Below are 72,089 nucleotides of genomic sequence, written 5' to 3'. Positions count from 1 at the left end.
TTATAAGAGATATTTTTCTATCCAAAAATATTCAAAATCTGAATATTCTCTCTCTAGAATAATTTTCCTCTCTCTAGGCTAAAATAGTTAGCAACAGGGTCTTTATATTTCTGAAGAGGGTTGATTACAGGGGAAGATACTAGACATCAAAAAGGGGTTGGGGGAGGAATCTTACAATCTGCTTTACGCTTAAAAGCTTGTAAACCCACTTTGTACAAATGGCTTTCTTGCCATAAGGCAAATCAGCCAAACACCAAGTTTCATTTTCAAGATTGAGTCATACTCATCCTACATGGCATGCAACCATTGATCATCTTCATGTCAAAGAAAACAGGCTCCTCGTCATTGCATGTGCTGGCAATGAGAGCATGATCCACATAATAATCGGATGTATAAATGAGAACTTACACATGTCTAGCTAGGCAAAGAAGCTACCAATCTACTATCACATATGTATCCGGCTAGGAAAAGGAGCTGACAATCTGCTGTCAACACTACCATCTACTTTACGCTTAAGCTTGTAAACCCACTTCGTACAAATGGCTTTCTTGCCAAGTATCATTTTTCAAAATTGAGTATACTCATGCTGCATGGCACAAAACCATTGATCACCTTCCTGTGCTTCCTCGAAGGAAACAAAATCCTCATCACTGCATGTGCTTCACTGGCAATGAGAACATGATCCACACAATAATCAGAGATTCATATGCATAATGAGAACATGCACGTGTCCGGCTAGGCAAAGAAGCTGCCAATCTACTGTCACATAGGGTATCCTAATCCAACAGCCATCCAGGCACCTGTTTGGACTCCTGAATGGTTGTCCATTTCTCATCCACACTACATCTTCCACAATAGCCTCATTATGTATGGACTGATCTGTGAGCTGTACATCGGGCTGAATCTCAGCCAAAGAGGGATGATTTGCAATTGTTAGGGGCTGAATTTCAGCACCCCGTTGAGCACCAAAATGCTCCACATGTAGCTATCCCAAATTGTACAAGTGAAGTAGTGTATCAAAAAGATCCTATGAGCATCCAGCTTGTTTGTTGCATGAAAGCATGTGCTGAACTAACTTCTCCACGAAAACCATCTCTACTCACCAAAATATGCTTTGTAGCTGGATGGCAGAGTCTATAATATAGTCACAAGAAACGTTTCGAAGGTTTTTTTCGAAAGGTTTCATCCGTCGCTGCAAAACTGCAAGTTTCGAAAAATCACACACACACACACACATATATGTATGTATATATGTATGTATGTATGTATGTATGTATAGGTAGATAGATAGATATAGATATATATCTATATATAAAATCTTTCAAAACCCACTAGAATTTGTTGTTATCCCACACATTCCAAGTATTGTCATTTTTGTTGCGGCTATAAATTGCAGAATGTAGGATTGTAGTTATGGGATTAAGGAGACGAAGAAGATAGGAAATGGAATTAGGAAGGAAAAGAGATGGGAGAAGAAGAGGTGAAAAGAAAAGAAGAAGAGGAGGAAGAGAAGACCAAGAAAAAGAAAGGGAGAAAGTGGAAGAAGGAAGGAAGGAGAAGGCGAGGAAGAGGAGGAGATGGAGAGAGCCCATGGGCACTCAAGTTGCTACTACAAAAGGATCTACTCAAGGTATTAAAAAAAAAACTAAAAACAAAAGAAATGTAATTTTTTTTGTAACTTCCCTGGCAAGAGGTTTCGAGTTTTTATTTTTTTTAACCCAGAAAAGAGATCCTTCTATTAGTCACCAAAAAGAACAGCCATGCACGCTAAGTACAAACTCAGCTCCATAGAGGGAGCAATAATCAAAATGACAAAAAGGAAGGGGGAGAGGGGGGAACAACCATACTGGTGGTCTAGAATGCCAGGTGGGCTCACCACCACTGTCAGTGAGAAACGGTCCATGATGCCAAGTCCGCATGAAGGCCTCACGGCGCTTCCCCATGCGATCAGAGCCCACCCTAAAGCGTCTCCCAATGTCCACAAGGGTGTGAATGATATATACACCTAGATGAATCCAGGAACATGCCCAAATTCATGGTTAACCTTATGAGAAAGTGCAGTTTATAAGCTCATGGTAGTCATCCACAAGACAATAAACCATCAACTCTGACTCACCATAATGAAGCCTAGCACTAAGGATCATAACAAATAGAAAGAATTATTACAACAAAAAGGTAGAAGGTAGTTGATAGGGCATATGCATCACTAAAGATAGAAAGAATTAACACAATATCAACTCGCTACAACTTGGATGAAAACTTCACAATGTGAAATTTGCATGTCCGCTAATACAGCTTAAAGATATACCTAGATGAATCCAAGAGCATTCCCAAATTCACCTCATAAGAAAGTGCAATTTATAACCTCATGGTAGTCATCCACAAGACAATAAACCATGAACTCTGACTAAGCCATAATGAAGCCTAGCACTAAGGATCATAACAAATAGAAAGAATTATTACAACAAAAAGGTAGTTGATAGGGCACATGCACCACTAAAGATAGAAAGAATTAGCACAATATCAATTGGCTGCAACTTGGACGAAAACCTCACAATGTGAAATTTGCATGTCCGCTAATACAGCATAAAAATATACCTAGATGAATCCAAGAACATGCCCAAATTCACCTTATAAGAAAGTGCAATTTATAACCTCATGGTAGTCATCCATAAGACAATAAATCATCAACTCTGACTCAGCCATAATGAAGCCTAGCACTAAGGATCATAACAAATAGAAAGAATTATTACAGCAAAAAGGTAGTTGATAGGGCATATGCAGCACTAAAGATAGAAAGAATTAACACAATATCAATTGGCTGCAACTTGGACGAAAACTTCACAATGTGAAATTTGCATGTCCGCTAATACAGCATCAAGATATACCTAGATTAATCCAGGAACATGCCCAAATTCACCTTATAAGAAAGTGCAATTTATAACCTCATGGTAGTCATCCACAAGACAATAAACCATCAACTCCAACTCAGCCATAATGAAGCCTAGCACTAAGGATCATAACAAATAGAAAGAATTATTACAATGTGAATGATATTGAGCCATTTGCTCCGGATGGACTCTGCTAGTGGGGTGGAGGTGCCCTCAATGGCCTCACTACAGCGAGCTCGTCAAATATGCCGTGCAGCACACCTGCTGCAAATCTTCCATCTGTGTGGCAAGAGCCTAGAGTCTAGGGAGCTCAAGAGGGAACTGGAACTAGAGCTGTGCAGATCCGATGATAAGAAGCCTGCAATGCCAGTTCCCCACCATCCTCCTCATATGCCATGGCTACCTCAATCTCAGTGGCCCAAGCAACTATTTCCCAAGTAACTGTGTGCGGGGGAGCACGGTCCATAGTGAAGATACGTAGAATCCTCTACCCTTCGGGCAATCCCAAAGGCAATGACACTAGGACTCCTCTAGATGGCCACACCTCGAACAGGACAGCTGATCTCCCTCCGATGGCCAACCAAGTGCCAACCGCCAGCTCCGGTAGGCTAACTGCCACGAAAGGAGTATAAACTTCTGCGGCCGAAAACTGTCCTACTACCCCTTCCAGAAATCTGAAAGAAACTGTGAGGGGGAACCCTAGGACTACCAGTATCCCACTGCTGCTGGAGTTTCCTCAATCTCAAGCATCTGAATCCTACGGCCCAGCCGCATGTTGTGTAAGCAAAGAAGGGGGTGCCAGGAGCCTCCTCTCTAGCAAAGGGATCCTGCCATGTCCACTCTCTTGGGTTCCACTGAAAGCGCGCAAGCGGTAACCATCAAAAGCCCTCTCTAGCCACCTTGGCTCGTTTTGATTCCCACCTTAACGATATGGAAACACTATCTTATCAGAGTTTTAGGTATTTTCTAGCATAGACGAAGCTGTCTAAGAAGCATATTAGGAGATGTATGAATTTCATTGCTATGTTTCCTTTCCAGATTTCAAATACACCTGGTGGAAGAATTGTGGATGTCGTATCCACAAGGCCCAAGGTTTATTCAATCTTCGTTACCTATCAGAATCGACTTTTCGAATATGCAAGATTCTTATCATGCTGATTTTGCACATATATGGGCCCCCATACATCAGGAGACTATAGAGTGCAAAGCTACCGTACGGAGTGAGAGAGGGGTATCTTATCATGAAGAATTGTCTTTATGTAGTTGGAAATATTAGGAACATAGTGATGGAGATGGAGTATTGTTATAGAGCTAGGGCTACAACATTTGATTGCCTACAACCAGCCTTTGTGGTTGGAAATATTAGGAACATAGTGACGGAGGTGGATTGTTGTTACAGAGCTAGCCTGCTAGGGCTACAGCATTTGATCACCTACAACCAGCCTTTTTCACAATAAACTGATTGGCTTGCAACACTGTCAACCAAACCTGCTGCTCCTACATGGACTTTATTGGTGTCAACAAAGGTTGGAGCTTGTATCCAGTTTGGCAGCCCACCCATGTACATAATCACATGAAAATGTGTGTTGTCCCTTTGAAAAGGGATGAAACGTTTCTATGACAAAAAGTTTCAAACCAGCATGAAACCTCATGGCCTAAACAGTGTTTTGCCCCCAAAAAACATATTTTAGATTTTTAGGTTTTCCCCCTCAAACCTTAGGTTTAAAGCTTGCATATACATACATATATGTACATATGTACATTGATGTAGACGCACATATATATGTTTGAAATTGAAGTCAAATTATAATCGATTTTACTTCCAATTATCTCCAATTTCTCATCTAGCTTTTCAATTGAACACCCAGTTGTTGAAAATTCTTCATTAGGAAACCCAATTTCCTACTTTTCGCCAATTTCTCACCTCCATTGCAAATCCCAACCCCCTCTCCACCATGCCTCTCTGCAAATCCCCTAATCGACATGACATTTAGGGGAATTTGATTCTCACTTGCAAGTATGGGGCTTCCCGCACAAAATGTATCATTTGTGGTGACACCACCACAGCAATTAGGTGAGACAGAATTGCTATATTGCCCTCCCATAACTTCAGTTAGTAACTGCTGAGGCAATCTTTGTAGATGTGCACATTATCAATTAATGGACTAAACATGGGATTGTATGCCTTAACAAATATGAAGCATTGTATGCAAACTCAAGCTTTTAGACCTAGCAAAGAGGACTTGAAAGGTAATAGAAGAAGGAAAGCTCATGTTACCTTGTAGCCAAATTTTTGTCTAGCTAGATCAAAGCAATCCTGTAACTCATGAAGACGATGCTGAAGAATATCTGAAAATCTTATCACCATAGGTAGTTTGACATTTCTCCTCCTGAGGGCCTCCACGAGGTCAACTAGATCCAGTTCATCTGACCCTACATGTCAAAGCCATGTGTAAACACTTAGATGCAAAGAAATTCAGTCCCAATCAGTTCACATCATACTTAACACAAGCTACGGCCAGCATGAGCAGACACATAAGGGGCAGCCAATGGGCAGAGAAGAACATTAAAAAGCACAAGACACGTTGTCAGCAGCAGCCATGCAACAGAAAGGAATTCTCCTAGAAGAAGTGGAGACTTTGAGTTGGATGTGAAATCCATTTCTGTCAATGTAAATTAAAGAAGGAAATAATTGCAATGGCCTATGGGTGTCCAATGTCCATCCATCCCCACTCTCCCCACTTTTTACGTCCAAAATAGGCCAAAAAAATCCATATGTGGCCAAAGCAGCCATAATTGCATCACATTTTTGTGCTGCCCCTCTGTTTGTTGGCCTTCAAGCTCAAGATGCTCCAAACAGTAACCCATGATGTCTTTTTTAGTGTTATGGTCTTCCACACAAGCTATGGGGGGCTGCATAAAGATTCTTTCACATTTGACAGCCAGCCAATGGGGAAGTTGAAAGAGTATACAAACTTGTGATATTCTCAGGCCCAAATTTCCATATAATCATCTTTGGCATGCCTAGAGAGCTGATGCTTCCATGCACATTCCCAGCAGGTACAAACACAGTCTCCTCTCTTTGACTCATCGTTTAGACCAGTAGCCATGGGTAGAGAAACATTTTAGGCAGTCGATCTCGCATCTGTTGACTAGAGCTCAATAGAGAGGCTGCATGTCATGATGCTCTTTGTCTCATTCATCTCCATCCCATATCACATCATTCCAGCACAGTTCGTAGCCCGACGGCTACACATAGGTGCCTCATTTCAGCTTGTCACGTACGTACAGAGGGTATGACGTGTCATGGACAAGGCAGAAAGCAGACACTGGCTGCCATGGAAGGCCATGTCTTCATCCATGCACCTAACATCACTGGGGTAAACAGTTCCTGGTATGCCAAGACCACAAGATGGATGACAATGTATGGCCTCTCCATAGATACATTGCCACCTTTTCAATACCTTGGTCATCCCCATGCAATACAAAGGCAGGACCAAATAGAGTCATTGGAGACAACATTTGGCAAATCTATATTCGCTAAAGAGTTGGATCAAGAGGAGACACAAGGACATCCGACTAGAGCATGCCTCGAGAGACCTCCACCCAAAGGAGTTGGATCAAGAGGAGACACAAGGACACCCAACTACAGCATACTCTACTTGGATTGTGAGGAGACACAAGGACACCCACCTAGAGCATGCCTTGAGGGACCTCCACCCTAAGGAGTCCTCATCACGATGTGGCATGCACGGCAGCTCTATGTGTCCCTAAGAAACTGAATAGGAACCCTGATGCAAATCACCAACAAACAGAGAGAGAGAGAGAGCTGTATTTTCAGTATATTCATATGATACAAAAAGACGTATGTTCTATACAAATCTGTCGCCTTTGGCCTTCCCAAAAGGGTAACCTAGTGCCTATCTATGACCTGCCCTCAAAAGGGGGTAGATGATCTAAACTGAGCACAAGCTCTGCCTTTTATAGGCTCTTGGAGCAGTAAATCAACTGGCCGACTGCTGGTCGGCCAGTTCCATGGCCAAGACATAATACATATGCTACTGATTGGAAGTATATCACCTCCTAAGCCCAGCCGATAGAGTCCTCATCCTCCACAGATAAGCCTTCTCATGCCTGTGACAGCTACTAATGCTCAAAGCCTACTGTTTATGTGCTGCCTAATCAGCAATTAGGCTGGAACACAGCCATGTCCATGTGTGCACATAACATCCCCTCCTACTTGATGACGAGATTCCAATCTTTGAACTTGGATGATTGTCATCATCCCTTTGTCTCTTCATGGACTCCTAAACTTGTCATCCTCCCTTCCTGGTACGCTTTTCATTGAAACCCTTGCCATGTCTCTGATTCCGCTCCCTCTGGTGTTGACATATGTGCATCTGTTCCACTTTGTTCCCTTGCCTTCATGCCATGTCGCTGAACACTCCAATGGTCTCCTTCTCGAGGTTGACCATGGCATCCTCGCTCCACCCCCTTGGAACCGTTCTCTTGGGGGCCTTCCTTGGTATGTCCCAAATCGCATCCGACCCTCGGGGCTGCCATTCCCTAGGGTTTTGCTAACACCAACCAGCCCCATGGGATTTCTACCCTATCTGTGTTACTCTCCTTGGACCTGTGCCCCTTCCTAGGACACTCTCAGCACTTAGCCTTGCTGAGCCTGGTGCTCTGATACCAATGTCACATGCATGAAAGCTCTGTGTCTTTTTTCAGCCCTAGCAACTGAATAGGAACCCTGATGCAAATCACCAACAAAGATAGAGAGAAGAGAGAGAGAGAGAGAGAGAGAGAGAGAGCTATATTTTCATTATATTCATATGATACAAAAAGATTGTTGGAATCATTGCCAGGTCCAAGGTCCAAAGATAGTTGTATTTTTAGTATATTCATATAATACAAAAAGATTATTGGAAACATGACCAGGTCTAGGAGGGAGTGAGTAAGAGTGGAAGGAGAGGTAGAGAGATCAAGCCATGGTGTGAAGAAGCATAGACATGGATATGGAAGACACACACACACAAAAGAGAGAGAGAGAGAGAGAGAGAGAGAGAGAGAGAAAGTTGTATTAACGTCTACTAGAGGCCGAACTCGACCGGAAAGGCCGGCCCCCCCTCAATACTTTTTGTATTTCTTGGAGTATTTATATTTGTAGAAGTGTCACGGGCCTGACAGGCAGGATTTCTCCACAAGGGAGTGAAAACAACCAAATAAAACTGGTTCAAGTCAATAAAGAGGTATTGGTCGGAGTAGCCCCAAATCACACGCTCATTCCCACCTTCACTGGGTGGACACCTGCCTTTCACTAGTCTTCCGGGACCGTGCACCAACAGGCACGCCCGTACTAACACGAGCCAAGGGTACACCGCGGAGGGAACGTGGCCTGGCTCTCCCCAATGAGCTTTGCTTCCAAGTTTCCTGGTGAGTCTAACCTTCATTGGCTCTCAGAAGCTCTGAGAGCGCGGTTAACAACACCACACAGGGAAATATACTAGCCACACCAGGAAGAATTTCCTGAACATGGTCAACATATACATGCCATGCTCCTGCACTACACAACTTGAAGCATTCTCTGAATTTAAATTTACAAAATTTTAGATTTATACAAATGAGAAAAATATGGGAACACCTGGTACAATGAGTACAATTCCGGTACGACAGGTACAATCAGGATATTAGGTGCTTCACACATGTGCAGGTACAACCAGTCAAGTACTATGCAAGTACTGTACTTGCAACAGGTACAACAAGTACATCAGGTGCTTCACACGTGTGCAGGTACAGCCAATCAAGTGGTATTCAGGTTCCGTACTTGCAGTAGGGTACAATGAGCCAGGTACAGGGCAGGTACAGTACTTGCAGCAAGGTACAATCAGCCAGGTACAAGGCAGGTACATGCGGGTACAGCAAGCATGGACAGCTTCAGGCGGGTACAGCAGGTGTGGACAACAGTCGGATACAGCAGCCAGGTACAGGCGTGGGCAGTAGTCGGGTACAACAGCCAGGTACAAGCGTGGGCAGCAGTCGGGTACAACAGGCGTTGGAGAGAAGAAACTGCAGGCGATGGAGAGAGAAAACCCACCAACTGCACACATGGGCAATTTCCAAAAAGAGTGATGGGGAGAAAACCAGAATTAGGGTTAGAGTTCATTCATGGGAGACATACACAGAGAAGCAAGGGAGAGAGAGAGAGAGTTGTGGGGATAAGTCAACTCATGAGGCATGAGTGTGTGACTCCCCTATCACACATGTATATTGCACTAGTACACATAGTGCACTTAGGACATTAATGTACTAAGTGTACTATGTACTATAACTTATGGGCTTGTACACACTATAAGGGTGGGCATAACGCCTTTACCCCAACAACCTCCCACTTAAAGGCAAAGTGCCCTTAAGTAAAGGAAAAGAAAAAATCAGCATGTACATGATAATATACAAGGCCATATCAAGGCTGAAACTGGCCTCATCCAATGCCCATCAAGTGTCTGCAATGAGCAAACCGCTCCGGAGGCAAACTCTTCGTCAACAGATCAGCCGGGTTGTCATCCGTGTGAATCTTAACAAGCTGAATTTGCTTGTTCTCTATCACCTCTCTGATGAAGTGATACTTCACATCCACATGCTTCGTCTTTGCATGAAAGACAGGGTTCTTTGCCAACTGAATGGCACTCTGACTGTCACAATGCAACAATGGAATATCCCCTGTATAGCCCAAATCAACCACTAACCGAGATAGCCATAATGCCTCCTTGCAAGCCTCTGTGGCTGCAATATACTCGGCCTCTGTAGTAGATAAGGCAGTGCACTTCTGCATCCTGGATATCCATGACACAGCACCTCCTGTGAATGTAAATACATAACCGGTAGTAGACTTCCGGTTATCTGGATGACCGGCATAATCCGAATCCGTGTAACCATGCACTAATGCATCCTGTTTGCCAAAGCAAATGCACAAATCCTGTGTGCCCTTCAGGTATCTCATGACACCTTTCACTGCTTCCCAATGCTTCTTGCCAGGGTTGGCCATGTATCTAGAAACCACTCCCACTGCAAATGCAATGTCCGGCCTAGTAGCAACCATGGCATACATGAGACTGCCACAAGCTGAAGCATACGGAATCTTGGCCATATCAACCCTGTCTCTATCTGACTGTGGGCTGTCCATAGCACTGAGTTTCACATATGGAGGCAAAGGAGTACTAGTCTTCTTCCCCACGTCCATATTGAACCTCTGCAAGACTTTGCCAATGTATTCCTTCTGAGACAAATACAACACATGCTGATTTCTGTCCCGAAGTATCCGCATACCCAAGATGTGATTTGCATCACCCAAATCCTTCATATCAAAGGTTTGATGCAGCCTCTGCTTCAAGGCATCCATCTCTTTACGAGATTTCCCGGCAATCAACATATCATCAACATACAAAATGAGAATCAAGAGACTGCCATCCAAAGCTTTCTTGGTGTACAAGCAGTGATCTATGTCACTTCTCCTGAATTTCTGTGATTTCATGAATGTATCAAATTTGTGATACCATTCCCTTGGTGCCTGTTTGAGCCCATAAAGACTCTTTTTCAGCTTGCATACAAGCTTCTCCTTTCCACTCACTGCATAACCCTCTGGCTGCTGCATATATATCTCCTCATGGAGATCACCGTGAAGAAAAGCAGTCTTCACATCCATCTGAATCAAGTCCAGATCATCATGCGCAACCAAAGCCAACACAGCTCTAAGTGTGGTCATTTTGACCACTGGAGAGAAGATCTCCTCAAAGTCCACACCATATTCCTGCTTGAAGCCCTTAGCCACTAACCTGGCTTTGTATCTTGGCTTTGCATCTGGTGCAACTTTGAGCCTGTATACCCACTTGCATGGCAAAACCTTCTTGCCTGCAGGCAAAGGCACCAACTTCCATGTTTCATTTTTATGCAGAGAATCCATCTCTGACTTCATGGCACGCTCCCATAGAGCCTTGTCTGCCCTCTGTAAAGCCTCTTTGTAACATGAGGGCTCCCCACAGTCAGTGAGCATCAAATAGTCAACCCCTGGAACAAACCTGTCAGGGGCTCTGGAGGGTCTAGTGGACCTCCGTACCCAATGACCATCATTTGCAGGTTGCTGTCCAGCCTGCATATCACCCATTGGTGGCTCCTGTTCCATGCCATAAGGCTGAAAAATCATGCCCGGTATATCCTCTAACTGTGGTATATCCATAGGGATATCTTCTGCCATCTCTGGCTGTCCATTTGGACCATTTTCAGCACCATTTAAGGGCTGGTTTTCCTGCTGTAATGGCTGATTTACAGCCCTTTGTTGTTGTCCATGATGTCCATCATCATCAAAGATGACTCTGCCAGGCTCCTGTTGCCTTGCAGGCTCCTTATACATGCATGTTTCATCAAAAATGACATCATTGCTGCGTATGATCTTTCTATTCATGGGATCCCAAAGTCTATACCCCATTTCACCTCTGTCACCATATCCTAGGAATATGCATTTGTGAGACTTAGGATCAAGTTTGGTGCGCATTTCCTTGCGTATGTGCACGTACGCAACGCAACCAAACACTCTCAAGTGCTTGTATGACGGAGGCTTCCCTGTCCATACTTCTTCTGGCACTTTCCCACCAAGCCTCGTGTTAGGTGACCTGTTTATAAGGTGAACGGCTGTCATAACAGCTTCAGCCCAAAAACCATGAGGTAATGCAGCATGTGACAACATAGAACGGACCTTCTCCTGTATGGTCCTGTTCATCCTCTCTGCTGTCCCGTTTTGTGGAGGATCATAAGGAGTAGAGAGCTCCCTCTTGATGACTTAGCATCACAAAAGTCCTGAAACTGTTTGGACATGTACTCTCCACCGTTGTCGGAACGCAAAGCCTTCAGTGTTTTGCCAGTTTGATTCTCAACAAGAGCAACAAACTTCTCAAACACTGAGAATGTATCACTCTTCAAACGAAGAGGATAGACCCACACCTTACGTGTGGCATCATCAATAAAAGACACAAAGTATTTTGCCCCTCCCAAAGAAAGCTGAGGCATCTCACATACATCTGTATGCACAAGCTCTAACTGAGCATCTTTCTGTCCAAGAGCTTTCTTGTGGGGGCACTGTAGTTGCCTACCATATATACAATGCTCACAAAACTGAAAACTTGAAAACTTTAGAGAAGGCAAGTAACCCAAACGAGACAATTGCTCCATTCCCTTGACACTCATGTGTCCCAACCGGCTATGCCACATAGAGATTTCCGGCAGCTCGGTTGCATTTACATTAGCATGGTGACAAACACCTGCATGCATGAAATAAAGAGTGTCCACCTTAGAGCCTCTGGCAACAACCAGTGAGCCCTTACTAATCTTCCACTTTCCACTACCAAATGTGGTAACATAATCAGCATCATCAAGCTGTCCAGTAGAAAGCAGGTTCTTCTTGATCTCAGGCACATGCCTGACATCATGGAGCATAAGCTGTGAGCCATCTGAAAATACAAGCCTCACATCACCTCTGCCAAGAATTTTGCATGCATGGTTATCACCCAAATAAACCACTCCTTCATTGCCAGCAGTGTACCTGACAAACAAGTCTCTGCAACCTGTGACATGAAAGGAGGCACCTGAATCAATGATCCATGAGTGCATACCATGACCACCTGTAAGAAGTGAATGGGCATCAAGTGAAGACGTAAAGAGGACCTCATCCTCACTGCCACCTGCATGTGACACATTGATTTCTTCGATCTTGACTCCACTTTTGCCCTTTGGCTTTACATCTTTGGCTTCATCCTTCTCTTTGTCTTTGCCTTTTCCCTTTTCCTTTTGATCATTTTTCCATTTGTAGCATTGCTTTTTGATGTGTCCCTTCTTGCCACAATAATGGCATTCCAAATCCTTTTTGGAGCGAGACTTGCTCCTTCCCCTTTCTTGGCTTTTCCCCCTTTGCTGGGATCTCCCACGTGCATTCATTGCATTGGACTTTCCAACAGAGTTGTTTTTCCTGTTCATCTCTTCTTGAAGAAGAGCACCCTCAACATCTGCATATGACAGCATAGCATTCGAATTGCTAGTGGCTGTCCTGAATGTGTCCCAACTCTCTGGCAAAGTGCATAACAGAAAAGTGGCTTTGAACTCATCGTCCATTGCCAACTTTTGATTGATGACCTGGCTGACAATACCATTAACCTCATTTAGATGGGCTGTCATAGACGCCCCTTCCTTCATCTGAAGACCTATGAGTTTCTTCAACCAATACACTTTGCTTGAGGCACTTTGTTGGGCATACAAGTCCTGCAATCTCTGCCACATTCCCCAAGCTGTCTTCTCTTCACGAATGCTGAAAAGTAATGAGTCTGACACAGACAACATGATAGTAGATCTTGCCAGCTCATCCATATCTTCCCACTCTTCAGCTGTAAGAGAAGCGGGCATCACACCCCTTTCTTTGATAGGCTTGTGCTGCTTTTTCTGGAGCAACACATTGTAGCACTGGGTTTGCCAAATATCATAATTGTGCGAGCCTTCAAGCTTCTTGATGTGAAGCAATGAAGAGCTCTCACCTGTGGTTGCCATAGCAATATGCAACCTGTCAATGCCTGACTCCCTGCAAAATGTGCAAACACTGCACCAAAAGCACACAAAGTGCTCACAGTTTTTCTCCCAAGCTTTATCTCCCACTGCGGAAGCAAGAATGCAACTTTTCTCCCACTTTTTGTGATGAAAACACCAAAATCTGGTTGCTGCAGATTTTGGACAGCACCTTAAATGTGCTCTTTTGCCCTTCCAAAGTACTGTACAGCAGTACCAAGTGCTCACCAATGATGTACCAAACCTGTACCGGCAAGTCCAGCAGCTGAAATTGAACCTTTTGGTCACTCAAAACAATGTACAGCCATGCCAAAACATGCACAAAGCTGTGCCAAATCTGTACCAGCAAGTACAATAGCAATAAATGCTCTCCTGGCTGTCCAAATGAGTGAAAATCAGACTTTTACAGTCCTGTACACTGCATAAAACAGTCCCGAACAGAAATTGGGCAAAAGCCCCTTGACTGCAAGCTGATTTTTGAGGATTCAAGGCATAAATGTCTTGCCTGCTGCTTTGCCAAGCTCAACAAGCATACAAACTTGAAAAGCCCCTTGATTTAAGATCAATTTCTGATCGTACATGGTACATTGGCGCACATGAAGGCATCCAGAGTGTTCACGATGCTTCCCCTTGGCCACATATACATCAAATACATGAAAGCCCCTTGATTTACAGGCACATTGAGTGCTTGTAAGGCATCAACACATTATCCACAGCATCAAATGGGATTGCCTGCATGCAAATCAACCAAATCGGCACAAAAGCCCCTTGATTTGCACTGCAATTTGCTGCAATTTTGTCCAAATGTGCGATTTTTCACATCATACAGCATGTATGAGTGCTTAATTGCACAATTACATCAAAAGCCCCAAATTTCGACATTCAATTTCCTGCAAATTGATCCTGATTTGACCAATTTCCTGCAAATTGATCCTGATTGTGACCAATGTCACCCAATTTTGCCAATTTTGCTCAAAAATTGAGCAATTGGGCACCTGTACCTGCTCAATTGATTAATTGATAAGAAATTCGCAAAAATTAAAGGCAAGTACCTATGAAATTCTGAATTTCTCTGATTTGCAGGTTGATTTCTGTTGCAGGAGGGGGGGGGGGGCGTGATGAATATGCTGGTGCTGTATTGATGCAGATGCTGATGCTCCTGCAGCTGTGCAGGTAGGGATGAGGACGACTGGGTGACAAACTCCTGGTTTCACCTCTGCTGAAGAGCTTCAAGAGATTCCAAAAAAACCCCAGCTTCGCTATCGTGCTGTTGACGTCCGCCAGCTACGTTCCTGGTTTCGCCTAGCGCCAGCCGACGCCCAGCGCTACACGCCTGATTGCTGCCTTGCGTTCGCTTCAGGTCGCCTGACGTATTCGCCTAGCGCTAGAACTCCACGTCGTTCGCCAACGCCTGGTAGCGCTTGCAGCTCGATTGTGTAGAGCTACGTCGCCTCGCGCCAGTTCGCCAACGCTCAGCGCCACGTTTGCACGGTTAATAACGTGGCCAGTTGAGGGCGCCGCTGCTGCCTTCGCCACTCGCTCGACTCCACGCTCACACTCGACCTTGTATTCGCTTCGCTTAGCGCTGGCGCCTTCTACACGCCTGAAGTCGACGCTTTGTGCTGCTGCCTTCGCATGCGTATTTTCATGCCATCGCTCCACGTTGATGGTTATGCGCCAGTCAACCTGCTTCGGCTCCTGCTGCTGCACTACTGCCGGGATGCCTCCTTTGAACTGCGCTAGTGAGTAGCTGCAGCTTGCTTGTCCTCAGCAACACCTGAAGAGAATCCTACTTCTTTCTCCTCGAAGGAACTGAAGGCTCTGATACCAGTTGATGGGGAGAAAACCAGAATTAGGGTTAGAGTTCATTCATGGGAGACATACACAGAGAAGCAAGGGAGAGAGAGAGAGAGTTGTGGGAATAAGTCAACTCATGAGGCATGAGTGTGTGACTCCCCTATCACACATGTATATTGCACTAGTACACATAGTGCACTTAGTACATTAATGTACTAAGTGTACTATGTACTATAACTTATGGGCTTGTACACACTATAAGGGTGGGCATAACGCCTTTACCCCAACAAAGAGTCCATGCAAAAGCCTTTATTTTTAAAGGTTATAAAACCTTAGATCCAATTTAATACTATGGGCACCATCAAAAGGAAATGTCCAGCTCCTTTTTTTAAATGTGTGTGAACACATTAGCTTATAAACATTAAAGTTAACCATAGTTTATGGATTTTACCTTTTAAAAAGGGCAAAATGAAAATACTTACCACCTGTTCACACGCCACACCACCAAGTCAGCAAACAGCATTCCACGGTACACTGGGGGCGTCCTCGACCAGTGTACTAGCACGACATAACAGGCAGACACACGCACATAAGTCATGCAAAAACAAATTTATGCATGTAGGCATAAATGCATGTGCACAAATAATGGATAAAATCTCCCTTTCATGAAACTTGTACAAGTGGTTCTTGTCGGGCACAAAACTGGTGCGACAAATATAAATAAATGTCCTGGTCTTCCTATATGGAGTGACAGTCCCATAGGTAAGACACCATCCTGGCCATACACGGGTAGCACCAACAGGCTCCCATCCATACAGCACGAAGCAAATCATACACGGGTAGCACCAACAGGCTCCCATCCATACAGCACGAAGCAAATCACACACGGGTGACACGAAACTGATTCTCGTCCATGTGACGAAGCATTGGTCGCACACGGATGACACTAATCTGGCTCCCATCCATGTGACACCATAAAACTGGCCCTTTCACATGGGACATTGACCTGGTCCCATGTGAACATGGCACAGATCTGGCCGCTCTATGGAGTGATAGTCCCATAGAAGTGGCTCCAGAAATGGAGATGGACCAAATGGTGACAACACATCATACACCTACAGTTATCAAGGATTGGGCACGATCTTTCAAAGAGCCAGACACCCTCACCCTCCAAGATCGAGGCTGGATATACTGCAGTGCCATAGAGCAGCACCGCCTCACAGAGTAAACATTGCCTCCATGTATACTGTAGTAGAGGAGAACTTGGAAAAGAACAAGGTGTTTTATGAACGAATTGCAAATCTTGCAAACAAACATGGATGCACACCTGGGCAGTTAGCCTTGGCCTGGGTTCTGCACCAGGGAGAGGATGTTTTGCCCATTCTAGGTGGGTATTTATCATCAAAACAACTCAAACGAATGAGATGACCATTTCCTCACCTCTCATTGCCATTGTTTTTTATTTCACACTTTGTTTGCCTTTGTGTGCAGGCACAACGAAGAAGAAGAACTTTGATGAGAACTTGGCAGCTCTTAAGGTCAAGCTCTCCAAGAAAGATATGGAAGAAATAACGGCTGCAGTACCAGCAAGTGATGTTGTTGGGGAGAGGAGAGGTATGGCATGGGAAAGAGAACTTTCCAATATGCAGACACCCCTCCCTTGAAAGCATAGTTGTAGATTTGTGTCATGTTGAGGGGGGCATGTCACATACCTAGGGTCCCAGATTTTATGCAACTACCAATACAAATTCAACACACAAGGAAATGTTTTACTTGGAGGATGACACATGATAAGTTCCACTAGTTTCATTGGCGTCACTATTCATTATACATGTAGGGCCTGTGACTTACATGGGTCTATTTTCTTTTGGCATTTTCTTGTTTCCATGTTTATGATCTTCAGTCTACATATAAAACATATGAACACTTTTTGGTCACAAAGTCCCATCGGGTCTTTAGTAGACAATAATGAAAATCTCTCTCTCTCTCTCTCTCTCTCTCTCTCTCACACACACACACACACAGGCAAGCCACATTGTAGACAAAAAGTTATTCAATAGATGAATTTTCAAGTGTGTTTGAAAAGGAAGCCATACCATCAGAGGAGCCTAGGGGACGAACGCAGGCGTGACCTTGATCATTGATGGCAAAGTAAGGGTGGCCCCAGCCATTGATGCGAAAGAGGTCAGCAGTGTGGGAGGCATCCCAAGCCTTTCCATTAGTAATATTACTTTGCTGCTGCTCCTGCCGGCGAGAAGAAGTCAAGCTGTCCTCCACTTGGTAAAGAACTTCCTTGACAGCGGCCAAGCCGCCCTCCACAGCTTGGTGATGAACTTCGTTGACAACAGCACACGATGGCCTGTAATGGAGGGTCCTGTACCAGGGACTGTTTCCACCTTGCCCAAGAAGACGAGGAAATCGATGAACCCCAGTTGAAAACTGAACAAATTGACTTGGAGGAAAGACAGACACCACCTCCATGCCCTCCCTTCGTAATGACGACAATCACGCCTGCATTCCTGCTTTCCGTTGCTGCTAGATTCCGCAGTGTTCTCATCATTCCTTTAGAAAAGCCACAACGACATGATGAGCACTTGTGGGAATGGGTTCCCCTCAGGTCCTGTACATGGGCTAGGCTAGCCAACTGCTGGCATGCAGTGAGGGGAGAGCAAGATCCTGTGTGGGCGTTATGACACCAGTCGGCGACGACGGTGTGCTGAGTGCTAAGGATTGGAGGATTCGCCAAATAAGGCCTGGTTCATACAAGAACTGCTCTTGCATCTCACGTGCCACGTCATGGATGTCCGGTAGTGTTCACGTTAAACAGTGACAATGAACTCGCGGGTTTTACTTGTAAACTAGAATTTGTAATTTTTGAAAAATTGGATAATTTATGAGATAAAGTGAATCTACCTTAATACAAAGTAACTGGGCGGGCACACCCACAACAAAGGCCCTAGTGTGTAATGTACAAACAGGAGATGACTGCTAACACCCCCTTTCAACTTCTAGATGTGGAACCAACCCCAATGAGCTAGAGTGCTACCGGAGCATAGCCTAAGGTAGAGACTTCGTGAAGAAGTCTGTCGAACAATAAACAAGCAAGATATCACCAGCCAAAATCTTCTCACAAACAAAATGATATTGTATCTCTATGTGCTTGGTTCGGGCATGGAAGTTCCGAGCAACATCTATACAGCTCTGGTTTTATCGCACTGGATGACCGTGGGTTCCTTTTGTGGAAACCCAATCTCGCCAAGCAACCTTCGCAACACACAACCTCACAAGCAGCCCAGTACTCTGCCTCTGTAGATGCTACCTTTTGCTGTTCCATGAAATAGCTCCTGAGCCAAGGGTAAATCCGTAGCCTGATGTAGATCTCCTAGTGTCTGGATCTCCTCCCCAATCTAAGTCACTCCAACAGTTGAGTCTGACTCCATCCGACGTTCCCCCTCTAGTGTCATAGAAGAGTCCAAGATCCTTCATACCCTGCAGATACCGCAAGACCCGCAATCTTGCGTCCCAATGAGTCTTCAAAGGCGTCTGCATGGGTGAGCTCAACAGCCAGCCCTTGGAGCCTACTTAAGACCATACAAAGCCTTCCACAACCTATAAACCTCCCCTTTGATCCCGGAACCTCAAAGCCTAACATACATCTGCTCCTGCAAGTCACCAGCGGATTTTACATCCATCTGATATACGGGCCACCGCTGAGAAGAGGCAAGGGCAAGAACGGTCCGAATCGTGGTCATCCTTGTTGTCGGTGGTGCAAAGGTATAGTCAATGCCAGGCCGCTGAGCATAACCCTTAGCCACAAGTCTGGATTTGTGCTTGTCCACTGACCCATCAGACGTATACTTGGTCTTAAAGACCCACTTGACACCAATGACTGACCGATGTGACGGCCTTGGAACCAACTCCCAAGTTTTATTCTTCTCTATGGCATCCAGTTCCACTTGCATGGCTTTCCTCCAAGTCTCTTGAGAAAGAGCTTCCTTCACGGAAGTGGGCTCTTTGTACCGAATGATACGAGACATCAAAGCATAGTTTACCTATAACAGCTCCACTGAATACTTTTGTCACAAACTCAGTGTGATCTTCGAGGTCTGTCCTCTTTGGTACTCGAACATAACACGCGTCTCCTGCTGTTACTGGGGCTCATCTCCAACCTCTACGATTGACTAAGGCTGTCTAGCTGGAACAATAGACTGTCATCCTTAGACTCATCTGGTTCTCCAAAGAAGTAGTAGCTCATCAACAGTGGAAGCTGGAACATGCTCATCAAAGGCAACAACTCTGTTGACAACAACCTCGTTCCGCCTCCGGGTCATACAACCTATAGCCTTTGGAAAAAGAGTTATATCCCACAAATACAAGCTTCCAGGACTTTGAGTCAAGCTTCCCCCTCTATTTCTTTGGAATGTGAACATAGGCATCACTCCCAACCAGACGGAAATGGGAGACATCTAGTTTCCTGCCAAAATAAGCCTCAGTCATCTTTGGTACTAAATTCGTTGGAGATCGGTTAAGGATATGGACAGTCGTAGCCATAGCCTCTCCCCAAAGTGGATGAGGAAGAGCATTGTCCTCACCATCTCCACCATAGTCCGGTTCTTTTGCTCAACCACTCCATTCTCTGAAGGCGAATCTGTATTGGCCAGCTCCCGCTTGATGCCATGTTCTGCACAAAACCGCACAAACGCATTAGAAGAGAACTCTCCGCCTTTGTCAGCCCAAAGAGTCTTTATCTACAATCCAGACTCCTTCTCCACCATAACATTCCACTCCTTAAACCGAGCAAAAGCTTGGTCCTTATGGGAAAGGAAATAAACCCATGTAAATCTGCTACAATCATCAACAAGCATCATAAAGTACAAAGAGCCTCCCAAGGATGGGGTCTGCATAGGTCCACACAAGTCAGTGTGTACCAACTCCAAGGGTTTCGAAGCCCCCCTAATAGCCTGCTTCGGAAAAGATTCCATGTGTTGCTTACCCATGGATGCAAGAACTACGTCTCTGCCTACTGCCAACATCTAGCAAGCCATCCACCATCTGGTACTCTGAAGCCCGCTGCAGCGCATCCACATTCAAGTAGCCAAAACGGAAGTGCCATAAGTCATCGATCTGAGTGCCTGTCAGAGAAGAGAGTGTTGAGAGTTTGTAGATACCATTCTCCACTCTGCCTTCCCATACAACCTAGCCTGTTTCTTTGTCGCGTAGAGCAACAGATTGCTCCTCAAACTCCACCCGGAAGCTAGGCTTGCAAACCTCATGCACTGACAATAGATGAAAACCAAGTGCTAGGACGTAAAGAACACAAGAGGAATGCTTCCCCCCTTTGCCATCGGGAATAATCTCCATCCTGCCCTCACTATGAATCGGTATAGTGGAATTGCCGCCAATGAAAATGTGACTTGACTGTCCTTTATGATCCTCTAATAACTCTCGGAAAGGAGTCATGTGCAAGGAAGCAACACTATCAAGAATCCACTCCCAAGTATCCCTAGCGGGTGAACCGCTCGAAGAAGATGAAGCACCTATGTTCAAAATCTCCAAGTGCACAAAATTTGGTGTCTTGGTGGCAGAGCTAAAGCTAAAGAATCAACATTCTTCTCAGTACTCTGCTTAGGAAATTTCCTCCAATAGAAGCCTTTCTCGCCACAATTGTTACAGGTCCGCTCGGCCTTCAAATTATCACGCTCTGAATCGGTCTTCTTCTCAGAAGACTTCCTCGATGAAGACTTCCCTTTGCCCTTATTGTTGTTGTTGTTACGGCCTTTCAACCGCGCTGGCCAATCGAGGCCCCAGAATATCCACCCTGTGGAGGGTTTGTAAAACGCTCTTCCTGTTCCAAGACCATAGGCACAAGCTCCTCCCATGGGATAGTGCTCAACCTACACTGGTGATCAAAGAGGAGTAGAAAGCTGAGTACTGAAAGGTCAGATGAGATAGGAAAGTGATGGCCATGTCCTCTAAAGATATCTCCTTCCCAGCCTGAAGAACCTCCTGCAAGAGCCTGCAACTTGTTGATGTGCTCTCGTATCGTTGAAGACTTTGCAGGATTCATCACCTGCATTTGCACTTCCAAGGAGATCCGCTTCATGGGTGATACCCTGTTGTACAGAGAAGCCAAATGCTGCCAAATCCCTCTGGCGAAAGTCATATGTTTGATATGATTAATCACCTATGGTATGTAATTAAGGCAGATGAAAGAACACACACGAGCATCGACAGGATTAATCACCTATGGTGTGCAATTAATCCTCTACGATTTTTGGAAGGATTGTTTCACCATGGTATTATAGCTTAATGGTAGATCTCCCCACTTTCATAGCATAGGTGTTGAGTTCGAAACTCATTTTATGCCCGACACTTTTTCTTAGAAAATTTTTAAGTCCCCATGCCTACACCCCAGGTCGGGCTTACTCTATGGGAAAAAATAAAAAGTAAACTAGGCCGCACCTAGTAAAAGTAAACCAGGCCACGCCTACACTGCCAAGATTCAAACCTGTGACCCTTGTGAAGGTAGCAAGGAGCTTTACCAACACGCCAAAGCATGCACGATGCTTAGTAGCCTGTTGATTTGCTACATATCCTCAATAACGAGCATTTCCGGTGACCTCCGACGGCCAACAACAATCGACGCCCTGGTTCGCCCAGAAAGTAAACCAAGCCTACCACCCATATTCGACGGCCCGCGTGCCCCTAATTTCTATGCACCCTTTCCCCACCATAGATCCCATGTCTCCCACTTCTTAAATGCACCATGTTGTTTAGTGCCAAGGGTTGCAACCCAATCCCCACCACAGCTTTGCCTATTTGTTGATGAAAGTGGGGATGAGAACGTTATTGACCTTGTCAATGTGTTGTGTGTGAACAGCAAGGAGACACTCAAGATGTGGCCTTTTTCCATCAACAATGAATGAAACGAGTAACTTTCCATAGTAAGGTTTCAACCGAAAACCATTCATTAGTTTAGGCAAAGAAACACCATCTATTGTGAGCATAGAAAAAAGTACCATGACCAATCTTAGCCAAAATGCGGTAGGCTCCTACCCATCTGAGCTTTAATTTTCCAAGTTCTGGGACCATTCAAGATTGGAAGAGCAATACTAGATCACCAACTTCAAAAATTTTGAATTTTATATCGTGGTCCACCTAGAGTTTGTGCCTACATTGTACTATTCCCACCATCCAAGAGCTTTGAAACATGTTTTCCTCCAAGACCATTAGTTGGCCATAAGGACTCTTCTATACGAAAATGGGCAAAAACAACTACTCAAAGACTTGGCACAATAAACTCCATAGGTACTACCGCCTCCAAACCATACGCCAAGGACTCTTCTATACGAAAATGGGCAAAAACAACTACTCAAAGACTTGGCACAATAAACTCCATAGGTACTACCATAGGTACTACTGCCTCCAAACCATACGCCAAGGAGCTAGCCCAATGGCTACTTTGTAAGCCGTCTAGAAAGCCCATAATGCAGAGTAGAGCTTCTGATCCCAATCTATCATGTTTTCATTAACCACCTTCTTGAGGATTTTATTGGTGGATTCTGCTTGGCCATTTGCCTGAGGGGTAATACATTGTTGACTTCTTATGGATAATCATATGGTATTCCGTTAAACTACGGATCACAGCATTATGCCCTCCTTGATCACTTACCAATTCAATTGGGCACCTATAACGGGTCATAATCATTTCATACAATAACTTGGCCACAGATTCCGCCTTATTTTCCCTCAAGGCAGGAGCTTCCATCGATTTGGTATAGTAGTCAATGGCAAACCAGAATATACTTGCTACCAATATTTTGTGTAGGGGGTTTAAGGGGACCCACAAAATCCAGCCCCCATTTTTAAAAAGGTTCCAAGGGCGATAGTGGATTATGAGACATTTGGGCCGCTATAGCCGCTGCATAGGTTAGCCTAAGTGTCGGCATACATCACACTCCCTAGCCATTTGACATGCATCCTTGAGGACTATTGACCTTCAAAGTCTGACTTGGAACACTCCCCCCACCGCCCCCCTTGGGGTAATGTCTTAGAAGAAGTGTCCACCTATAATGCCCTGATGGGCCTCTGCCAAAACAACTTGTTGTTCATGTGTTGGTACACATCTTCGAAGCACTCGATCGGTACCCATCTTATAGAATTGGCCAACAATCGTCATGAAAGTTTTGCTTTATAAGGCCAATCGCTTCTGCTGATCCTGTGACAACAGGGTAGGTAGAAGATTCCCTTGTTTTAGAAACATGAACATCTCATCATACCAATCCAAAGGAGTTGGAATTACTTCAATGGAAAAGATATCCGCATCAAGGAATGAATCGATCACACCAGTGGGAGCTTCACCTGTATCAATTCTTGATAAGAAATCAACCATGACTACATGCTCTTTTCTAGGGGTGTGGCGAATTTGAAAAGTGAATTTGTGAGAAGCAAAATCCACCAAGCCAGCTTACCTGTTAGGTTAGGCTTATTGATTAAGTGCAAAAGAGCCTGATGATCCAAACTTTATTGCATTCCTCTGTCCACTCATAGACAATATCTTGCTTCATTAGAGCATGGAGGGGGTGTGCCACATCAGCCCTAGGTATCAAAGAAACTTGCTATGCCAGAGCCGATCTGCCCAAGAAATCTAATTAGCTGTTTTGCATTACTAGGATTACTTAAAAACATGATGACTTCCACCTTCTACTGATCCATAACCAAGCCGTCTTTGGATACAATGTGCAAAAGCACACTGAGGCTCAATCGAGCCTTCCAATATTTCTCCAAACGAAATCATTCCGAAAGACCCCCATGAAACTCGTCAGATATTCATCCATCTTGTACCATCCTTTGGAAGGTTGCTAGAGCATTCTTTAGCCCAAACATCTTTACATTTAAAGCAAACACTCCCCATTCAGTCGAGTAAAATATGTCTTTTCTCAATCCTTTGGACCCATTAGAACTTGATTATATCCACTAAATCCATCAAGGAAAGAGTACATCTCATGTCCTGCTACCGTATCTAGCAGGGAATCTCTAAATGGCAAGGGGAAGGGATCCGTCAATCATTATAGGTGCATTTTTCTTGAGAACAATTACGATTGGTGATAGCCAACATGCTTTATCCATGGGGTAAATAAACCCAACTTGCAATAATTTGTCAACCTCTTTCTTAACCTACTTGGCATAATTTGGATTCATTCGATACTTTTGCTGACAGATAGGAGCGGCATCCTCCTTCAAATTGATGCGATGCTGATAGAATCGAGAGAGTCAATGCCTTTCATATCAGTGTAGTTCCAAGTGAAAACATCCACATAAGACTTAATTAGTTCATACAGCTCCACTTTAAGAGTTTCTTTTAGCCTGGTGCTTACCCGTACTTTCCATGGTTGTCTGGATCCCCCCAGTTCATGTCCTCTAATTCATCTTCCTTCCAGATCATCTTCTGGAGTTATCACTCCTTCTCGCACTTCTGCACTACTACCGTCTATAGTGACTGGAATAAAGCCCTTGTCAACTTCTAGTTGCATCATGAGGGAAGTACTTACCCGTACTTTCCGTGGTTGTATGCATCCCCCCAGTTCATGTCCTCTACTTCATCTTCCTTCACTTTGTGGATTCTTTTGATCTCCAACTCTTGAGGAACAGATTCCGTAGCCACAAAAGGTTTGAGGCCTTCCAGACCATCTTCCGGAGTTGTCGCCACTTTAGCACTGCCACCTTTTGTAGTGACTGAAACCAAGCCCTCGTCAACTTCTGGAGGGAAGAAGGACCATATTAGGCAATAATGTGGTCCACATCTAACTCAAAGAGTGAGACTAAATCCATATTTTTGTTTAATATCTTTTCTTCTTTATCCTTCTCCACTCCTGCTAGGCAATTTAAACCTTTGGCAAAGAGTGGCCTAGTGGATTTAGTGACTTTTTAGTTGGAGCCCTCAACTATAATCTGGATCTTCTTCTTGACTTTTCGCAACATTATCTGGTTAGTAGCCCAATTATGCTTAATCTTCCCTTGTCACAGCAGCATCGGAGAAGCTCCAGTGATTTCCTCCATTTGCATTACCATAAACACTATGGAATAATCACATCCCGCGATCTGGATCTGTACTCTGCGGATCAGTTGGGGCCTATGATTTGCCATCCTAACTAAGAAAGGAGCAGGTTCTAACTCTATGAGCCCCAACTCCTTGCACACAACGTCTGAGATAATATATATTCCAAACCCTCCATCCAATAGAATGTTAGGAATGCATTGTGACTTGACTTTGACTATTACTTCAAGAATCGTTGTGTCCCAATCCAGTTCAACCATTATTATGGTGGCTTTCGGTTCTGTATTTACTATATCTGTCGATACCATTAGTTCCACCATTTTACTCAGGAGCTCCTTATAATTTGACACCACGCTCAACAAACTGGTCCAGCATCATATTTATTTTCATCTGTTTTAAATCTTCCCACAAATCATACTATGATGTTTTATTGCCCTTCATTTGGCTTTGGCATTGCTTTATTTAGCACTACCGACTCTGGCTTCATGAAGTCTTAGTTTGGCATGCTTTGTTCCAGAGCAACTACTAGAGTTTTTTGTACTTTCAGTGTTGCTTCCGAAATTTCCTTTGTAATAATCATTATCATCAGAGTACCGACTAGACGGGGTGGAACTGGTTTCCTTTTCTAGGCCTCCTCTACCATCCGCGTCACATGTTCCCGTATGTTTTGTTGGTCTTGCCATGAATGTAAATTTTCTTTTGGGTGGGGAATTCCCCGAGCTCTATGAACCACTATTGCTTTTGGGTCCTTGTTAGCACCAAGACAACTCAGTCTTCTTCCTTGTCACTTGAAATTTTGAGTAATGAGTAGCATGTTTGCCATCGCTGCCCCGCCGAGGCTGGCCACTATTATCCATTGTTAGGCGGAGGAGTTTATATCTCATGTTGGTTTTTAATCAAGATAGGGCATTCTGTCTTGCATGGTGGCCATGCCCCTCTCGGTAGTGAAAACACTGATATCCCTCTGGTGGTGGATTCCCCCCTACCTTGACCGAATGGTCGAGACGACGAGGAGTTGGGGCTACTGCTACCCCACTAGTTCAACTGCTGTGTACAATCAGTTGAGGTATAATGATTTGAACATGCACCACATTATGTGGTTGATTAGTCATGTGGTTCAAAGGTTGCCTACAAAGGGGCTATTATAATAGCATTTGCTCAGTGGAATGGTTAGTCAAATTGCAATTGGTGCAAAAGCAAGTTGTTGTGTAATCTTCCTTCAAATGTCCAGGCTTAGAACTTTTCCACACCTGACTTAGGGTTGATTTCTAGATCCATATGACCCGCATTGTCCCCGATCACTTTAGCCAAAGCTACTATCAGCCGTTCTTTGACGCTCGTGCTAGCTTTATGGCTTCTTTTGTGCTTGTGCTTCTCATCTTCGTTTGATAAATCCTCCGATTCATCGTCGAAAGTGGAATCCACCCCATTGTCGGGGATGATGCAGATTTTGACTCATGTACCTTCTTACTTTTACATTTCTTTTTGGTATGCAAGTCCACCAATAGTGCCCATTCAGAATGTAGTGCAGCCTCCACCAGTTCATGATTGGCTACAGAGATATATACATGCAAAGAGCATTTCAATGTATGAATAAACCTTTATGCAAATACAGAGATATATGCATACAAAGAGCATTTTAATGTATACATAGAACTGCCAAACAAAAGAACTTCAAAATTAGTCTAAAAATTCCGTTTTGTAGGTTGGACATCAAAGAGAGAGGAGCCACTCTAAGCACATTTAAATAGAATCAAAAGTATTATGCAACACTTGCTTGTGTTGGTGAGCCTCTAGAGTCACAAAAATAAGATCCATTTCTTTCCAAGAAGCCTTGATTTAGATTGCTCAAGAATAAATATAGTAATCATTTCTATAGGTTGTATAGCTATTCTGCTCGATGATTTCTTTTCCCTTTCTTATTCTTGTTCTTCCATCCACTTTATTATTCAAAAGTACCCGTAGTATCCTTTTGAGCAACCCCACCACTATATCATCCTAGATACGAGCAAAGTGTAATACATCCTCAAAGGACTTTATCATATTCCACACTTCATTTCGATATCCCAGGTAAGTGCATGAAGAAAGAAAAGATGGACATAACAATTTAGAAGATTTGAGAATTTAGATATGAGCTATCAAAATTATTGGGTGGAGGTATTAAATAACCATCCAACCAAACTGAATAGTTTGGAGTTAATGGAAAAGAGTCTCGTTTGTTTATTTCAAAAAAGCCTCAACAAACATTTTCTTGAAGGATTCCTAGATTCTTGGCATAGTGGGCTTACTCATTAGTTCTTTTGCCACCAAGAGAAGACATGGCCTCTCAAAAACATTTCAACCCGCTAAAATTTGGTACGCTTCCAGACAATGCACTATGGAAAAATGTGAGTCCCCTTATTCAACTATACTTTAAGAAAGTCATGGTGCCTCTCATTGGTGGCTAAAGGTATCAAATGACCTCCCAATCAAACTGGCTTGTTTCAAGTACCATAGAACTAGCCACTTTTTTTAAAGTTATCTATTGAATAAGAAACCTCTAGTTGGTGGTGGTGGTAGTAAAGTAATGTAACACGCCATGTAACCACAAGCCCATGTACAACGTATATATCCTCATACAGTTCCAGATAATCTACTCATTTCCTCTTTTAATTAACACAGAGTATTTGTTCCTCACTCATGACTTAATCTGAATGAAGGGTGAAGTCATGGAATGCTCATAATTTCATTACTTCTCTTGCCTAGAGATTACTTATCTTGGTAGTGTCAAGTGACCATCAACACATTGTAAATATAGTGCGAGATGTGACCCAATGCTGGTAAAGAAAAGTTCCTCAACTTAAATTGAAGATTCAAGCTATGATGAGGAGATATCTTTCATGATTATGCACTTAGATAGGGATATGATATATGTTTTACTTGGCAAAGAGTGGTTTTTCCGCTAGAGCCCTAGGAGCCCCAATGTAAATATCCATCATGTAATCACTTTTGTATACAATAAGAATGATTTTACATTGTATGGCAACCTTTCTGGTATAATGAATAAAATATCTTTTTTTATTATCCTATTATTTCTCATGATGAGAATCATGTTTGTTTTGCGTTGTTATCATCTTATTAGACTATTTGAGGGTGATATCTTTAAGGTTAGTTTTAGTACTAAGTATGGGCATTAGGATTTTTTGGTGTTATAATCATCTGGACTCACAAATGCACCAATAACCTTTCCAACAAATGATGAATGGTATTTTTTGTCCATATTTGAGAAAGTTTGCGATATTGTTTTTAGATGATATCCTTGTGTATAGTAAGACCTTAGAGGAATATACTTAGCATCTGAGAATTGTGTTAGATATTCTAAAAAAGGAAGACTTGCTTCCTTAAATAAAGCAGATGTAATTTCTTAAAGCAAGAGTTAACATACTTAGCATCTGAGAATTGTGTTAGATATTCTAAAAAAGGAAGACTTGTTTGCTAAAAGAAAGCAGATGTAATTTCTTAAAGCAAGAGTTAACATACTTAGGACAAGTTATTACTGTTACTAGTTTCGTACTATTAATAAAAAAGTCACAAAGGTGTTGTAGTGGCCGATTCTTAGGACCACCACCACCCATGTCAAATCCTTTTTTGGATTTGTGTATTTCTCCTAGAACTTTATCTTGAATTATGCAACGATTGCAATACCTCTTTTAAATCTTTCAAAAGGGGTAGAAAAAGGCAAGTACAAGCCTATAGAATGGACGAAGGAGTTAGATAGATGTTTCAATGAGTTGAAACATGAGCCTACTATAGCTTTTGTGCTCCAAGTTGTGGATCCAAGTTTTTTTTTTTTTGCTTGAAACAGATGCTAGTGATTATGCTAATAGAGTAGCGCTATTTCATTATGGTGGCAGGCCATTGGCCTTTAAAAGTAAAAAGCTAACTAACCCATATACTAAGTGACCAATGCATGAAAAAGATTTTTTTATATAGTGATTCTTTCTTTAAAGAAGTGGAGAAATTATTTGTATGGCTCTGCTTTTGCTGTCTATATGGATAAATTATCTCTTAAATAATTAACAACTCTCCAGAGTTAAGGTAGAGAAATGCTCATTGGTTTGAGCTTATGTAAGAGTTTGATTTTCAAATCCATTTTATTAAAAGGATCTAGTAATAAGGTGAGTAGGATTGGACATGTGAATCAGCTTTCTTTCATTGAGATTTAGTCTAAACTTTTAACTCTTAGTACAATATGGAATATAGTTTAGGATGGGACACCCCTATGAGTATAGGGAGTATGCTATTCGGAATGGATTGCTCTTACTTTTCCAAAAATGAAAGTTCTATAAATGATGTAGATGGTTCGAGGAGTTGCATCATGTTTTAGTGTCATGACATGCCTTGTGCATGGTATCCAAAGGAACTAACTGAGTGTTTGGTAAGAAGAGATTTCTTTTGGCTAAAACCGAAATATGTTCAAATTTGTCACTAATGCCAAATTGATAAAGGTGAACGCTTAAGACATGGTGACTTGCATTGAAACCTAAAAAGAAATGGATAATTATTTCTATGAATTTTGTGGTTGGATTACCATGAACATTGAGGGGAAATAATTCCATTTTGGTGATTGACTCACCAAATTAGCTAGGTTCATCCCTAAAAAAGAGAAAATCTCAGTTGTGCAACTTGCTCATTTATCTATTGAGAAGTTGTTTAGCCTTTATGGTATACTAGTCAATATTGTCAATAATCAAGATAATCAGTTCATTGGACATTTTGGTAAGGGGTGTTTAAGAATTTAAATACTAAGTTGAGTATGAGTTCATTTGCCTATCCTGAGTTTAATAGGCAGATTAAATGTGTGAATCGGACCATGGAGGACATGCTACATGCATATGTCTCTATGGAAACATTCTGATTGGGAATAACATCTTGTATTAATAGGTTTGCTTATAGTAGTGCTAAGCATTCTACTACTAAAATGAGCCCTTTCATGCCATGTATGGATATCACCAGAGAGCAATGTGGATGATTGACTTAAAGAAAGTACAAGTTGGTGATGTGCTTGATTTCTCAAAACAACAACAAGAGATGCTATAGTTTACAAGAAATAACATAAAGAGTGTGCATGATAGAACACCATTTTATCAGAGAGCGAAATTTCATGCTAACTAAAAAAGCGATCAACTAGTCCTAAAAGTAGGCCAACAGGTTTATTTGAGAATCCTAAAAGACTCTCAGGTAGTACTGCAAACTAGGAAAAGTCTATAAGTTGTTTCCAACATTTTTTGTACCTTATATGATCTGGAGAAAGATTAATGGGGTTACTTATAAGTTACATCTTCTAGATGGAGTACGCGTGCATTTCATGTTTAGAGATTGAAAGAGGTGTTGGGTGCAAGAGATCAAGGAACAGCTTACGAGACTTGAGGATCTACCTATCTATGTTCTCATGACCCAGTGGCTATTGTGGATCATAGAAATCACACCCTTCTGAATCCGATTATTCCTAAGTGATTGATTGGATGGAGAGACGGCATTGATGAAGACAACACTTGGGAAAATGTTGCTTCATTCAGATGCCAATATCTAGGTTTTATCTCCCAATCTTCCTCTTAAGAATGTTATGTCCCATGATACGACATAATATGGCTAGCATATTACAATATGAGCTAGTCATTACTAGTCATTGGGCTATATAGATGGGTTTGTGGCTCATTTGTAAGAGAGTTCATATATGGGAACTCTACCTTGAGAGAGGGCCTTCCTAAGGAACCCGGCTTATGCTACCCCACATTGGTTAGCCATACTAGTGACAATTGAGTGAGGATTGGGGGTGTGTGGTATGGGACATGTATGCCTTATGGTGGGTGCAAGCTTGAGAGTTGATTTGACCTCAAGCTTGGGGGGCTATGGTTTAGAGCCTATGGTGGGGTGGCGAGAGCACCCCTTTAGTTTCCCCTATTTATGTGTTCATATGATGATTAGATGTGTGTTTTTGTAATGGCTTCGACATGCTTCTCAAGCATATATTTGTAGTGGCTTGGACATGCTTCTCGAGCATATATTTGTGACAAGACTTTAAGTGGACTCTTACCGGGAGTGTTTCATGACCAGAAGATTATGTAGAAAGATATCCTTCCATGCATGGAACTCCCCACAAATATTCATCAAACGAGATCTAGTTGCTCTTGTAGTGCGACATCTACATGAGGTATGAAAAAAAATATTCATCAAACTTCGTCAAAAAATATCTAGATGCTCTTGTAGTGTGACATCTACACGTGCTATAAAAAATATTCATCAAACTTCATCAAACAAGATCTAGATGCTCTTGTAGTGTGACATCTACACATGCCATTAAAAAAAGATGATTTTTTGAATGAATTTTCAGTATCATCAACAACCAGAACTACTCCACTCCTTGGCAAGAGAAGGAGAACAAGGACACAACAAAAGGAATACCTTCATTCAATATTGTGTTTCTACTAATAATTGAGTGCACGATGACATCACTATTAGCCCTCATGACATAATGTAACTAAGTACTTAAAAATTCCCTAGATGTACGATTTATCACATCCATTTTTTAAATGACATTTTGGATCTTTTTTGTTTCAAAACTTTTATTATTACTCTTTATTATATATATCAAAACTATCCCTCAAATCACCTCTCAAATGGGATGATATCTCCTTTTCCTAGCAATTTGACAAAATTAAACTTCACTTCTTGGAAAGAGAAGGAGGAGGAGGACACACCAAAAGGAGTACCTTAATTCAAATTATGTTTGTACTATAATATAATAATATAATTATTATACAATTTAGTGCATGACATCACTATTATCCCTCATGATTATAATGCAACTAAGTACTTAAAATTTCCTTGAGGGTACGATATATCACATCCACTTTATAAATGAAAATTTGGATCTTGTTTGCTTTAAAACTCTAGTCATTACTCTTTATTATATATATAAAAACTTTCCTTGAAATCACCTCTCCAATGGGATGATATCTCTTTTGTTTAGCAATTTGACAAAAGCTTGCAACATTGTCCATGTAGACCCAAATTATTATTTCTTAACAAAGAAACTGATTCTTGTGATTGTGTTCAACATTTCCATATTTTTCTTTTATCATATTTATCTCATGTAATTATTTATGAATTAAACATTATTAAAAACTCTTGACTATGCATGGAAAAAAGGACTCAATCACACTCTAATGTAATTAATTATGGATTACATTATTAAAAACTCTTGACTATGCATGGAAAAAAAGACTCAATCACACTCCATCGAAACCACCAAAAACTTCATAAACTTCTAAAATGTTGGAAAGTTACCTTCAATTTCTTGATTTGAACATGATGCTTTAGATAGATCATTCCATCTTTTTTTTTTTTGGGCATTTAACGACATTGCTAAATACATAGTTTGCAAACATAAATTTATTTCAAATCCAATGTATCACTTGTCCATACAATAAGAATAAAAAACCCATAGCTTGTAAACATAAATTTATTTCCAATCCAATGTATCACTTATCCAAACAACAAGAATCAAAAAACTCTTTCTATAAATTTCACTATTTATGGACTCTATATCTTTCTTCATAATGATCATTCTATCATTCTTTTTTTTTTTGGCATTTAACAACATTGCTAAATACATAGCTTACAAACATAAATTTATTTCCAATCTAATGTATCACTTGTCCATAAAATAAGAATAAAAAACCCATAGCTTGTAAAGATAAATTTATTTCCAATCCAATGTATCACTTATCCAAACAATAAGAATTAAAAAACTCTTTCCATAAATTTCACTATTTGTGGACTCTACATCTTTCTTCCTAATGATCCTCCTTTATGTGTAGAAAATATATTATCTTCTTGCCCACAAGATATTATAAGGAAATGACTTTATCTCTAACAAAGATGTACACATTTTTGTGGAGGGAGCTGAGAAGGCGGCAAACATAGATGATTGCTGAACCATGTAGATGACCCCCTAGTGTAATCTACATAGGCTTGGAGATACGAGGCACCTAGATAACGTAGGTCCAGAGTCATAGTTGGTGCCATCATTTGTGGTGTAAAATTGGCCCATAAAAACTTTTAGTGATTGCAATGCACTTTTCCCACCTCCCAAAGCTTCAGCCTCAAAATGTTAAAACAAGGTGTTCAAGAGTAAAGTCTATCTACCTCGATGCATCCCATTTTTTTGGCTAATGCCTAATAGTCTACACCTACGTGTAGCCTATTTAGTAGTGTACCAAATTTAGTAATACCATTTGGTCTAAACCATGCCTATGTGTCAAGTTGCTCAACCATGGCTTCTCCTCATAATGGAGGCCTTACAAAACATAAGCTGATCAAACTCATTTCAAAATCAAGTGAGGGTGAGCATTGATATCTAACAATGTGTTCTTGATTGCAATTTAATCTTCAAGAACTATAAGAGCTACTTTTATCTTCAAATAGTGGAGAAATGGTGTGCACTAGGATCATTGGCAAGATGAATAATATCTAAGGTGTCCTCCTTTAGGGATTATGGCCCATTTGATTCATGATAGGGTGGGTCCTAACCACACATATTGGTATCTTTGCAAAGAAATTAACAAGTTGCCATCTTTTTACCTTACTCCTCCTTCATCTTATCCCCTCTTTTTTACTAGCCCTCTTTTTACCTACTAAAGGAGTATTGTTTCTACACTCCACCCTAGGATCAAATGTTTTTAACTCTTACCTTTTTAAAAAGAATACTTGTAGCCCCATACCAAGGCCTCGGCTCCAATGCATAACGACCGCGATATACCTTTTTCTAATTAAAATAATAATTTCATTCATGTTTTTCCTCTAACCCATGAATGGGGTGGGCAATAAATAGACGTATACTCTATAGCTTGAGTTTACTAAACTGTGGACTTCTTGTTTTATTTTTTTGTAATAAAAAATATTTATTCAGGGTTATTATCTTTCGATCTTAATGAAGCCTCATTGTGCCTTTATTACACTAGCTAGTTGCCTTATAAGTTCGACATCTCTAGCCAAGCTATACATTTTCCTTTCATATCTCTTTCATGATGATGTAGACTTAATGCCGATCGAGGCATTCTACTTAGGTTTATCTAAAATACATTTAGCCCTACTAAACCCTCTACTCCCCACCATTATTTAAAACTAAACCTACCTAAATCTATAATTAAGGTAAATATTAGTGACGGCTCCTACTAAGCTATTAGTATATCTAAAATACATTTACCCCTACTAAACCCTCTACTCCCCACCATTATTTGAAACTAAACCTTCCTAAATCTACAATTAAGGTAGATATTAGTGTATGTGACCACTCTTACTAAGCACCTCACAACCCTCTTCACTCTTCACCTTATTCCAAGGATTATATTTACTATATAAAATCATTACAGATCCTTATTTGAAAGAGAGACTTGACATAATTGATATTCATTCAAGCTCTTTCTTTGGCTTTCGTCCCATATAGTCTTCTTAGAGAGCTCAATCCCCATAAATGACTCCTTGGTTGAGGCAAACTCTTTTAAGGTGGTAATAAAAACAATAATTGGACAATCACATAGCAAGATTGAAATAATTTTGTATTGTTGGATAGGTCAAAGTGAAGAGCTATCCTTGTGTGGAAATACATCTTTTATTTTGATATACATGCACGTGTGTGCGCAAATGCACACACCCCACCGAGAGAGAGAGAGAGAGAGAGAGAGAGAGAGAGAGAGAGAGAGAGAGAGAGAGAGAGAGAGAGAGAGAGAGAGAGAGAGAGAGAGAGAGAGAGAGAGAGGCAATAACATAACATTTGGGAGATTTAGTAGAATTGATTATGAAAAAGATGACATGTCTATGGAAAGGAAGGCAAGGTGACATTAAAAAATGGATAGTAAGACAAGCTAGAATATCCCCATTTTGGAGGCTCCAATGTAATGAGATAGGATGGAGAAACAATATTAAACTTTTTAAGTGACAAGTGGTTGGCATTTAGAGAAGCTCATGAGTCATGATAGAAGTTGATTTCTTTGTCTTATGTTCTTGTAAGTTATGCATATGAGAGAAATTCTTTGAAAGAAAATTTTGTCTTCTTGAGGTCTTCTTTAACTTTGCCTTCATTTTGTCCAATGTCTTGTGTTCATACTCTCTTTAATCTCTTCACTTATTTCGAGTCTATTGAGATGTTAGATATTGCTATCCTTTTTGTCTGGTTGTGAACCTTGGTTTTCCTCCTAGTTCCACCCACATTCCCAATACAAAGGAGTTGAAAGGACACCCCAGCACCACAATTTTTTTTCCCTATTCCTCAAATCTATCCAAATTTTTTTCCCTATTCCTCAAATCTATCCAATTCCAACCTTTTAGCCCTATGCTTCTCTTGATGCCATCTTAGTCTTTCCTTTTGTTTGATAGCCATTCTCATCTATTTGTGCACTCTTTTGGCACTCTTGTGAGGTCTTCTCTCTCAGAGTCGTGGGATTATAGCCAACATCAAAAGCATTCAAGCTGACGTGAAACATCCAACGGTATCAACTAACAATCCTTTGATCCGAACTAAAACAATGGTACCAACCAGGGCGACCTTCAATGCATTGTCCTTTTCTTTTTGCTGTTCAACATATTTTTGGTGTTCAACTTCTACTTCTTCATGTCGATCTTGGCCATGGCGACGAAGCTCTGCTGTTTCTTTACCCACCTGCATCTCCTCCTCCTTTTTGCTTTTCGTCATCTTCTTCTTCTTCAGCCCAGCTATGGCGTCGGAGCTCTGCACAGCTTCTTCCCTCCCTTCGCCTCCGCCCCCTTCTGCCCTCATTGCCTTCCTCCAGCGAGTGCAGGAATCAGCCCTCTCCAGCCTCGGCTTCAATTCGTCTTCTTTCGATCCCAAGACCTACGTCGATCTGCCCCTACGCTTCCCCCTCAACTACACCTCTGCAGCCTTCCAGAGCCTGCCGCGCTCGGCAAACGGTTCCCTCTCACCAGGTAGGTTCTCCGTGGATGCAGTTTCGATCATGTTCCCGCAATTATGGTAAGGGTTTTGCCGCTGCATTTTGCGGATCTCTCAGTCTCCTGCTTACCACTTGTTATAAGTCCCATTTCACCTCATAGGGTAAGGGTTAAGAATTAGGATTTGTGCGACCTGCAGGGCTATGTTACACGCGTTTATTTCAACTCCGCAATTGCTAGGGTTCTGCAGTAATTAGGAGTAGGGTTTCTGCGTGTTCTTCAGCTTTCAGCAATCAGGTTTAGGGTTCCTGCATTTGAAAGGGCTAGGGTTTCAAATTTTCTTTGTTTCTTTATTGTTTTTGTGTGGGTAGCAGAAATATTCCAGCAATTTGTCAAGGACTATTTCTATGAAGCCGGAAGCGATCTTGTGGAGTACACTCCTTTGGATTATGAGGCAGAGCCTGCAGGGTTTCTGCCGCACGTGCAAGACCCCAAAGTTCGCACGTGGGCGCTCAAGGTGCATGCCATTTGGCTTGAACTTGCCCGAAAAGTGGCCCCCAATGTGGAAGACGAGCCCGACCAGCACACACTCCTGCCTTTACCAAATCCTGTCATCGTACCGGGTTCGCGTTTCAGAGAGGTCTATTACTGGGATAGCTACTGGATTATCAGGTAACTGCATCTTCAAACTTCCCAATGCTCTTTAATTCAGCAAGAGACTCTTAGTCTGGCTTCAAAACGATGGCACCAATCCTGGTGGGTGCTATATCGAAAGCAGGCTGGACTTCTTCACTACACCTGGCCACCGGCCCTCTGATTTTTTCATGAATCTGACTGAGCCAAGGAGAGCAAAGGCTGCCAATGAGCTACTGGTGGGTCTTTGTTAGTGCTCCTTTTTGATCTCACCCTTTGGTTGGGTTCATCAGCTTCCAGTCAAAAGCTTGTTTAAGACTGATGCTAGTGATTATGCGAAAGGGGCTGCCTTGTTCCAGGAGGGTCTACCTCTGGCTTTTGAGAGTAGGAAACTTGACGATACCCATATCGTATGGCATACTCGGGAGAAAGAGTTTTGGAGACATTATTTATATGGATCCAAATTTGTTATTTTGACTGAACATGAGTCAATCAAGTACATCTATGAGAGACCTCTGTTGAGGGAGTGGAGCCAATAGAGATGCATCCACCAACATCCGTCCCAAGTTCACCAGTAGCACCAGACTTCCACCCCCAAAGTTAGATTTGAAATACAGTAAAGCTACCACACTTTTCTTCAGTAAATGAGCGTAGCGTAGAAGTATGTTGGCAGCTTTTCTGGCAATGAACATGGGTTCAATTCTTGGCCTGTTCATTTTTTACTTGGACTTTTGTGTGGTGTCCGTCCATGTCCAACCTCAGAAGGCTAGAAACCTTTCTTGCTTGAAAGCTTCCGCCTAGTAAGTCTCGCTGCTAGGGTTGTCAAACCAGCTGGCAGAAAGTCCTGCAGAAGTTCTGCCCACTATGCCTTCCTCCACTTGGAAACAGCTTTAGTTGTACTAAATCAAATCAGTAGTCTTTATTGGAAAATCTTGTTGCATGACCTCAATTGTTACTATTAGAGTCATGATTAGAGACTTAATCTTCTTGAATTATTGCTAATAGTACTTGATTGCACTAACCTCCTTGAATTATCACTAAATGGACTAACATTGAAGCATCACTGCTATTAGTGTTGTAACTGGACTACCATCATTGCATTATGTCTTTATTATTGGACTCACTCTTTATCATTATCAGTGTCTGAACTGGATTACTCTCTTTGCAGGGGCCTCCTCATCAGCAAGATGTTTGATACTGCAAAAGGAATGGTGGAGAATCTTTTGCACCTTGTAGAAGTCTATGGTTTCGTGTTGAATGGGGCAAGGGCTTATTATGAAAATCGAAGGTTTTTTTTATTTTTTATCCCGTTCTTTCTCACAGATCTGTCTCTTTGAAGTTCTATCAATTTCGCCTCATGCTACAGTGTTAGGAATTTTATATATCACAACTCTCTTCACAGAGTTCATAGTATTTTTACAGAAAGTAACAGCGGTTGATGGATTTTTTTTTAAATTTAAATTTTTTGGTTTTTGTGGGGGAGGGCGGGCGGGGGAGAACCGTTAAGATCAAGGATGGTTACCACTGTGCTGTTAAGCAGACTCGTATAAGTGCCTATATCAGTCAATATGTCTATATGATCATGCTTTATCTGGCTAATAATGGGATTTACTGGTGGTATATTGATAGAATTTGCTTCATTGAGCCTGGACTACCTCGCACTGCCGCGGGCATACAAATGAGCTGCAAACAGGAACCAATTCATTGCTTCCTACTGCAAATCAAGCTGCTTCTAACTAGTGGTCTACTACAAGTACTGGGGGGACTTATTTCGGTTTTGATTTGGGTGAAGAGTGATGCCTAGATTGCTGGGCTTGATTCAGCGGAGGAGTGATGGACCAGGTGATGGGCTACTGAGAAACAGAGGGGCTGCTTATATAGATGTTGAAATGCTGGTCGGCTAGTCGTACTGTTCATCAGATAGGTCTTGAAAATTCTGAAATTAGCATGACAAACATGCCTTTACCTGTTTTGAAAGATTAGTGCCTTTTTGACACAGATAGTTTGCTGATATCCCTCCTACAAATGATTGCAAAATGCAGATTTTGGCTGTTGATTCCCTTCATGATTCATAATTGAGTCTATTGATATCACTTATCTAGAGAAAACCATTCATAATACAAGAGCGTGTTGCCTCTTCCACCCCTCCGAAATTAGCAACGTTTTTGGGAGTGGGGTCCCTTTTCTTTGACAGAGAGTTTTAACATGATTCGTGGGGCATCCAGAGGAGGTTCTTGTGACAGCTTGGCAGCCACCCTGCTGCTTGTGATTTTCTTGAAAGCTAGCCTCCTATGGTTGAATTCATGTTGATATTGGCTTGAGGCATCGACTTGTCAGGGGAGTACATTTACTTGTGCTGCTTTAGGGTGGGCGGGGGAGATCAGGGTATTTGAATTCAGTTTGGACCTATGCAGCAACTCGACACAGGGCCTGCATATAGAACTCCGCAAACCTGCAATGCACACTCCCTGGCCAGTTTGGGTTAATTTTAGGTATACATTGGATAAATCCAGGCCACGTCAAATTTTTTTTCTAAGAAAGTTTTTTCAATCAGTAAATAGAGAATCTTTTGCTTGGTAACAGATTACAACCCTCTGTGGAGATGGAAAACTTACAAATTGGATCTAAGGAGACTTGAAGCTAACGGGCAAATCCATAATCGATTTTTAGAGAAATGCTAACCTCCAATCAAGAAGTGATTAATTGTCACACGCGGGCACATGTAATACAGAAAACTAGTGGCCCAAATCACAGCATACATTCAACATCCATCACAACATGAGCATGAATCAACACATCCGGTCACATACATCATGTACATATACATGATGTATATGTATATGTACATGATGTATATTCAGCATACATTCAACATCCATCACAACATGAGCATGAATCAACACATCTGTCACGTACATCATATACATCCTGAAACCACATAAGATAATCTTGCACGTGACACAGCACTAGAGGCTGAAGTTGGGCCAGTCCCCCCCTCTTAAGGTATCTTTATTACCAACAAAGTGTTCTCTTGTACAAGATGCGGGTGCTTGGGAGTTCCACTCCTTAGGCACAGCACTTGATTCCAAATCTGTGGAAAACAAAACAATACAAGCTCTCGGTCACCAACCAGAGCAAGGCAGTCACCAACTGCCAAATAGACAAAACAAATCCTCGGTCACCAACCAAGGCCAAAGCAGTCATCAACTGCTGTCCAAATAAAGCCAACCCTCGGTCACCAACTAGGGCCCGCGCAGTCACCAACTGCTGTCCAATGAAACCAAGCCCTTGGTCACATACCTGGGCTTAACAGTCACCAACTGTTCCTTAGTTTCACGGCTGTCCACACGATTGTGCAATTCAGCAGCTCCAAACAGGCCAAAATAACACTTAGACCAATCGTTTTGCATCCCATGAAGCTTTGTTGAAGCCTGGCACAACTTGTGTCTGTTCCGTTTGAAGGAAACCCATGAAGTATGGCTGAGATTTGCTGTAATTCAGTACAGGCAGCCAAAAGAGAAGCAATAGATGAAGTCGACCAGCTTTAGGGAGCAATTATGCAACTTGACTGGCCCTGTAGCCTGTATACATCCCGGCCAGCACTAGAGAAAAGAGGAAACGTTGTCGGGCAGCCTTGTAGCTGATGTTTCAACAATCGACCAGCCACATATTCACTGTTCCATGAGTCGGCCAGCTATAGATGGAGTCGGCCAGCCACACACGACTCTTCCTTGTCCAACAGCCCTCTGTTCCCTAGAGAAGCAGTCGACCAGCTCTCTTGGCTGTCCTTCCCTTGCTCCACACCCCAAGCACCCAGAAAAGAAACTCGTGGATGTCAAAAATAGCCCCCAGGGTCACTTTTAGCAACTTGTGGTTTTTTTGGTCCATGCCCGGGTGCCCAAGCCTAATAATTGGTCCCGGTTCATTAAAATAGTCTATCTTGATGTGAACTCTCAACTCTCTTATAAATTATAAGTTTGTCCACCCAACCTTTAATGAATGTGAACCCGCAACCATAGACTTTAGTAAACAAAGAAATAATAATTAAATAAGGTTGAGTGTGCACAGTTACCACCTGCAAAACACATAAAATTCACCGCCTTAGTCCCAAACAGGTGTGCACACGCGTGTCCACGGGGTGTCCAGGCGTCCCCGATGCCCGTGGACATTCAAAGGTAAAATACCATGCAATTTCCAAGCAAACACAAGTCACATGCACTTCACAGGCAAATGCTTGTGCATGATGATTTGGATTAAATCTCCCAACTTGCCATCTTGTGCACCAAAACTGTCGAGACCATGGGCACCACCTATGCTGGATCCAAATGCTGTACTCACTAGAGCCATTGCCCTTACCTGAGCCCAGCTAACTCACTAGGATCACCAACCCTTCCATGAGTTAACATACTCACTGAATAGAGTCACCAACTCTTTCATGAGTTTATGCAGACACTAGGGTCACCAAACCTTGCATGAATGCATAACTACAGTAGTCAGAGTCACCAACTCTTCTTACTAACTTAGAGTCACTAACTCTAATTACTCAATCTCCTATCGTGTGCCTTGGTAGTTTCTTGATTATGGATGAATTATCACGCAGCGGATAAGGTGATGGAAAGTGATTGTGGAATGGTGGCCTCTGGTCAGGACACAGGCGTCCCCGTCGACACCCCTACTCCCACAGTCTTCTGAGTTACTGTTTCTCAGCAGCAACGCAAGCGTGTCTCGGCTCGCATCGAGGAGCTTCACTGCACGGCAGTGTATGGCAGGATTGTTGGTTTCGCTCTCGTGGGCGGAGATTCGAGACTGGATACAGTCTACCTTGGTCATCACTGCAGGACAGTTGGTGGAGGTCTCTTTGATGGGATGGGGCATTTTTATGTTACAGCTGTCGCAGGTAGTTGATGCTGCGGAGCTGGTTCGTCGATCTCTAGTCACGGTCAGTGACAAGGTCATCATGATGGTACCTTGGTACCCTGGCTTTTCGGCAACGACATTCAATTCGATTCATTGCATCCCGTGACACCCAGTGACAGTTTCCAGGGCTACCTCCAGAGTTTCGACCCTTGTCAGAGGACATTGGTGGTATGTGTGGCACGCCACTAGCGTCCTCTTTCACGACAGCTGCGGCAGGGCCTAGACCGGAGGCTGGGATTGTTCAGATCAGGGTGGCTGTACAGGATCCTTTTGCCCTTCTGACAGCCATCGAGATAGAGTATGGCTCTTCATTCTATCATCAGGCTATGGTAGTCACTGGGCAGCCTGACCAGTGTCTCCAGTGTCATGCCTTTGGCCATCTGGCTAAGGCATGCACACGCTTTCCACGGAGAGGGAGACCACCGCCGGAGCCTCCGCATGCACAACAGAGTCAAGCTGGGGCTCCTTCGGGGACAGCCCATGTGAGACCGGCAGTCCAGTGCCGACAGGAGAGGAGAGCCGCTGCAGCGGCGGTGAGACGCGCTGCGCAGCCCAGAGATCAGAGACTGCTAGACAGATGGAGGAGTAGGCAGCAGATGCCGAGTCCTCCTCGCCTCAGGTGGAGAGGACTCGGGAGGAGCCAGTGATTCCAGAGGAGGTGCAGCCACTGCTAGTGGCGGAGCGCCGGGACCCTGAGACCTCGGGCCAGTCCCACTCTAGACAGGGTGAGTCAGAGGCCATGCAGGAGGGGTTGCCTCTGTCACAGGAGTTCTTCAGGATGGGTCCTTGGGGGTATGCAGATTTTGCAGATCAGTGTTCCTTTCCGACTCGGCTTGAGGTGGGTATTTTCCTGGTGCAGGCGAGGGAGGAGAGAGTTTAGTTGGTAGCTCCTTCCGATTACCTGGCTCACTCGTTCTTCTTGGGGAGCATTGGGCAGGAATGGACTTTGCCACCTGGCAGCAGAGATCAGCCGCAAGGCTGGAGAGTGCCTGGGACAGGGCGGGTGGGACCTTGCACATGCACAGTCGCGGATGGGTATGGCCGCTCGTTGCTGGCTTAGGAGCAAGGGGCACATGTCCTTGCCTGGAGTGTTATGGGTGGAGGAACCTTGGGCTTCGACCTTGGATGTTGAGCCCTGATACTTTGGTAGGACTCTGCAGCAGATGCAGAATTGGTTGCGCAGTGCTATGTTTCTTGCTCCAGGTTGCTATCTCAGGCCCTTGGTGTCTGCTCGGAGTACAGTGGATTACCACTCCTGTGAAACCAGATGCAAAGAGGCAGAGGTCTTCTGGCCGAGAGGGCCGGAGCTTATTTTGATTATTATGAGTTTACACCTGATCTCGTGGAACGTTAATTGTTTCCACAGTTGGGGTTCGCGAGGACAGCAGAAGCTGGTCCTCAGGCAGGAGTTGCACCGTAGACTAGTTCGGCAGATAGATGTGCTTTTACTCCAGGAGCACAAGATGTTTGCTGATCAGACCCCACGTTTTGCAGGAGAGAGTCACACATACTGGGAGCCTTCCATTAGTCTTCATGGGAGGAGTGGAGGTGTATGCATTTCAGTGGGGGCCAGTTGGTTGAGTTATGTATTTGGCCATGGAACCTTGGTTGCCGGCACAACTATGTGGGTGGGGCTGCAGTTGGGTGATACCAGGCTAGGTATTCTCAACATCTATGTGCCCACTGAGTTGTGTGCCTGCGGGGCTGGCGGAGAGCCTTCCGCAGATGGATTCTTGGATTGTTGGGGGAGATTTCAATAACATGGAGTCTCTCGATGACTAGCGAGGCCGGGGCCAGATTTTGAGGGTATAGTCAGAGGTGAGTAGGAGGTCTGGGAGGCCTTGTTTTTTGCGCTACATTGCCATGACAGTTGGTGGGATGCTGCTTTTCAGAGATTTCCAGACAGTGTGGACTACTCTTGGGGCTTCCGCCGGGAAGGTAGACGCTTGCTGGAGAGGCTTGACAGGTTTTATGTGGATGCGTGGGCTGTGTCTTGTGGTGGGAGCACTGGATTGTGGCAGGCACCACGCTCTCAGACCATGCCCCGGTTCGGTTGCTAGTGGAGCAGGGGTCACAGTCTCATGCTCACAGGGGATGTCGCATTCCAGATAGACTGTATCAGGAGCCGGAGTTGATGGAGAGTCTGCACCTTTTATGGGACAGAGAGTGGGTGGATTCAGAGGATGTGGCCGAGCAGGGAGGAGCCTCGCCTCTATCCAACAGCTACAGCAGTTGAGCCCACAGCCTCCCAGGCTCTGGGAGTAGGAGCTGAGTGCCCGAGTTGCCTTGGCGGCAGTGGAGGAGAGCCGCTCAAGAGTTCTATTACCACTCCCTTGCTTCATTCTGGGCCCGCAAGGGTGACAGGATGAACAAGGAGTTTTTTCAGACGCATAGCCAGCGGTGGTCTGGAGAGAGGATTCGAGCTTTGAGAGACAGTTCAGGGGTGGTCAGGACAGGGCCGAGGAGGTTATGGGGATGGCTACAGAGTACTATGCTGCGCACTTCAGGGCAGAGGTGGAGACAGCCAGGCAGAGAGTGTGGGAGTGCACTGGTGGTCACGGCAGAGATGGGGAGAGGCTTGATGGCACCATTTACAGAGACTGAGCTGCTAGATGCATTTACAAAGCAGGAGTGGCAGACATGCCCGGGGGAGGACGGCTTATCTAGAGCTTTTTTCATCTTGGGTTGGGAGTGGCTGAAAAGGCCATTGCTCCTTGCCTTTTCAGCGGATTTTTTCCTCGGGCAGTATGCCAAAGAGTTTGGCAGCAGGGCTGATTTGCCTCCTCCCAAAAGGGGGTTCAGACAGGAGCTTTGGCAGTGGCGGGCCTATCACTTTGTTGTCAATGGCCTATGAGGCGTTGGCAAAGATGAGTAGCAGTTGGGTGAGGTCTCTGTTCCCAGATATTGTGCATGATACTCAGACAGGGTTTGTCCAGGATGGCAGCATTCTGGATAACATCTTTACGTTCTTTGAGGCGGCAGAGTGGGCACAGCAAAGTAGACAAAGCTTGGCGATTCTGTTATTGGACTTTGAGAAGGCCTATAATAGAGTTGACTGGGCCTTCTTCGAGGGCAATCTAGAGTGGATGGGCTCCCCCCTGGAGTGGATCTCGGGTGTGTCTGCACTATATAGATCTGCCGGCAGCAGGGTGCTTATAGGAGGACATATGGGGGAGGCCTTTTCTCTTGAGCGGTCGGTACGGCAGGGATGCCCGTTGGCCCCCTATCTCTTCTTGTTTTTCACAGAGGCTATGGCTGGCTACTTGAGGGATGCACCCACAGGATTGCATGGACTGCGCTTGCCGATTGAGTCTACCCAGGCTCTTCTTGATGCAGAGTATTTAGACGACACAGCTCTCTACATTGAGGATGATGAGGAGAGCATGGAGAGTGTTCGAGTTGCTCTTGACACCTTTTGCCTTGCGGCAGGTGCCAGGATCAACTGGAATAAGTCTATGGGCTTTTTGACAGATCCGGATTCTACCTGTGCCTGGTGCCAGACTTTAGGTTTCACTTGGTGGGAGAGGGGACAGACTGCACAGTATCTGGGTTTTCAGGTGGGCATTGATATCATTGCTGCACAACAGTTTGTGCCTGTGCTGGCTTCCATCAGGAGGAAGCTGGTTTTTAACTTTTTTGGAGTGCAGCTCGATTATCACTAGCCGGGAGGGCGCTGGTAGTGAACCAGGTGCTATTGACGACGGCTTGGTTTGTTGCCTCCTGCTGGTGTTTTCTCCAGATCTTGCAGTGCTCACCTCCGGCGGTTGATCCACAATTTCTTATGGACGGGATCGGATGGCTCGCAGGACACGAGAGCGAGGGTCGCCTGGCACACTATCATTCAGCCACAATCTGCGGGCGGGTTGGGGATCCTGGTTCCAGAGTTGCAGAGCATTGCCCTTTTGGGCAAATTGTTTGTGAGAGGCTTGACTCCAGGGTTGCACACCCGGAAGGTATTATTACAGGAGGGAGTCCGACAATGTACTCCAGGGAGGGGAGGGGCTTGGAGACCTTCACTATGATGTATCTTCACAGAGGCGCCAGCTTGCTCATTGAGGTCGCCTTTCCTCTGCAGTCTAGTAGGCGTGTGGAGATCTCTGCGGGCATGCCTGATCCAGCGGGCTCTGGAGCTGCAGGAGGAGATAGACAGATAGCCCCTTGTGTGGAGCAGCCACGTCAGAGATGGTAGTGGTCACATGCTTGGGGAGCGCACTCATGTGGACTGGGCTAGCTGGGGTAGAGAGGGTGCTTGCTCAGTTCATTCTTGGAGAGATATTTACAGAGGGTTGGATGATGCGACTTTTTTGGCACGTGTGGGGTCTGGCAAAGGCCTCAGTGTGCGGAGGAGAGAGTTTGATTCAGCCATCCCTCCCACTTGGCTTGGTCGGCAGGGGCGGGCACTAGCAGGGAGCGAGGACTCTTGTTGGCAGGGACAGTTTTTGAGACTCGGTATCCCTCTGCTTGTTCGGAAGGGCACAGGGGGTTGTTTGCGACTATTCTACAGTGTGGTGGAGGGTGGCAAGGCTTCAGAGGGTCGCTGCCCCGGAGTCGGAGGAGGTAGAGTTGCATTCGTGGCACCGGATTCAAGTCGTTGCCCTCAAGGGCAAGGTTTGGCATCTGGACCCTGACCCTTCAGGGGAGGAGTGACAGTGGAGGCCATGGTTGTGGGAGGGACGAGCCTTGGATGAGCTGGCTTGGGATCCTGGGGAGTGGGAGTGGCCACCTTTGTAGGCAGACAGAGCTCCAGTTCCTTTTTTCCAGTACACAGCCAGGATTGGACGCAGGTCTCTCCTCCACCAGCAGGAGAGGGATCCCTCGAGGGCACGACTGTGGAGTGATCAGAGGATTGGGGCCAGTTTTTTGGCCAGATTCTGGCGGACTCTGTGGGACTCATGGAGCCCTCAGTGGATTACATATTTTATGTGGATGGTGGCACACGGAGGTGTACTGGCAGGTACGTGGCTGGCGCAGATGGGCAGATGAGGAGTATGCATCAGATGCTCTTCAGGGGCCGAGGAGTCTCCCCGGCGTTGTATATGGGCCTGCCCAGCTTCTATACTGATTTGGAGAGGAGCATGCAGGATCTTACGGTGGGTGGCCCTGGACCTGGGTTTTGTGACTTGGGGGGCTTTTTGTTGGCTTCTTCTGGGGAGGGGGTGGCACTTGTTGTATGAGGCTCATCTAGAGGACACGGTAGTTCATATCCACAGGGGTACTTGTGAGATCGGCGGCCTTGAGAGCTTGCCATTTGCTATGGGGCAGGATCCTGCGAGTTCTTGGGAGGAGATTTTTAGTATCATTGGGAGCCTAGTAGGCTGGCACATTTGGAAGGCCAGGTGTTCTCAGGTGTTCGGCGGCCCCGAGCTTGCCCCCATTATACAAGTTTTGGCAGAGTGCTGGGGGGACCTGATTCATGCTCTTCGTGGGGAGTGGGACCAGATCCAAGGACCGTCCAGGCCCTGTGAGAAGCGGTGAGAGTGGTTCCTACGGACGTGGAGGAGATCTGACATTTTCTTTCGGTGGTGGGATGGCAAGCCTCGATGGGCTTACTCCTCTCCTGCTTGGTTGTTGTCTCCCATCCGGACTTCTATGCCTTGATAGGCCTTGTACATAGCTTTTTCTGCTTTTTGTCACGTTGAGTAAGCGTTGTATTGGTTTTGTGCACATCTTGTGCCGTTGTATGGGTTTTTTGGAATATAATCAGAACTGATTTTTCATGCAAGAAAAAAAACTCTAATCACTCATTAAAGTCACCTACTCTTACATGAGTGAATCCATCATGTTGTAGGAAATCCTTCCGCATGGCACATATCTCTAGAGGATTGTGACATCCCCCTCGGCTTCTAATCAGTTGTCCTCAACTGAAAAGCGTCCATATATGCTGTAAGGAGATCTGGGTACTCCTTAAAGTATTCTTCATCAACCCACTTCGCATCAAGTGTTGGGTAGTTTTTGACATCAACGAGTTGCTTTTGTTTGTGCTTGGGGTGTGGAGGACCAACCGGTTCCAAAGGATCTGGACCAACATATGGTTTCAAGAGACTGACATGAAAGGCATTATGCATCCGCCAATGATCTGGTAACACCAATCGAAAAGCTATCTCATTGATCTTCTGCAAGATCTGAAATGGTCCATAATACCTACAAAGCGGTCTTCTTACGAAGGCAAGCTTTTTGGAATTTCAATAAAAAACCCAATCACCCTCCTTGAACTGCAACTGTTTCCGATGTTTATCTGCAACTTTCTTATGCTTTTCTTGGGATCTTTGTATGGCTGTCCTGACTTGTGAGAAGACAGTATCCAAATTCCTAACATACTCAACTGCTGCAAATATTTCATCCTTAGTGCGTAGGATAGGAGGCAAAACCACTTTGCCATATACAATTTCAAAAGGTGTCTGACACGTAGAAGTATGCACTGTATTGTTCTAAGCAAACTCAACAAGTGGTAGATACTTCTCCCAATCTGATTTGCAGTCAGAGACATAAGATTTTAGCAAATCAAGCACGGCTAAATTTGAAATTTCACTCTGCGCATCTGTTTGTGGATGGTATGCTTAAGAAAAATTTAACTTGGTTCCCATATTATCAAATAGTGCACGCTAAAAGAGACTAGTGGTGCGAGGATCACGGTCCCCCATAATTGAAGATTTGGGCCAGAAATATCTTCGCCATATCTTCTGGCTTTACGGTCTTCCGCACTGGAATGAAATGAGCTTGTTTACTGAACTTGTCTACAATAGTCCAAATAGCATCATTCCCTTGCTACGTTTTCGGAAGATCCATGATAAAATCCATGGCGATACTTTCCCAAGGCTGATTCGGAATCGGCAACGATTGAAGCAACCCTAGAGTCTTATGCCTGTCAAATTTGACCTTCTGGCAAACCAAACATTGGCGAACATAATCATCAATGTCATTACCCATCTGAGGCCAAAAGAAATACTTCTCCAAAGCCTGCGTAGTGGAAGGAATGCCTCTATGTCCTGCATAAGGTGGTACATGACATTCTTCCAACACTTTTTGTCTTAAGTTTTTATGCACACAAAGGCGGTTGTGCATCATTAAATACATCACGTATGGAATAATTCGGGACTGAATTACCCTGCTGTAAATCAGCCCATATATGCTGAAAATCATCATTTGTGTGAGAGAGATCTCGCATATGTGAGAGGTCTTGATGATAGGCCACAATAATGGTACAAGCTTGAGGCCTTCAGGAAAGCGCATCAGCCACTACATTCTTCTTTCTGGGAGTGTGTAGAATATGAAAATGAAACATAGAGAGGAAATTTGCCCATCTCATATGCTTTTTAGACAACTTTGTTTGAGTAAGAAAGTACCAAAGACTTTGATGATCTGTCTTAAACGGTAAATTCAGCTCCCAACAAATAATGCTTCCACATCGTGAGGGCATGAATGACTGCTAGAAGCTCTTTCTTATAAACCTACAAGTGAAGTTTTGCATGTTGCAATCGACGACTGTCTTATGCAACAACTGTCCTTCTTGGTTTAATACGGCACCAATACAATCTCCAGAAGCATTACATTCAATGGAGAATGGTTTGTGCAAATCTGGCACAGTCAAAACTGGTCCAGATATGATGGCTTGTTTTAAACCATGAAAAGCCTTCTTTTGTACATCACCCCACTGAAAAACTGCCTTTTTCTTTGTGAGATCATGTAACGGTGAAGAAATTTCAGCAAAGTGCTGAATGAAGCGTCGGTAATACGAGCATAATCGTAGAAAACTTCGAATTTCATGCACTGTACGCAACTCTGGCCAATCCTTGATTACTTGCAATTTGACCGAGTCCATGCATACACCATCCTTTGATACAATGTGTCCAAGATAGTGAAGTTCTGATAAGAAAAATTCACTCTTCTTACCATTTATGTAGAGCTTGACTACGAAGCTCTTTGAATCAACTAGCCAAGTGCTCGCGGTGTTGTTCCTCATCTTTGGAAAACACAATGATATCATCAAAGAAGATTCCAGTAAACTGTCTATGCTTTCTGAAAATCATGTCCATCATCCGATTGAACGTGGCCAGTGCGTTGGTAAGTCCAAACGGCACTACCAAGAACTCATAAAGCCCAAACTGTGTTCGGAAAGCAGTTTTATATACATCTTGTGGTGCCACTCGTATTTGATGGTAGCCGCTCTTGACTCTTGAGATCAATTAAGCTAAAACAAGTTGCACCTTCCAACTTGTTAAGAATGTCATCGATGCGCGGAATAGGAAATCTGTTCTTTTTCGTAACCTTATTAAGGGCACGATAATCGACGCACATCCTGTATGTTCCATCTTTTTTTTGCACCAATAACATAGGTGAACAATAAGGAGATGCGTTGGGTTGTATCAACCCTTTCTCAAGCAAGTCATTTACTTGCGCCATAATCTCTTCTTGCTGGCTAGCACTTACCCTGTGTGGAGGTCGAGGTCGGTTGGGCGGTGTGCTACCAGGTATCTCATCAATACGGTGGTCTTCGGGACGCTCAGGTGGTAATTCACTTTGGCAGCACATCGCGAAAACAATCACTATAGCGATGCATGAACTCTACTCCCTCTCGAGTTAGTTGATCAACATTCACTCTTTCATGCTCAACACTTCTCTTACAAAAACCAAGTAAGAACAAGTGGCTTTGTTTATTACCTTATTGACTTGTACATGACTAACAATAGGTATGGTACTTTCTGGAGTACCAGCATCTATAACAATCTCTCTACCTCTGTGCATAAATGAGATCTTCTTTTCTTCATATGATTTCTTTGGCTCCATATGAGCATGCCAAGGCATTCCAAGCAAAACATCACAACCAGTGAGAGGAGCCACCATAAAACTCTCATGATCAAGGTAGCCCTGTATGTGAATGCGGACTTGCCAATGATTGGTGTTACATTCACTCCTTTACCCTCAAAAGCTGCATTTGCATCCATTTACATCCAATCCTATGGCAGCAGCCATCTGCACAGAAATGAAATTGTCCGTGGATGCATCATATAAAAGAAACAGTGCGGGTTGATCTTTTAGCCATCCCCATGCTTTACATATGAGTCTTTCAGTGGAAGTATGTCCTGTATTTCCCAATACATCCTATTTTCCAATACATCCTATTTCCTAGTACATCTGGCACAACATTTACATGAGGCTTTTCGGTGCCACTATGTGCATTTTTCAGGTTTTATGGGCACTAATAATACAAGTGATCTTTACTTCCAGATTCAAAACATTTTCCCTCACGTGCATATTCAATCCTTTGCTGTTTTGATAGTCCATGATCATTGTGTTTGCCCCACGGCTTCTTGAATGGACGTTCCTTTGTACCTTGGGCATCTTTTTGATCACTTTTTAAGGGTTGTCCGTCCTTTTTCTGGTCAAAACCAGCCCTCTTAAAGAATCTGAAATTGCCTTAGATTTATTATGTTTTATGTGCAATGTCTCCACCATGGTAGCCGAATGCATTAACTGCTGAAAGGTTTGGTTTGGGTACACTTCAAGGCTCTCTTGAATGATCGGATGCAACCCAGACTCAAACTTTCTTTTCTTCTCTTCATCAGAGAGTGTCATGAAAGGGGTGACTTTCAGCAGTACCTTCCAATATTTGGCGATGTAAGTTTGCACCGACTCCCCTTCTTGTTTCAACCAATCTCATTCTTTGCGCACATTTTTAACAAAATTTGGTGGTAAGAATTGATCATAAAACTGAGTTTTGAATTCAGCCCATGTGCGGGCAGCACTATGGTCCAAGAGTTTGGCCATCCACCAATCACTAGCTGTATCTCTTAGGTGCATACCCACATGTCTCAGTTTAGATTTCTCCGAAAAGTTTTCATTGCAAAAAGCCATCTTGAACTGCCAAATAAAAGCAAGAGCTTTGGTAACTTCCAGCTTCGGCTTCCCAAAGTTCTCAAATTTGACGTCCTTATACCCTGACTTAAACTCTTTAGCTTTCTTCTTTGAATGAGATTTGCCATGCCCATCAGTTTTAGCCATAGGGAACTCATGTTGAGCTCTCTTTGCACTACCCCGAGTAGCACTCATAGATTGGGTTGAATCAGCATGATGAGAATGCTCTCGGCATGGAGTAGTATGATGAGGATGAGATATGGCGTCTTCTGAATCATTAGAATTTGCATTTGCTTCCCATCGAGAAACCTTTCTTCCACTGGAGTCTTCGGATGCATCCCTTTGTCCTCTTAGATAAGGCTTGGCCAATTCACGAGGATCTTTATATCCCATCTCTACTACTATGGCCTCAAAGGCTGCATCATCTGGAGAAATTTTCCTTTTTGTACTCAAGACTTCTTGCACATCTGGATCCTTTCTCAAAGATCTCCACTGCATAGTCTCATCTTGGTATCGTCTAACTTGGCGCCTGAAGGCCTCCAACTCAGACATTACATCAACAAGATCTGTATGTGCAGTACCATCAGTTTGCCCTCTCTTGCTCAGGAGGAGTATTATCTCTTCTGTATGCTTAACCAAGAAAAATTTTGTATGCCCTAAAAGCGTCCTTTCTCAAGCAGAGAAAGAAGCCTTTGCTCGGGCACGTGTAATACAGAAAACTAGTGGCCTAAGTCACAGCATACATTCAACATCCATCACAACATGAGCATGAATCAACACATCTGTCACATACGTCATATACATATACATCCTGAAACCACATAAGATAATCTTGCACATGACACAGCACTAGGGGCTGAATTTGAGGCATAGAGTCACAAGAAGGTTTGGCCTAGGAGCGGTGTGTGCAGGGTAACAAGTTTGTAGCAGAGTTGTGTAGGGTGGTGGTAAGTTGGGATGTGAGTGTTGGAAGTGAGGTTGATGGGTCGAGCTCACAGATCTGGTGATAGATGTGATTTTTGTACACATCATCTAGGTCTTGATGGAAGTGAACCTATGTGTAGTGGGAGATGGGTGAAGGTGGAGGTGCGGTGGGAAAGGTGCCAGATGGTGAAAGAGAGGTGAGTGTGGTCAACTGCAAGAAGGGGAGTGGGGTGGAGAAGCCCTGAATATGGGCTGCCAAATCCGGGGACCCATGAGATAATCCACTATACTAGAGCCTCCTCCATATGGTAAGCAGGTGAGACTGCCATAGGAAGGACATCTGGCCATCCCATTATATATAATACGCCTCTGGGCAGCTCCCATATCAAGGAGATGTCCCAAAAGCTTTGGTATGCCCTTATCCTCTGCATCCCTGTATCTCGGGGGTCTATCTCCTGTAGTAGGATGGGATCTCCGAAGTACAGTAGATGTACCTGATGGCTCTCTGTTGTGGCATTGAAGTCTCCTGGTGGTAAGAGAACATTACCCACACTCCAGTACCCCATGATGTCTTCATAGAGAGGTAAGTATGTCGATTGCCCACCAGCTGAGCGTATGTTGACACCTCAGGTGGAAAGTTGCAAGCTTCTGTATGTATAATCGTGTCCCCTGGGAGCCGCAGCCTCATCCACATATATCGGGTCTTTTCATCCTTCTTGACAATTGTGAAGATGATTTGTAAGTGTGGCCTAAAAAGGGACAACGCTCCTAACCCTTGTGCGCCTCCAGATGTGTGGTTCTCTCCTTCGTACACCAACTCCCACTCATACCCAGTAATTTGTGGTAACCCTCTCTTAGGGATCTGGTGTGTCTATGTAGAAGATGGCCTCTTCCAGTGAATGTCTCGGCTAGGCCTCCAGGTTCCGACCATAATGTTCTGTTACAATTCCCATCTCAATCCTGTGATGGTGGTCTCACTTCAACCCATCTTGAGGTGCCTAAATTTGATGGCTTGGTCGAGCAGAGCGCTGGGAAGGGCAGTCGAGCAGAGGTGCCGCGATGAGTGGTACACAATGGGCGGCGCATATGTGAACCACGCAGGTATGAACCGGGGCCTTGGCCGCATCTGGGTGAAGGCGGCGAGGGCTGCGAGGGGGGCTAGGGTGCCTGTGGGTGAAGGAAGCTAAAGGCTGCACGAAGGTGTGCGAAGGGTCATGGGACCCACAGCCTCGCATGGGTCTGTGCAGAAGCCGGGAGGGGCAGGAGCAGCGTGAAGAGCAAAACAGGGGAGAAAGCCACCTGTGTAGCGCAGATCAAACACCAAGACAGCATGCGTCTCGCGGAGGTGAGGGCATGTCATGTTGTCAAAGAATCTCATGGATCTGTCTCTTTGTGGTGGAGATCCTTGGTGCGCTGGGTTGGGGGTGCCTTGTACTTAAGATAGAGCAGGCCTGCTCACTGAAGACTCCTGAAGACTCCTTTGGGATGCGAATATGGCCCCTTGTGTACGGCTGGTATGAGCTGATGTTAATGCAGCGATGTTGGCGTGGGTGGCTGATGTGGATGTTTGTGCCACGCAGAAATCAATGATGGATCTCTGGGAAACGTTTTGTATGGGCTGGCCTTGTCTGTCAGTATGTCCTCTCAATACTCTGTCCCTATGTCGTCTGAGTGCTATTAGGTACATCTTGAGACATCTCTGGGCCTCATATTGCAGCACCCATGCCAGTTGCCCAAACCCCTCTTGGAAATGGAGAAATGAAATGATATATTAACGTCTCTAAGAGGCCATAGTGGCCTATGAGACCAAAACTGAGAGTACATCTGAAGTTGGTGTCTCATCAAAGAGAACAACTAAATGAGACTAAAAAGTACAATAAACTGATTGTCCTACAGTTATAAGAACAGAACTGTAAGACTCCGAGATGATACTGAGTAGAAAATACTGGAAAATACTGAAAAATGTATATCAGGTAGATCCATGTATGCTGATCAGTTGAAGTGTTGCCCTCTCCTTAGATCAAGTATCTCCGCCATGGGGCTGTCTAGAATGGAGAGGTCGTAGAAGCAAGGTAGGCGCCTCCGATGCCGAGCAATAATGGCTCTGATCTGGCGATGGTGAGGATGCCGTGGTCGGGATCCTGGTGGGTGTGGCCGACGAGCACGACATAAGGCTGGGTTGCTGGTGCTGGTGCCGAAGAAATCTGTCAGGGTCCTCTGTCTAGGTACATCATGGCTCGGCCTCCTGTCTGCCAAGAGAGTCTCTCTGCGTTGAGCGGGTGAGATCCAAAAATGGACAATCCAGACTGTACTGAAAGGGTGGTAGTGCCTCTATCCGCAAACCATGTAGGTCAAACCATGATCTCATTTGAGCGTACCAACAATGAGTATCTCCATCCTCTGCCAACTGTATGCATGAGGTCAATGCCAATCGGGAGTACCTCTGCTGAGGGAGCTCCCATAACCGCTGCAAAAAGGTAACTGCCTGGAATAGGGCCTCGGTTACTACTGGTGGGGCACCCAGCTCAGCCCGAACAATCTCATGTGGTACTGACGATTTGCTCCGAATCATGTGGGCAATCATCATAATCAGTGGTCTCTCCATTTACCTCCATCCCTCATCTGTCCCTCTCTGAGATCTGTGATGTATACTAGGTCCCCAAATTGGAGCTCCGTACAGGAGGGTCGGTGTGACAAGCGTATCAAATAGCCACAATTTGGTGCGTGGCTCCTGAAACTGTATGTGTGCACACTGCCTCTCAAGTGCCCCCAAGGCTGCATGCCCTCGAGCTAATCTAGCTAGTGCTGCCTCCTTCAGGGAGAAACGCGGTCCTGTGAAAGTAACTCCCAAGTAGACATATGACCTGACCACAGTTGCATAGAAACGCGTTTCATACAGGTTCGAAACGTACGAAACGTTTCGTCCTGTATGAAACGCGTTTTTTTCATCATCCCAAATTTTATTTATTTTTGGTTGTACAATGTAGAGTTCTCTCCTAGGATTGCAGTTCAGGGCCTTGTGAGAGAAACTGGAGTACATGGGCTCTTTTTCACACGAAAAAGAGAAATAGACTCTCCTCAGCACAATTGGAGAGGCTTGTCTTTTGTCATTGCAATCTCTGATTGCTAGAACAAAAGGATCATCCCATTGAGTCTCGCCAAGTGAATCCAGATAAGATTGATATCATGAAGTGCAAGGAGATTCCCGACATTCCTCAGGAGGAGAGAGACATCTATTCTATGCTCTATGAGGAGATCATGGCTCCGGCTCGCACTACACGATCTTCTCGAGAGGCTAGTACTAGTGGTGCACCTGCACCTCTAGAGGATGAGGCATTTGAGGACTCGGCTACCGGCAGTGACCTTGAGAGTGAGGCTGCAAAGGCAGAAGATGCAGATGAGGATGAGCATGAGGATGCAGATGAGGATGCAGATAGTAGCTAGCAGCTGCTGCCAGTATCATTTTATTTGGACATGGTATTTAGTTTGAACTTTGGACATGCTATTTATTTTGATCTTGGATTTTGAGTCATGACTCATCACCCACGTGGTGATCCTTTTGATTTCTGTTTAGTCATCAGTGATCACCCACGTGATTTGTGATATCATCATATCTTACATGTATTTTGTTTTTATTGAAATGAATTCAATGTGGTCTCTTATAAGTTATGTCAACAGTTTTTTCTTTTCCATATTTCAAGTAAAAAATATACATGTTTTTTCTATTTTGTATGAAACCTTTTTGTACCCGTTTCTTACCTTTTATGAAACGTTTCAAAACGTATGAAACCCGTTTCATACCTGCCGTTTCTGAAACGCCTGGCAACTATGGACCTGACGTACTCTACCGGCTCCCCTCGGAAAGTGAACTCAGGCTCTGATCTCGTCACCCATGCTTGTGTGGTGTTAAACACCATAACCTTGGTTTTCCCAAGGTTCACTGTCAGATTTTTATCTGCAGAGAAAGCCTGTAATGCATCCAGGTGTCTCTGTAATCCCTTCGGAGAGTCTGAGATTAGAACAATATTATCAGCATATAACAAGATGGGTATCAACACCCCTGCCAGGCATGCCCCTGGGCCTCCCAATCTGTCTACATAATCAGAGACTGCATCAATGTACAGTCCAAAAAGGGTGGGCGATAGCGGGCATCCCTGCTTCACCCCTATCGTGCTGGCCACCCTATCAGATAGTCCACTTGGAGCTTGGACTCTGCTTGTCACAAACTCATACAAAGCATATATCCCCCACTGCATATCCTCGGGTACGTCAATGTCATGCAATCTGTGCATAAGCCTGGCACGTGGTACGGTATCGAAGGCTTTGCGGAAGTCCACAAAGCAGCAGTATATCCTTCTCTTATGTGCCCTGCCCTCTTCAATAAGTGCCCGAAGTGTCAGTATGTGATCCAAGGTAGTAAATCCTCTCCTGAAGCCAGCCTGTCCATGTGCTCGATGACCATGCCTCTCTGCCCATCGGCTCAGCTCCGACTCCAATATAGAGCCATATAATTTGGCCAAGTGATGACCAATCATGATCGTCCCATAGTTGCCTAAGAAAGAAAGAAAGAGAGTTATATCAAACTTCTACAAAAGGCCAAATTGGCCTAAGAGACCGGAGTGTTACAATGTTTCCATGATATATCTTATCCTGGATAGTACAGAAATGAAATGAACTGAATGTAAAAGGGTAACAGCTGGGTACAATGATAGAGCTAAGTGATAGATGAGGTAATGTAGACAGCTCCTTAGGGTGCACCTCTCCTTGGTAGTGGTCCATGTAGAACATCGGCCATGGGGCAATCAAGGGCAGCTGCCAAGATGCCGCCTAGGTCCAAGGAGTTGGATGGCTGAGTGGAAGTAGTCTGGTGCCATTGTAGGATGTCTCAGATCTCGATTTGTAGACCGGATGTTTTCTGTGGGGGTGGAGCGCGCCAAGATGTTTTCCCTGGGGGTGGGGGGTGCTTGGCGCGCTGTGGTACTGCTGCTTGCTCCCGTGCGACTCCTCTAGTCTGTCTTAGCGGGATGGCTCTAGCGGGTGCATCAGCGGTGCTCTTGTCTCCTTCGTCTCTGAAGAAGCTGGGGCTTGAGGCCTGGGGTCTCTAGAGAGGATCCTCTGGTGTCTGTCCATCTCAAGTAGAAACATACCAAGGCATCTTTGGTCTGGGCAGTCCATAATTCTGGAGAGTGAACCAAAGCCCTCTCGGAAGTGGAATCTTGCCCGAATCTCATAGTATATTGGACATCGGCAGGTATAGTGCTTCTTTGTCTCCACCTCTGGCATAATTTGCAAATCCTGTGCTCTTTGTTCACTCCTGTGACTCTCCTAGTCTCTATGTGTAGGCGATGGGATGAGCCTCTGATCTGGCCTATGGCAATCCGCATGGCATGTGACATATGGACGTTCATGTAGGTGGCTCGCCTAATGAAGCCATCTTCGGTGAATCGGAGTGTCATGTACCTAACACTAATCCTCGGGATTAGGTCCTAATCTGGTTTGGGTTGGGGAGCATTGAGTATAAGATCAAATGGAAAGACAGGGCAGTGGGGGAGTGACCTTGGGAGACAGTTGCTAGTTTAGAGCGGAGATTCCCTGATTTTGTTTCCCAAAGAGGAAAGTTCTTAGGAGGGGAAGTATGTTATGTACCTAACACTAATCCTCAGGATTAGGGCCTAATCTGGTCAAGGTTGGGGAGCCCTGAGATTAGGGGAAGACCACAGGTAAGTTACAGGTGGCTAGGGTCTATTATTAGTGATAATCCATGGTTACTAGCTATTTATAGCTGGATTGTTATTCATAGCAGTAATAGTGTGATAATCCATGGTTACTGGCTAATAGAGAGAGAGAGAGAGAGAGAGAGAGAGAGAGAGAGAGAGAGAGATGAGCTGATTCAAATGGGAGTAAAAATTTGCAAGCCAAGGGGAGGGAAAAAAAGACAACAGGAGGATGAATAAGGCGGCATTTAGAAAAAATACGGGGTGGTGGGTATGTCAAGCTAATGTCAAGCTACGTAGGAGGCTTTTGTGACAAGATAGCTAAACATGGTAATACTGGGTAGTTTAAAAGGTAGGCAGATACATGTATAGTGGCAATTAGAGGTTGTATTAAGCTAAGTTTTTGGTAGCAGTGAGTTAAGGTCAAGAGGGGCTGAGGGCTAAAGAATGGAATGAGGGCCGTGGGCTGTAGTGACCTCAAGGGCCAAAACAGCATGTGGTCTTTTGCCTTTCTTGGGGCTTTTTCACAGGCCCTCATCTTGTATAGACAGCGATCCTGTGGTAGATGTGGTAGACAGCTTTTCAACTGGGACGGGCATATCCTACTGCTGTCTGGAGATTAGTACATGGCTCTGCAGGAAGTGATAGCTTCAGAGCATGCAGCTCTAAGGTTTTGCATAACCAGCCTTTGTATGAACTGTTATGCCTGCTGGGATTAGTTTCTCTCTGGCCTGTAGCACAACTTTATGCACAGCAGCTTTCTTTGTTCTTTGTACAATGTTTGTTGGTTGGGTCTAATTGGGACCACGAGCAACTTAAGGATACCCCCCCAAAATTGTTTTCACACTGCATGATTAAGCTGGGTCAACACATCTTGTATGCAGAGAAGTGATTTATGATTTTTTGTCTGCTTACAAAGTAAAAAACTTGAACTGCAGTCAACCCCCGCTTCTTAGTGCCATGGTTCGGCAAGTGTACATGGCAACCAATGATTTCCAGTTGCTGGAGAAAGCTTTACCTATACTCATTCAAGAGCACAAATATTGGACCTCAGGTCAGTCTTCAGCCAAGGAGTTCTTTTTGGGAGCCAAGTTGTGTTCAGGAATGGCAAAACATTGTGCATATAATCCATCATAACTCATACTTCTCTTCTCATGGAAACAGATCCAAAGCAGGTGACTATTGTAGATAGAAAAGGGCGCAAGCACTCACTGAGCAGGTATTATGCAAATTGGAAGGCACCACGCCCGGAATCTTTTACTATTGTAAGTGCTAGTATGATTTGTGGTTTTGAAGGAGTTGATTTTCGCAAATGTTTGAAAAGCATGAGCATAGTTTGTACAGTGTCTTTGACTCCTTATGGTGGTTAAGTCTAACAATTGGCCTCTATTTTGTTCTTAGGATATGCAAGTGGCAGAGGGGGTCTCAAAGAGTAAGCGGGAGTTTCTTTACCATGATATAGCTTCAGCTGCCGAAAGCGGTTGGGACTTTGGCTCGCGCTGGATGCGGTTGGTCGTTAGATTCTGACAGCTTTGATGTTACCTAAGCTTAAAAGAACTGGGGTAGAGACTTAAGTATTCATTGGATCTCCTATCACGGGCAACCTGACTAACTTTTTCTCCTCTGATTGCAGAGACCAGCAGAACCTTAGCACGCTATTCACTTCATCCATTGTACCTGCGGATTTAAATGCTTATGTGTTTCAGGTGTGGTTTCTAGTTGAAATTCACAATTTCAAGGAAAGTTCTATATTATGATTAGCCTCGGTTCTCAATTTACAAGATAATAGCCTACAATGAGTCATAGTAAGGTGCAATTTAAATTTGCCTATTTTTCATGAATCCCTAGCTCTAAATTGCTTCTTCTACCTTATCTAATGTGCTATGATTTAGGCTGGTTACAGCCTGGGCACTGGGCACCCTTTCCCTTTAAAGTTTACACACAACCATCAAGAACCATGGAGTGCAGGCCCCACAGCAGCAGCATGCACAACGAATCCAAACTTTTTCACCAGAGCCTGGTCTTCAAGGATTGTTTTGTGGATGCACAGCCTTGTGATTGGCTGTTGATAAGGGCACCATTCATGTCCAGCTGGAATTGGCGCCCATGTTTTGGGTAACATGGCTGCCTTGTCGGCATTCAGCTAGAAGTCTGGATTTTCAATGTATAAAGGGGAGTGCTTCCATAAAACTGCGGGAATCTCATTGAGGGGTGAGGGGGGGTACCCATCTTGTTTGTAACCGGCCTTAATTGCTCATTTGACCTTGGAGTATCAGTTATGTGGAGTTGTAATTGATTTATATTTGAAGGCACTAGTCGCCTTTGCCAAGTTTGTGTATCAATAGTTGACACATTTTTTGAGAGCAGATGGAAATGAATATAGCCTTCATAGCAGAAACATTAGGGAATCAGACTGTTGCTGCAAAGTTTGCTGAAGCAGCCAAAGCACGGGATTTGGCAATACACACAATTATGTGGAATGACAGCATGGGCCAATGGTTTGATTACATACTGGATCCTCAACAGTGTGAGGTTCAGTCAGATAAAGTACGGTTACTCCTTTCTTGACTAAGGTTTAACGACAGTTGATAATGTTTTGCTGCAATCATAGATCTTGTGATCGTGCTGTGTCGGGCTGTTCTTATGGCATACATTGTAAAGAGTAGTTTTCTTTTTTAATTGAACCAGCCCGTATACTCTTGCAGACAGTGTACACATGGAATGAAAACAACCAACATAAAATTTCAAGTGCATCCAATTTTGTACCACTTTGGAGTGGAGTTTTGATTTCAGGTATTATACTAAACCTATATGTAAATGATGAAACCTTAATGCTATAAGATCGTTCTGCTTTGGGTACTTTGCAGCAAAGTATATTGTACCTCTTTTATAAACATAAGCCAGCATGTGTATTGTGAACAAGCTGTATGTACATATATGTGTGTATGCATCTATATATGCATGCATTTATGTCTGCACATACATATGTAAATATATACTTATGTATGTATGTAAACATTAGGCATATGTACAACATAGTTACCAGAAACCCCGTTTCTCTAGTATGTATAGACTGTTGGGTCTGTCCGAAGTGAGTGGATTAATGGTAGTGGAGTTACCTCTTGGACTGGAATTGGATTCCTGACTTGGAAACAGTGTGCATCCCGCTGAGACTGCAGTTGACTACTCCCAAGACGTCCGCTTTCCTGATACTTGGGAAATTTGATCTGTGTGGTGTCAGGGATCCAGGGGGATATCGGGGCCATAGATGCTGTTATGGTGGTGATCCTTGAGTGTGTAAGATGGAGTGCGATGCTGTGGCCATCCTCCTCAAAGAGAAGGGCCGAGCCTGCCTCCGCAGCCCATGCAATGCCCCCCCCAAGTGACTGCCTGTGAAGAGCCAGAGGATCTGTCACCATACCTGCTGTGCCTTTGGGAAATTCTAGAGGCACTGGAACTGGCTTTGAGACTCTTGGTGGCCATGAGAGCTCCAACGCCGTGCCGTGGTCAGTGAAGATGGAACAGAGGCCTGTTCTCCCAAAGCCACAGGCGCCAAGAGGGGTCGCTTACAACTTTGATTGGAGAGGGGTCTATGTGCGAGTTGTGGTCGGGGAAGCAGATAACCCAGACCCTCTGCTTCAGAGCGCCGCAATCCTCCTCCAAAGGGGGTCCCACACACTGAATTCGGGTACCCTCGAGGAAAGCCCAATCCACTCTGTTGTAGGCTTTTCCAAAGTCCAGGAGCAACACTGCCAAATCCTCCCGGCAGAAGCGGGCCGTGTCGGTCTCGCCTCCCAAAAAGTGAAGATGTCATCCAAGATGCTCCTATCTTGGATGAAGCCTGTCTGTTGTATCAGATATGGGAGGTGAGGCTGCAAGCAGCAGCTGATGGCTTTGGTGAGAATTTTGTAGGCGCTGCCAAGGAGGGTGATGGGGCACCACTGTCGAATCTCCAAATGGTCACCTTCCTTGGGAATCAAGTAAATAAGCCCCTCCAAAATCCTGTCTGGCATGAGGCCAGTGATCATGATCTCATTGAGGGCAGCCTGGGAGCGACTTCATGAGGTCCCGGTGACGAAGGAAGAGGGAAACCGGGAGCCTGTCGGCTCTGGGGCACTTGCCACACGAGGCAGTCTGGAGGCATCACTCAACTCCTCTCTTGAGAAGGGAGAGCTCAAAAATATCTGCAGTCTGGGGGAGACCACCTCTCGTGTGTGCTGCCATACACTCTCTCTCTCTTTCTGCCTCAACTGGGGGGTGAGGGGACTGTTATAGATGCTGTTATGGCAGTGATCCTTGAATGTGTAAGATGGAGTGCGATGCCGTGGTGATCCTCCTCATAGAGAAGGGCCGGGCCTGCCTCCGCGGCCCATGCAATTCCCCCCCAAGTGACTGCCTGTGAAGAGCCAGAGGATCCATCACCATATCTGCTGCGCCGTTAGGAAATTCTAGAGGCACTGGAACTGGCTTTGAGACTCTTGGTGAAATTGGCCATGAGAGCTCTAATGCCGTGCCGTGGTTGGGGTGCCTCAATCCAGCCATGTGGATTCGCCTACCCAGCCTGCTTGTACTCGAAAAAAGGAAAACCTGAGTGCATAGACGGAAGTGTGGGTCTTGTCAGTACCACTAGCCAGGTCCCAGTGAAGATAGAACGGAGGACTGTTCTCCCAAAGCCACAGGCACCAAGAGGGGTCGCTTACAACTTTGATTGGAGAGGGGTCTATGTGCAAGTTGTGGCCGGGGAAGCAGACCCTCTGCTTCAGAGCGTCCCAATCCTCCTCCAAAGGGGCCCCCACACACTGAATTCGGGTACCCTCGAGGAAAGCCCAATCCACTCTGTTGTAGGCTTTTTCATAGTCCAGGAGCAACACTGCCAAATCCTCCTGGCAGAAGTGGGCTGCGGCGGTCTCGCCTCCCAAAAAGTGAAGATGTCATCCAAGATGCTCATATCTTGGATGAAGCCTGTCTGTTGTATCAGATATGGGAGGTGAGGCTGCAAGCAGAAGCTGATGGCTTTGGTGAGGATTTTGTAGGCATTGCCAAGAAGGGTGATGGGGCACCACTGTTGAATCTCCAAATGGTCACCCTCCTTGGGAGTCAAGTGAATGAGCCCCTCCGAAAGCCCCTCTGGCATGAGGCCAGTGATCATGATCTCATTGAGGGCGGCCTGGAAGCAACTTCATGAGGTCCCAGTGACGAAGGAAGAGGGAAACCGGGAGCTTGTTGGCTCTGGGGCACTTGCCACGAGGCATCACTCAACACCTCTCTTGAGAAGGGAGCTCAAAAATATGTGCAGTCTGGGGGAGACCACCTCTCGTGTGTGCTGCCACACTCTCTCCCTCTCTCTCTTGCTGCCTCGATTGGGGGGTGAGGGGACTCGCCGAGAGGAGCTCTCTGTAGAAATCTGTGGCAATGGCCTGCACCTCAGGGGGATCTGAGTCCATGGTGCCATCTGGATTTCTCAGCCTGCGGGACCCGTCACAGCAGTGGTGAGGGCTTGTGATCTCCAAGAAATTGTGTGTGACCCTGTCACCTGCTTGTGATGTCCAAGAAATCCTGCGTGCCTTGCTTGTTTGTTTCTTTTTGCTTTTTTTTTTTTTTTTTTTGGGCTTGTATACAAGTTGGGTTAGTCTCTACTTGGCACAACATTTGGAATATTGAATTTCTACTTCTTATGGGAAAATAGCACGACAAAGGTTTTAACGTTTTGACTGCATGGTTTGAACTAGTTTTCAGCATGCCTCTTAGTTGTGTAATATGATTGTGGAAGCTCATTCTTTCCTTCACAGGTGACTCAAGGGTTGACAAAGTTATAAATGCATTGACTCAATCTGGGCTTCTCTGTCCTGCTGGGATTGCAACATCACTGAAGGAGACCGGACAGCAATGGTAATCTTTTTATCCTTGTACCTCAAATTCCTAACACAAGTGTGGGCATGTGCCATGGACACGAGTGCGAGCGCACAAGAAAAAAGCAAACCACTCACATGCATGCTAGCCAGTTCCGTGCTGAGATGGAAGAATTTGGACATTGAGATTTATCCCTCTCCTCCATATCACCAAACTGGCGTTTTCAAATGAGCCCTCTGTTCTCAAACAAGATGCAGTTGAGGTCTGGCTACAGCAATGGTTTTGGAACCTGATCACGTGCTATATTCGCAGTAGATAAATTTGTCTAAGTGTGTGTGAAATCAATTCTTCTTTTGAGTGAAGTTTATGCATGAAAACACCAATGGAAGGGGTTTGTTTTGAAGACGAGTTTAAATGCCGCATCTGGTTTTGAATGTGCTCTAATTGTAAGAGACATTTGCATTTGTGCAGGGACTTTCCAAATGCCTGGCCTCCACTGCAGCACATGATCATAGAAGGCCTTATGTTTTCTGGCTCAGACAAAGGGAAACGTTTAGCTAGGATAATAGCTCAAAGGTGGATCGAAACCAACTTCGTTGTTTTTTATGAAACTGGTCATATGCTGGAGAAGTATGATGCAACAGTGTGTGGGGGGACAGGTGGAGGTGGAGAGTACAAGCTACAGGTACTTCCCTGGCACATCCCTCTCCTATATCTGAAATTCTTTAGTAATTTGCATAAGTGGGTATGTGGTTTCTAGTTTGCTGCTTTAGTGGTTCGATGGGAGGCCGAGGTGGGCGGTTTCAAGTTTCTAATGACTTATATGTTGACTTGACAGACTGGATTTGGATGGAGCAATGGTGTAGTTTTATCTCTACTCAATGACTTTGGGTGGTCCTCAAACGTTTCATCCACTTGTCCTTAAGGAAAACTGTGCCAGCAGAGGGTTTATAGACAGTTACCCATGAAACAGGATGCTTTTAGTATGAGGGGAGTTACTTATCCATCAGTTTTGAGAATGGAGTTCTTAGTACAAAAGCTTCGTGGTATGCAGGCCCTTACCATTTCCTGCAGTTTATGCATAGACTCGTCAAGGCATTAACTTGCCCTTACATCCTCCCCTATCTAGGCTCATATTCATTGTTTTGCAAAGGTGAAAAGTCTTTGCCCAATTCAGATAACAAACACCGAAAGTATAGTAAATAAGTAACTGTAAGTAGCCTTTGCTCTTTAAACTTGAGAATTAGCAGGATGGCTGAAAGAGGTGATGTAACATCACTTGGACTTACTTTTACAACCTCATGAAACCTTTAAATTAACACTAGTATGAGGTTGGATGTCTCTGATGTGAAATGTTTATCAAAAGAGAGAGCAGATTAATGAACAAAACTATCGTAAGCATACAAAAATGTGGTATGAGAGAGTACACTAGACTAATGAATAAAACTGTAAGCATACAAAAATGTGGCATGCAAGTGTGCGTACTGAAAAACACTCTTGAATACAAATAGAATGCGGACTTAACACGCCCAGATGCCTTTTTAGTCACACGTTAATCATGCTTATTGGCAACAACGTCGAGATCCCTTCTCTCTCTCTCTCTCTCTCTCTCTCTCTCACACACACACACACTCACACACACACACCACTTGCCATTAGACCACAATCATGTGTGCTTTGCTTAATATTGATCCATTGGGTAGAAAAGTGCAGTTGCATATGAACAACATTAACATTGTGAGTTGTATATTGCCATGATCTATCTTGGTCCACTTATGTGAGTATTTGACACTGTCAGAGCAAGTTGATGCTCGTTATGGGTGTAAGAGGGGCTAAAAGCGACTCTGAGCATGTTGAAAACCAATGTTCCACCCTAGTCATTGTTATTATGCTGGTGGTTGCTCTATTTTGCAAGGCTCCTTATATGGGGAGAAGTTTACTTTATGTTGAGTATGTCCAAACATCCAGTGGTACTTGGTTTGGACATTGGGGTCTTGGCCATAGGTGGCTAGATAGTATCAAAGTGCATACTTTGGACAAGGGTTGTTTGTAAGTGGCTTTGTGGTAGCAGATTTGGAGAATTGCTCAACCTCTATTTGGGGTTTGACCAGTTTTCTACAGTTGCATTTCCACGCTTGGCTAAAACTAGTTGGTAGGAGACGAGCAAGAAGCTGATCAACTCATGAAAGAGCTTAGGGAGGGGTAGAAAGAGCCTTCTTTAATAAGCTACATTGGTTCAACTTTAGTGGATGCAAAGCTCTCTCTAAAGGTGATTGGGAGATTGGAGGCTCTAGTGGGTTTCCAGAATTCACTTTCTGTAGTGCTCCCAGTGGAAACTCCGCCTCATAATATCGTAATACTAGATTCTCACACTTGAACTTATGGTGATGCAAGGGTCCCACAGTTATAGGAAATAGGTGGAACAATTGTATTGGTGTAGGTGTATGGCACATGTATAATCCTAGAAGTCCTAAAATAATGGCAGGATTACATCATCCAACTTCCATTGTTTCTATTGATGATGCCATCAAAACGGATAAAGCTATCGCAAAAGTAGTTACAACCAGAGGGCCTCATGTTCCAGCAGGCAGCAGCTCCTCCTCTAGCCCCTAGATAAAGAGAACATGATAGAAGCAATTCTAGGGTTTGGAGAATCTCCATGGCCATCTTGAAACCATTGAGCAAACAAGTTTAGTGGTTTAGGAGATGCACATGGCCATTTTGAAACCTTTGAGCAAGTCTGTGTGATGCCTTAGGAGTGAACTTAGGAGTGAACGATGATCCCATGAGGGTTAGTGCATTTACTCTTGATTCTAAAGGTGTAAAATGGTTTTGAACATTGGAACCAAAAGGCAAAACAACTTATGATACTTAGAAACAATCATTTTTTATTGCTTACGCCAAGACTGGTGTGACAAGTAGAGCTTAATACTCTTAAGGAAAAAGAGGGAGAGACAATTCAAGAATACATTAACTACTCTAGGCTCCACCATAGAGTTGTACTATACTTCACCTTTTTTAATATAAATTTCCTGTTTTTCTCAAAAAAAAAGAAGAATACCTTAACTGAGATCCAAGTATCTCTACAACATGTGCAAGCTTTAGGAGAGACCTAGCCGAACCCGCTTAATCTCTCTTTTCCTAGAAGGGATATGCTTTATGCTTTATGCTTATATAAGCACATGACCTTCAATGAATGTGTACATTGGATGCCATTGACTACAATGACAATTTTATGGGATCCCCCAAGGAAATACATGGCTTTGCAGCACCATTCAAAAAAGGTGGGTGGAAGTAGTGGATCAAGGGGGGGAAAAAATCAAGAGAAGAATTAGGTGTTTGATGAAACAATTAAAGTATCAGTTTAAGATCACTCCTAAAGAGATGGGCAACTGCCATCTCTATCCAAGGAGAGACATGGTTTAGCACACGTATTGTAAAGCAAGTGTAAAGCAAATCATATACGACAAATGAGTGTGTGCACCTAAAACGAAGACTTATCTATGGTGTGGATAAGGTGCACAAATGGGCAATCATGAGACTAGCCATTGCTATAGGTTTAAACCTACTTTAAAAGAAAATATGGCATCACAAGCACCGACTTTACATGCTCCTCATAGGCCACTATTGTGCTTTACTTGCACCACAAGTCTAGTAGCTATGGGGGAAGGAGCTCGGCCTGTTGTGAAATGCCTCCACCTATTTTACCACCGCTTGGGGGGGGGTTTCACTCATAAATATGTAAGCGTAGCACGTGGGTTCAATAGAAGGGGTTTTTAAAATCCCTTTTTTACACATTTTTTTTACGTACAGAAGGGTACCATTTAAAGGGGCCCCGAGTACCACTGCAGCCTACTCTACCAAGAGTCGCTATAATCTATCATATGAGAGTAGAAGAAGGAAACAAGTAGAGACCTTTATACCAAAATATACTTACGATCTGCTTATTGAGAAAGACCAAATACTTGTGAGTACTTTATCATGCCACTGGGCTACACAATGGCTGCATCAGAGGAATACACTTCTCTAATGAATATTGCAACATAAACTTAAGGAAAGGACATAAACTCTATGGCAAGGACATAAACTCTATGGCAAGGAGAGCCCTTCTCTCTTGTTATGCTTGTGGAGGGCCTCACATAAAACCCAAATTCCATAATAGAGCTTATAAGGATGCTCCCATGGTGGTCAACCCTATACCATTAGAAAGATGGTGTTTGGGGGGCAGTGTTGCTCAAAGATTGCTCCTATAGGCCACCACAACTATCAACCTAGAGGATGGATTGTAGCTCTAAACATGTTGGGTGTTTTGGGTAACTAGGGAGCTGAGGAACAAGTCAACATTACACCCATCAATGCGATCATGACAAGATCACATGCTAAAGATACCCATGTAAACAGGAACTAAGGTTCTCATGACTTAGAGGCTTCTACTTTAAAGAGCACCAAATGCTGCGTAAGCAAGCAAAAAAGGAAAGTAGTCACAATTGAAAATGGGAAGTATGAGTAAAAATTCAAGAGGGATCTGATTCCTCATCCATTGGATCATGACCTTATATCCCAACTAACAAAGCCTTATGTTACACTTGTAAAGCTATGAAGGAAGCCTAGAAGAAAACCCAAAGGAGCTAGTCAAAAAGCTAGCGCATTATCCAAATCTAGTTGAAGATAAAGAGTACCTTATGTTGGATCAAGATTTGGTAAGAAAACCTCAACAAGAGATGAAGAGTGTATATAGACTAGTGACAATTCCTAAACTATGCCCTCCAACACCTCCTTCCACTATATATTTAGAGGAAGGATCCATTGACAATATTCAAGTGCAAATAATGGGAGAAAAGGATTCCCCTTGAAAGGATGTCATGGTTAAGAATTCTCTCAATGCACTTAACATCCGCCTATGGAACCTGATTCTCTATATTCTGACGTTTTGGAGTATTGAGTAGATTCAACTTCCAACACCATATGGAAAAATTTGACACCAAGATCTTCAAGGTCAAAAGTCTCATCATTTATTGATCTTCATCACCCCATAGTTTGTAAATGGAGGAATTGACTTTGAGCCTCTATAGGGTCATTGGTGACTCTTCCCCACAATATTTAGGGAGTGACAATGGGAAATTAGAAAGCAAAGAAAACGTGGGACCTTTTCATAGCTAGATGAGTGTGATTTCCAAGGTTATCTCCTTTTCCTAGGAAATATGAAATTCTTCCGGTAAAAATTTTGGAATCCGTTCCAAACGTTGAGAAGAAAAGTAAAGCTAACATGGACGAGGTTTCTTTAGAGGAATCTCGAAACCTCGTCCATGCTAGCTTCACTTTTCTTCCCAATTTTTGGAATAGATTCTAAAGTCTGTATTGGAAGAATTTCATCTTTCCTTGGAAAAGGAGATGGCCTTGGAAATCGTATAGCGATCTAGTTGTGAAAAGGACCCACATTTTCTTTGTCTTCTGATTTCCCATTGTCACTCCAATATTGGGGAAGCATCGCCAATGACCCTCCAAGAGATTCAAAGTCAATTCCCCCTTTACTGACCATTGGTGTGATGCAACATCAATGAATGATGGGACTTTGATGGAGACAAAGAAACAAGCTCGCTTAATTTACTACGGAAGGTCCTCCAAAGATGCTAGCTTTTATCAAATTTCCTTGAACCTAGAAAGAAAAGTGCCAATTTATGGTTAAACATGGAGTAATTCTAAGTCGCATAATCTTGAGGAATGGATATCCATTAACAGTAGCAAGATCAAGGTTTTATTGGAATTCCCACCTCCGACTAATGCCAAGGGTGTGCATAGGTTTATGGGCCATTTCGATTGTTACAGATGATTCATCTTCTTATACGTAGAATTACATGTCCTCTCTATATAAACTTTTGATTATCTTTGTGTCTTTATAAACTTTCGATTGTTATTCTATATACAATTCATCTTCTTATATTATAGACCAGTCCTTTATACAATTCTTCTTATATTACAGATGAGTCCTCTATACGAACTTCTAATTGTTATTACAGAGACGATTCATCTTCTTGTACTTAGAAATTTCCCATCCTCTATACAAACTTCTGATTGTCTTTGTGTGGATAGAAGTATATCAAGAGCCCTATAAAAAGTTGAAGAAAGCCTTAGCATCTACACTAATACTAAGAGCTCAAAATTGGGATGCCATCTTCCATATTCATATTGATGCTTCTACTTTTGCCATTGGATGTGTGGTAGCACACAACTTGGTAAATACAGCATGATTTTTTTGATAAGTTTTGCTAGTAGGCAACTCAATGATGGAGAGCATAACTATACCATGAGTGAGAGGGAGGCCTTTAAATGGTCTACACTATAAGAAACCTTCGCCACTATTTGTAGCTAACAGGTTTGTGTTCTTTATTGACCATTAAGATCTTCTTTACTTGGTAAAGAAACCGTGTGTATAACTCACCATATTACTAGATGGCTTTTGATTCTACTGGAATTTGATTTCACCATTACAGTGAAGAAGGGATTCATTCATGTGACTCGGACCATTTTCATAGTAGACAACTTAATGATGGAGAGTAGAGCTATACCACAAGTGAGAGGGAAGGCCTTGCAATGGTTTACACTGGTACAAAATCTTCGACACTATTTGTCAGCTAACGAATAGTGTTAGCTAACAAATTTGTTTTCTTTATTGACCATCAAGTCCTTCTTTACTTGGTAAAATTGTGTATGATTTATTGTATCACTAAATGACTTTTGCTTCTAATGGAATTCGATTTCACCATTATGGCAAAGAAGGGATCCACTCATGTGACCAACGAACCATTTTTCTAGAACTCCAAATTGTTAACCCCTTGTTGGAGTAGATGAAAATCTTCCCGATGCTCCTTTTCTTCAAGTGGACATTATCTTTGAATGGAGCCTTGACATTTTCAATTTTGTAGCCAATGAGTTTCCCCTTGATCCTGAAATGACCAAGGATAGAGCATGACAACTTATTAAGAAAGCATCACCTTTTTAGCTCATTATAGGAGAGTTGTACAGAATGGGAAATGACAAAGTTCTTCATAGATGTGTGCTAGAATTTGAATTTATGGCATTGTTGAATAAGCCCACAGTAGTGGCATGGGTGGAGGGTGATTTGCGACTAAAATCACAATACGAAAGGTCCCTCAAGCTAGTCTTCGTTGGTGTCGGTGGCCCACATTATTTGGGGATGCAACCAAATTTATTAAAGACGTGATGAGTGTGAGAGATTTGCTTATACCACCCATAGCACCTCTTACTATGGTGATGTCTTTATAACCATTTGGGAAATGGGGATTAGATTTTTTTTGGTCCATTGAGTTTAGCAACAAAATCTGCACATGCTCAAAAGGTCGAAAGCACCAATAAGACACTTTGCACAATTTCTACAAAGAGAAAAGAACTAACTAGGAACATCAAGACACTGACTCGAATGATCCCATTCTAGTCGTAGTCTTATATGTTGGTCAACATACTGAACAACATGTAACTATGACTAGAATGACTCCATTCCTTTTGGTCTATGGATTAGAAGAAGTAATCCCAATGGAGCACAATATTCCATCCTTTGTGTTTTCAAGGCTTAATGGTTGTTTCAAAATAGTTGTTACAATTGGAGGAAACAAGATTAAGGTCTCTACCAATGGATTATATGTGGAGAAACTTCACACGATGAAATGGTTTGACAAACACTTGACAAAGCATGATTTTATAAAAGATGACCTTGTGGTGTCGATGTATACGATCCATAAAAACAAAAGGAAATTCAAACTTATGGTTATGGGACCCTTTAGAGTGGTGGAATTCAGTAATTCTAGATCAACAAGACTAGGATCCTTGGACGGTGTTTCTTTTGACTCCTATGTGAATGGGAGAAAACTAAAAAATATATATAGA

The 72,089-nt window shown here is 43.8% G+C and overlaps 2 protein-coding genes across 4 annotated transcripts in view; one reads left to right on the top strand and one right to left on the bottom strand.

The window, feature by feature from the left end:
* The window catches only part of LOC147633554 (uncharacterized), a 47,996-nt gene extending 29,885 nt beyond the window's left edge, over positions 1–18,111 (bottom strand). Inside the window, exons 1-2 of one of the 3 annotated variants that reach the window (XM_086806661.1) lie at positions 17,387–18,111; positions 5,170–5,324 (exon numbers count right to left, since the gene is read on the bottom strand). In XM_086806661.1, coding sequence (XP_086662787.1) covers positions 5,170–5,324; positions 17,387–17,771 — 540 coding nt within the window. In that variant the 5' untranslated portion in view covers positions 17,772–18,111. The remainder of the gene's footprint in view (positions 1–5,169; positions 5,325–17,386) is intronic. The other 2 variants (XM_086806662.1, XM_086806663.1) reach the window with 2 other exon arrangements.
* Positions 18,112–35,722: 17,611 nt separating this feature from the next.
* Positions 35,723–65,596, top strand: LOC147633553 (putative trehalase). The gene is made up of 12 exons (XM_086806660.1): positions 35,723–36,333; positions 36,672–36,969; positions 38,099–38,218; positions 59,276–59,391; positions 59,502–59,602; positions 59,739–59,845; positions 59,971–60,043; positions 60,705–60,884; positions 61,043–61,130; positions 64,127–64,226; positions 64,659–64,872; positions 65,026–65,596. Exons 1-12 carry the CDS (start codon positions 35,916–35,918, stop codon positions 65,110–65,112), a joined length of 1,902 nt encoding a protein of 633 aa, XP_086662786.1. The 5' UTR covers positions 35,723–35,915; the 3' UTR covers positions 65,113–65,596.
* The last annotated feature ends 6,493 nt before the right edge of the window (positions 65,597–72,089 follow it).

Source organism: Cibotium barometz, chromosome 12, assembly GCF_041138505.1.
Source record: "Cibotium barometz isolate CiBa-2024 chromosome 12, ASM4113850v1, whole genome shotgun sequence".
Lineage (NCBI taxonomy): Eukaryota > Viridiplantae > Streptophyta > Polypodiopsida > Cyatheales > Cibotiaceae > Cibotium > Cibotium barometz.
The sequence above is the reverse complement of the archived record's forward strand: the minus strand, read 5'-3'. Positions and strand labels throughout refer to the sequence as shown.

Coding starts and splice junctions, on each gene's coding strand:
- LOC147633553 (XM_086806660.1), top strand. CDS start 35,916: ATGGTACCAACCAGGGCGACCTTCAATGCATTGTCCTTTTCTTTTTGC. Junction 38,219..59,275: donor GCTTATTATGAAAATCGAAG/GTTTTTTTTATT, acceptor CTTGAACTGCAG/TCAACCCCCGCTTCTTAGTG. Junction 59,392..59,501: donor GCACAAATATTGGACCTCAG/GTCAGTCTTCAG, acceptor TCATGGAAACAG/ATCCAAAGCAGGTGACTATT.